This window comes from Manacus vitellinus, unplaced genomic scaffold (genome assembly GCF_001715985.3).
Source record: "Manacus vitellinus isolate BGI_N305 unplaced genomic scaffold, ASM171598v3 scaffold_19_pilon, whole genome shotgun sequence".
NCBI lineage: Eukaryota > Metazoa > Chordata > Aves > Passeriformes > Pipridae > Manacus > Manacus vitellinus.
In genome coordinates, this window is record NW_021939395.1 from 10,592,976 (window position 1) to 10,665,064 (window position 72,089).

The following is a 72,089-nucleotide window of genomic DNA, read 5'->3' on the forward strand; positions in this document are numbered from 1 at the left end:
CCACCAGGCTACGCGGATTCGACACAGTGGTGTTGTGGAGAGCTTGCTGTTTTGGCAACAAACCTGGAACTGAACTAGGGACCTTCAACATGGGCAAAACATGAAGATTTGCTCTTGGCATTAGAGCAGGGAACTGGGGCTGATGTCGACTTTTAATCTGATATGGCTTAGAAGAAGCCATGACAAACATCCCCGGGGCAGTGATGTGGTGTCAGGGCGATTCACCACCTTCTGCAACACCAGCTGCAGAGCTGAGCCTGCAGAGCCCTTGGCCCACCTGGGCTCACCACAGCACTGTCGCTGCTTTGCACCAACATGGACAAAACCCCCAGAGCATCACAGCCAGGGAGGGGAGGCGGGAAGGGCACACCAGGACTCTGAGCAACAGAAATGGCCTCAACACACTGGCAAGAACAACATCCACTAAGGTGGGAGACACCAGCATACCAGCCATGACCCTGTACACCCAACATAACATCGTTAAAATAGGTATTTTAACTCCCAAATTGTGGGATGCCTGTGCTAGCAGTAATGAACGTGGCCATGTTCCTTACCTGGCAGGCATTACTGCAACTCTCCAGGGAGGCTCCAAAATTCAGAAACCTTTACTCATCCATAGAGGGTTCTGAACCACCTTGTTGCACTCAGCCTCCTTTACATGAGAAGTATCAGCTTGCAATTAATACAACTAATTAATATTACCAATTAATGAATTGAAGCAAGGACAGGGAGCTATGAGAACATTGCTTTTGAAAGGTACGAGATGCAGTAACAAGAGCCAGCTGGAAAATGGCTTTTCAGGAGCTTTTACTAATTTGATTTTCTATCATAAAAGCTTTTTTTAAAGAAAAAATTATTATAAGAATACAGTGAGAAAACTGCTGTCCAGTGCTCCCAGTGTCACTCATCCTTCCCTCAAAGAGATGCTGTAGGGCTTTACTGGACATGAGGGAGTCCAGACGGGAGAGGGATGGCATGTGCTTCAATTAGCACTCACACCTCTTTAAAATCAACTGACCATGAGACATAAACCCTCTGAGGAGAAAGTCCTGTCAGTGCTCATGGGGATAGTTTGCCCAGAAAAGGCCACACTGGAGTGGGGGTCCATGCACGGGCATGATGCTGATCTGGGGAAGTAAACCCTGGGAAACATCCTCCAAAGTGTCCATGGGGTCAGGGAGAACCTCTTCCCCCTTCATGGCCAGGGCAGTCATGGTGCCTCCCTTGGATACTAATTTGGGGATGCTGGTCACCCTGACAATAGTGATGCCATGGCTGGAAGCACACCCAGAATCGAGACCCGAGACAGCCTGGGGCTAGGGGGTGTCTGTGTGTGGGGTGGGTTACACAGTAATAACAGCTGGTTGGAATAATAAATTAGCACCTAATTAACAGGAGTGCTGGCTGCAAAACACTGAGTTAATGGAACAGAAAAAAAAAGAAGGTAAAGAGCTGCTGCTGTGAAATAAGGAGATTGCTTTAGAAGCTACTGTGTCAAGGACATGCCTTCAAAGCTGAGGGTTTAAAAGCTGAAGGAAGAAAAGTGCTTTTGTGGGGTAAAACTCGCCCTGTCCTTACCCCAGGTCAGGATTTGTTTCCCAAGCAGGCATTAGCCCAGAGCACTGGGGGTGATTAAGCTCAGACTCTCCCTGGTAAAAAAAAGGGCTGTAGGGCCTAGAAGTTGCATGCCAGAGGACAAGGTAAGCTTTTGGGATGCAGATAATACAGTCAGGACAAATATTTATTGGGTCAGTAGTCGATGGTGAGAAAGAGAAGCTATAAAGTGGAGATAACAAGAAATAATGCTGCCACAATGGGAAACTGCACTAATGACTTAACAGCTCTTTGCACCTCTCCATAAAAACCTCCTAAGGGAAAACTCCTATTCACTGCCAAGGAAACAGTGGTGTAAATCTGTTCTCTGCTACATCTGACCCTCCTTGCACTTGAAGCATCTGCTAGACCAGCTCCCTCCTTAGCTTACTACACTTCTACCCTGTTTTTGGTTCTCTTCTTCACACAAACCAACATATATCCTCTCCCCAGCTTCATGGCAGGTCGCAGCACCCCTGGTGGAGCAGGGCAGGAGGAGACACCCCACCACCACTCTCCTGTGAGATCAGGGACAGTCCCAGCAGGGACATTAGGGCTGGCACAGACAGCAAGGGTGACCTGCACCCACCCAGACCAGCAACAGTCCCCAAACCCCAACCATCACCTGCACAGGCTGTGCACACAAGGCAAACACAGAACAAGCATCTCTGCTTGGTAGGAGACACTAAGGACACAGCTAAAAAAAATGCTGTTTAACTGTCTTTAATTAATATTCCGAACTACAAGTAAGCCTTTAACACACAGCAGGATCACGGTGAAAGATTTATGAGATTGGTTCACCTTTCCGAAGTGCTGCCTTGGGTCATCAGCACAAACTTATCATCAGCCTGTACACCAGTGGAGAGCTGGAGCGAGAGGGGAAGGGGAACATCTGCATGAATATGATGTGACCTACTTTTACAGTAATTTGAATGCATATCTGGGAAAAAAACCCCACCCTCTAAAATTTTAAGGGAGAATTATAAATCAAGGCGTGACAGTAAACAAGCCGTCTGTGAAGTCGTACTGTCTACCCAGTACAAACAAGAGATTCATCAAATAATAAAATACTACTTTAGAAGAAAACAAGCACAATTATTTTATAATTATGGCTGCTCTAGTCTTCTGAGGGCAGGAAACCTTCCTACCTCCATAGAATCATAATCAAGACTCATCAAAGTCCTGTAAAAGCAAATCAATATCTGCTCTTGGCAGGACGAGTTAATTAATACCAGAGTGCTCTTCTGCATGCTGCCTGGCTGTCAGGCTGACAGTGCTAAGTGCAGCTCTCCCAAAATCCTCTGTGAAAAAGCACCTACCACCACTGTGGCTAGGGGTGACAAAGGATGCCATGTCCCTGCGGGTCTGGATGTACGGGCACTGTGGGCTGTGCTCCGCTTTGTAAAGGACACAGACATCCAGGTGGTTTGAATCAGCAAAATGCAATCAAACTCCACGCTTCTCCAGATCCTTATCTCCATCAAACAGGAGACTCAGGCAGCACCGTGTGGATAATTTTACAAAGGGAAATCAAAGCCGTGTCCTTTTCACCACGACTGCACTCGCAGAGTTGGTCCGTGGTTACATGTGGTTATCCGAGGTGCTGTGGCACCCCCGCATCAGACACCGTGAGGGGGAGCTGGTTGTTACCAGAGAACTGGCTCGTGCCACCAGCAGTGGTGGGTTAACACTCTGCCAGAGACTTTGGAGGTGCCACTTCAAATATTGGCAGTCAGAGTGCAAGCTTTCCTCCCTCCATGGCAGATTCACTGGAGCTCTGTGCCATTTATTGCGTGACTCTTCCTTCTCTTTTTTACTTACTATGAGACCTTTAAAATGGAGGTCTTGTCTGCCCTCTGTGATTAGTAAAGATCTCTCAGCCTTCCTAAAAGTGCAAGGAAAATTACAGCCAAGAACATGACAGCAGTTAGACGCCCAGAGCAGGAAGGAGTGAGACACACTCAGCAGATTGCTTTGAAGCAAAAGCTCAGTAAAACATTATTAAACTTATTTTTAGCCTCATTTTCTAAAGAAACGAGCCTCTCACGAACACACTGTCCACCTCCCTCCTCTCTCACCACACTCCTCATAATTTTTTAATTGGTTCCCTTATCTAGAGATTCTACTGTCAAATTTGGGTGGAAGATAAATAAGCATTGATAAGGGACTTAGGGGAAAACACCCAGCTGGCGATGGAGAGCAGGCATTGCTGGGAGCCACGGCCGGCCCGACGGCACAAGTGCCTCCTTTTATCTGTGCTTGAGACAAGACAGAGAGGCACGGTGATTTTTAGCATGGAAAGCTGGCAGATGCAGCGGGGCAGAACGCAGAGGTACTGCTCAATGGCTTTGCTGAACAGCAGCATTCACCACGTCCCGAGAGTGCCAGTGACGTTCTACAGACCTCCTGCCAAGAGCAGCTGATATGTCATCTCAGGCATAAAATGGGACAAAGATGCAAAATGCCAGAAGAGTAGGAAAAGCCAGTTCTGCCGAGTGCCACTGCTGATGTACTTTTATTGTTGTTTAATGGTTTTCTTGGATCAAACAAGGGAGAAGATCCAAGTGTGCAGAGAACTGGCTGTTCCCTGTCAGCAGGAAAAGGCATCAAATACAGAGGAGGGCTAACTAACAAAAATACATGGGCCAGAAGAGGACATACACAGGAGAAATGGGTGAGGAAACAGGCTGCAGGGTAACAGGAGCGCAGGAACACAGCTGCCTGTCAGCAAAGTGCCTGCTGGAGCCAGGACCAGACCGTAGATGCCAGCATTTGGCTGGGAGAAGCAGTTTTTCTTCGCCTAGTTAGCACAGACTTCACCTGTGTCAGTGTTTTACTAAGAGGATGAGGAGATATTGCAGGCTATTAAGTTTCCACAGGGCTAAGTGGTATTAAATTCCATTGTTGGAGCTCAGGTAAGTGGCTGGGTAAATACACTCCCCAGCCTGACGCCGCTCGGTCCATTAGCCGGTGCTGCCATCGTCGGAAAGCAGAGGGGAGAGTGGTCCATATGGACACTGCTGTTTATAACCCAGCTCTCATTTCAGTGTGGTCTCTGAGCAGATTGCTCAGCGATGGTGCCAGAAAGTGGATGGGCAGGGAAAGGCTCCACCATCTAAACCCCACAACCCCTTTTCTTCCATGTACCAGTTCCTTTAGGGACCAGACAAGGACAGGATCATTGCATACTCAGACTAGTTTCAGCTCATTTTATCCCCTTCCCTGCCATTCCTTGGGTTTTGTTCTGTTCTAGGATTTAAGTAAAAAAATAAATACAACCTCCCCAAACCTTTCTGGACCAGTGAGGGCAGCCAGTCCCCAAGAACACCCAGCCCACACTCATTCTTCTGAACCCTTCTGTTCTTCAGAGCAGGTTCACAGCAGAGCCAGCTGGGCTCCCTACTGCCTTTGGCTGAGCACTCAGTGGACATCACTGCACCATTCAACATCTGTTAGGGACTTTGCTTCAAACACTTATTTGGCAGATGTGGCTGAGAGGCTCACGTTAACCATGAGAGAGAAGCCAAAGGAGTGTGGCAAAGAGCCTGGGAGCAGTTTGGCTGCAAACAGCCAAGCACCCCAGTGCAGACCTGGCTGTCCCAAGACAGTTTGCTATTGCATGTTCTCTGTGCCAAACAAACCTCTCTGTGCACCCCTGCACCCAACCAGGGAGTCTGAATACACCTCCCACCTGCCCTGCAGTGGGCAAAGGGGGTCTCCCCACAGGTATCCACACCAGGCAGCTCCTGAGGGATAAACGATTCTGTAGGCTTGGGATTTATTTTGGAAGATGCTTTGTGCATCCATGGTTCTGCGGTGCCCCAGGAGCAAAAGGCAGAAGGAAAACTGCCCCTGCACAGCTCCAGCCTGGCAAACAGAAACCTCCAGTGTGTTCCAGGTCAGTGCATACAGAGATGTCTGTTTGTTTTGAAAACCAAATTCTGCATTAGTTTACAGAGCAAAGGCAGCATTTTTTGCTTTCTGGGCATCTTCCTTGACTCTGCTTTAGAGAGACAACAGCTAGAGAAGCTGAAGAGATGGAAAGGCACAGGGCAAGCACACTTGCAGTGAAGTTACCAGAGCAGTGGGGCTTGGATGGGTCCTGGGCAGGCCCAGGCTGGGACAAGCCCTAAGGAGGACCAGGGGAAGGACCACTGCTCCCCTCGGTGCCAGTGCAGGCTCCTTGCCAGTCAAGCAAACTTCCAACCAGACCATCACATCTCAGATACAGGCTTGGTGTCCCATGCCAAGACCACACAACAGACCAGTGCCCCACAAACCCATGCTCATACTAGAGGAAATGATCTGATTTTTTTAAGATGGAAGATCTTGGACTTGGCATGCTGAGCTGCCTTGGTGTACACAAAGACTAGACCTGGTATTCTTACTACTCTGGGCAGAAACACTTCTCTGCTCAACAGTATACATATTTCTCCAAGCACGTAACTTTCCCCTGCATCCAGCGCTCCTATCACTCTGTCAAAGGAGATTGTGAGAAAGAAGAATGCCACAGACATTCCTTTTTTGCAAGCCTCATCTTTTCTGTGGATTTGGCAATTATTGCAAACAACACAGGATGAATCCAACAGTAGGTGAGTGAAAAATTGGATCTGACAGCCTTAATTGAGCCTGAATTCCCATTTACTGAAAATGATCTGGCATAATTAAAAATTCACAACTAGAGACCAGTTGTGAACACTATACATTATGGGTTCTCTGAATTACTCTGGGAAACATACACTCTCCAGGCTTTGGTCTTGCAGCCAAAACAGCTCGAGCCACATTGATGGAGTCATTTAAGAAGAGTAACTCTGGATTCCAGGGAGGGAGTGAGTTTGTGCTCAGCAGTCACCACCCATCATGGCAAGAGGGTGGCTGTGCAGAACTCGCACCAAGCACAGGTTTCCAAATATCCCCCCTGCCTGTAAGATTTCTTCTGATGCAGTATGTTGCTGTCCCTACACCATGGGGATATGCTCTTCACTACCACATTAAGGCAGTAACAGGACAGCTGCTGCTTTTCTATTCTATTTCAAGTTTCTTGTCTTATCTCAGTAGAAAGCAAAGGGACAAACTTTCCTGCAAGCACTAACAGGAGCAGCTCTGCAAGCTCAAGGGCTCTCAAGACCTCAGCCCTGTGCCCACTGCTAACACGCAACGTCCCTGGTGCCCCAGTGCAGACCCACGTGCAACTCTGCAATTGCTTTCTCCTTATTAACATAATTGGAATTTAATTCCACCACATCATTTGCAAGCCTCACTTAGCCTGAGACAACTTAGGGCAGTGCAACTGGAAATGTCTTAATTTCTGCTTTCAACAAACCACCAAGATATGGCCAGTAAACAGAATATTGGAACAAACACAGGCCAGTCTTCACCAGGGCAGGGTGTGGAGCCTGGAACATTAATCCAGTTGCAGTGTGTTCTTAGGGAAATAAAAGCCTCAATAAACAAAGCACGTTCTGTTCTGCACACAAACATACCAATCACAGCTAAATAACAGGCCTTGGATCATTTATAACAAGACATAACTTTCCATTTATAAGTGTTTTTAAGGAACAACCCTCAACCAGGAGATTTAACTGAGCTGAGCACTGAAGGTATATTAATCAAATGCTCTAATGCTGGATCTCACTTGATAGGCAGGATACCTATCAAAAAGAATAGTTACCTAACATTAGCATTTTTGAAAGCCAACATATCCACAGCTGTAACTTCATTATATTTTTATCTAGACTAGTTTAATGACCGTCCCATCCTATACCAAAGGCTGCCACGGATATAACATGCCATTCAGTTCTCTTTCCTAGCAGGGTTTTGTTGTGGGGTGTTTTTTTCCCTTCCTTCTCTCTGTCAGCTGCTGAGAACCGGCATGACAACCCAAACTTCCCAATAAATCACAGAGGCAGTGACTCTTCACTTCAGAGGAACGGCAAGGTGTCATCCTCCCAGCAGCGCCGCAGCAATCGTTAGCAATGCAACACCGCTCTTCCCAGGCACGTCACCTGTGCTGCAATCCAAAAATAGGCCATCCCAAAATAGGCCGTCGAGGCAGGAGAGGGATCCGAGCGGCACACTCAGGCTTTCCCAACAGGTAATGCAAAACCTACCGCATGCCCAGGCTGAAGTAAAACCCCAAACGGGTCTGTCCCCTGGTTAAGTCTGCAGGGCATCTGGACGGCCCCGAGCCCTGCTGTGACGCTAATTTGAGGTCTAGGTGTGAGATGAGTATTTATGCACCAACGTGCCCATCTGCTGCCGGAGGAGAGCCCACAGTGGTCACACCTTGCCACTTCCTGTGCTGCAGCAGGATGATGGCAGGAGCTGGGCACCTCTCCATGTGCTGCTGCGGCAGGTATGGGGCCACTGCAGGGGATTCCACTGTGGTGTGGAACAGCACAGCATCCCCAGGGTCCAGCACGCAGCTTGGGGCTTGCTCTGGCTGTGGAATACCAGGACTCCACTTTATCCCTCATTTAACCAGGGACAACCACAAGTGAATTCAGCTTCCCTGACAGCACTGTGGGATCACTGATGTTTTAGTGAGGGTACCTCAAACTCCCTAGCCTTCTGTTCCCTGTGCAACAGATCTCAAAGGGAGAAGGTGCGAGTCCTTCTCTCAAACTAATTCCCTTCTTTACTTCTTTTGTGGCTTTTTGTCATCACCATCTAAGGGTTCTCCAAGACAGGGAGGCAAGTTGAAGATAAAGAAGCGGGGCTCACATCCTCCAAGGGCTTGTGAAATGATTTAGGAAGAGGTAGCAATCTAAACATTGAATTTTCAAGAACGTCACCATTTTCTGGGCTCTCCGTGGGCTCTGCAATGACAGATGAACCAGAAGCACCTCTGCCTGCCAAGTTTGCAAAAGTCCATCCTCAAACTGCCTAGGTCCACCAAAGCACAATAAAGGCCAGAAGACTCAAAAAACAGTAATCTGGAGGAAAAAATGACACACAGTACAAACTATTTTCCCTCTGCTGCTTTCAGCTACAGAATTTCATTACTTTTGCTGCTGTCCTGCTGATTTTCTGGCACAACATTCGGGACACTGGAACAGACTATTTTGCACAGCGTCTGCCATCATCAAGGGACTCTGCAGTCTGCAAACCTGCAGGCAGTTTATTGCCCATACTCCTCCCCTGGACAGCCCCTCCCTAAGCTTTATACAGAAAGCACTTGCAGCAAGCCTGCTTTGATGCTGTCTCTACAAACTGAGTACACAACGGTCTCTAACCCCTGTCCCCAAACAGTGACACTTTGGATGCTTTTATTTTTGTACCTATTTGATTAAAAAAGAGATGCCTCAAAGTTTCAAAACAAACAAACAAAAAAAACCTCCCCCCACCCTAGGTTACTGCTGCCCTTCACCAAGCTTTCCTGTTGTCCTTTAAGGTGTCAGCAGATGTTGATGGCAAAATATTCTCCTGGAATCACACACAGCCCATCCTCATAAATTGCTGGTAAGGATGCCCTTAAGTTTACCTGAGAAGCATCTTGCCTCAAACAAATCCATATTTATAGGCTCCAGATATATTTTTCAGCTTGGGTTTATTTATTACAACCAAGGCCAATAAAACAAGAAAATGTAGTTCTATGTGTGTGCTGGATTAAATGAAGAGAGCAAAATTTGCATAACTTTGGAGCATAATCTCCCAAAGCAACAACTAATCTGCTAGTGATTATCTTTCTATTTGCTTATCACTGTCTGTATTGATGGGGAGATGAAACAGGACAGCGCTGCGTCAACAGAGGGGCAGCCACGCCAGAGTTCAAATAATATGAAGCTCAGGCAGGTATCCATGTGTTTGTTTTTAGTTAGTCTAAAAGTTATTCTATCTCATAAATACCTGGCTTTTCCCAAGCTGCTGGATCCCAGAATATTTTACAGCCTCGGAAGAGTCTCCAGGGCGTGGGTTCAGCTGCCAAGTGATCAACTTTCTATCTATTAAACATTTGAAACGAGCTCAAATCTGGCGAGCCGCCACTTCACAAGCCCACAGAATAACAAGCTCATTGTGAGTCCTTTTAGCATGGATTAATTGGTGCACAGAGCCGGCAGTGTGAAGAGGGCAGAAAAACAACCGCCCAGCTCCCCCTCGGAAAAGGCAGAAGGCTCATCAAATTTCATTTGCTCCGGATACTGGGTGAGTAAAGACTTCCGTGCTATACGAGCAGCCACAAGCTGTCACTAAGCCTGGCTTCAGCTGTGCAGCACCCTGGTTCTCTGCTGCTATTTTAACGTTTCCTGCTATTCCAGCGGTTGTTTGGGAGAGGAAATAAATTAAAAAAGCATCTGGAAACATTGCAGCTATCATCACGGTAATTAAATGAAAGGAAAACTGCCCAAAGCGCATCTGTGAAGAGGGGAAACCAGAACCCCAAAGTTCTGCTAAGTTCTGGCTGAGCCCTGTGGCTCAGCATTCTCCATCTTCATTGCAAATTAATAAAGAACATTAATAGTGTCTTAGCATACTGCAGGGACACAGGAAAAAGGTTTATTTACATAATGTTAGGATGCTGTCACTAAGAGGTTTTTTAAATATTTGTATGGGGCTCTGGCTGTCATTAATCTGTTAAGAATATCCATGGTGCCAAGTCAAATGCAGGAATTACCAGTTTTTCTGCAAACCACCAAACCCACCTCCTTTTCCCCACATCCTCCAAGATGCACCTGCTGTCTGTCAGCCTGGATGTTGGCCATGTGAGTACCACAGCTCAGGAAGACTGCATCTATTCTGCCAGGCAGATCTGCACTGCACAGTCATGAGCAGAGGGTTGGGTCACACTTTTTGGGTGCACAAAAGCCCCTGGTGTGTTAGGATGAGCAGTGTACATTGTGCATGATCCCAACAGCATCGGAGAGGAGAAAGAACTGTGATGAGAAACAGGAGGAACATTCTGACATCCCGAGATGCATTTTTCCTGACAGTTCACTGGGCAAAGGACAGTCAAAGGATTGTGTTGTCTAATGAATCAATACTTTTTGGAGAGAATTTCATTAGCTGTGACACCTCTTCCCGATACGGGGGTAACTGGAAGTCATTCAAGTCATCGGACCCCGTGACAGTATCTGCATACTGATGGAGTGCTAATTGTATTTGGGACATCAAAAGGTCATAAATCAAACTGGCATCGCCCTGGGAATACAATAACTCGATTCATACACGAAGGATTTTAAAATTTAAACTCATGATCAAATGGGGAACTACACACTTATTAACATTTCTTCCGCTGTGTTACAGCCTCTCAGTCAAGTGGCTGAATTGTCCAAACGGGCTTAAAACTACAGTTAATCAATATAGAATGTGTTATTAAGCAGCCAGAAAACTGCCTGCTGGTTTGTGTCAGCCCATTCTTCTTCCAAAGACCAAATGGTAGGAACAGTCCTTTTATTCCCACTAGGTGCCTGCAAAAACTCAGCACCAAACCTCAACTGATTTTACACCTCTGCCTGCCTTAACCTTTCTCTCTTGGTAGCAATTCAAAGCCTGGCTATACAGCATTCAGGACCAAAAGAGCTTGTGATGTTGGCAGGAGGGAGCTGCTGGTGACCACCTTCCTATCCAGAAGGCATCACAGGTAACATAAGGCATTGGTCCAGATCCAGTGCACCAGCAATGATTAACACAATATAAAATTTAATTTGTCCAGATGACAATTAAAAAATTAAAAATAGTAAATGCAAAGAAGATAAAGGGAGAACACTCAAATGCTAAACAGATCACAGCATGCAGTTCAAAATCATGGGAAAAATTAACAAGATCATGAAAGAACTGTCCAAGTTAGTTCCAAAGAACATGGATTTGGCAGTAATATATTCACAGTGTAGCCAACCTTAGCTCTAAGGGCAAAAAATGTACTGCCACTTCCAAGGGTCCAGCAAACAGGGGGGAATAATCTCATGTCCTTGTCATTTTGTGGTCAGACCGTGACTTAGTGCTCTGCTCACTGACCAGGGCCACTAATAGGAGCGAGCTTCAGGCAAAGCCAGCCCCTCTCAGCAAGCTGCTGTGATGCCCAGGGGAGGAGCAGCAGCACCTCTCCATGCAGGGTCACAGAATGATGCCCGTGGGCAGGACACTGATGGGTTGCCCAGGGAGGAGTTTTTAAGACATCTGCCCTCTGAAGTTTTTAAGACATCTCTTATCACATTGAGGAGGGCAAAGGCACAGGAGAGCCTATCTTGGAAAAGAGAAGCAGACCAGAGGAAATTTGGATCTCTAGCAAGGCAGATGCAGTCTTAAAATAAAGCAAAATCCAGGCAACAAGGCAGCTTTTTGAGTTTGCAAATTTCCACGCTCACGTGCTTTGGAAAGTCCCTCCTGCTGAAAAACACATCCTGATAATTGGCTTTCGCACAGCACCGGCTCTGCAGCTGCCTCCCTCCCTCCCCGTGGGGTGTTTGCACTGTCAGCAAGAGGCTCTCGCCCAGGAATATTTGTAACAGCGATCGGAGCAGGATATACAAACCCACTGCGCTCCGCACGCTCGGCTGCCCAATTCAGGCTGAATCAGCTGTCACACACTGTCTGGATCACAGAGGAGTGCCTTCCCTTGTCTCTTACAGCAATCTCCTTTTCACTATGCTGAGCAGCAAATATGGCCCTAAACACAGCCCCATAAAGGTTCCCAGATCCTTGTTTCGGCTCACAAATCCAAAGGAAAATTCCCACACTCTAGTGACAGCTTGTGCAATTCACCCTCCTGTAGGTAGCTAAGGGAGAGTGAATTAACTCTCCTGGGCTCACACAGAACAGGGCTTTGCAAGCACAGCACGTCACAGCCAACCTGACCAAGAGCAGAGCACCAGAGCAGCCCCACAGACCACCGGGCAGAGCAGGAGCTTCCAGGAGCTTCTGCCCTGGACCAGAGGGCAGGATACTTCCCTCCTCCCCTAACACATTCCTGGTCAGCAGGACAGTCTTCTGGCCTTATTGCTGGAAGACAAGGGGGAGGGAGAAAGGAATTAGCCTCTAGACAACCACATTTCTTCCCTCTTTTCTGCAAGGGAAGATTCACTCACGTAGACTTCGAATTCCAAGTAATTTTCAGTCATCTGAAAGATGGAGGAGATGAACTCCCTCCTGCTGACCCGAGACTGACTCAGAAGTAATCATGTTTAACAGAAGCACTGCAGTAGTGAACTTGCAGGCAGAGACTGTGACACCCACGAGACGAGCAAGCATGAGAGGGATGGTGTCTGCACTCTGTCAGCTCAGCCTCATTTTGCAAGCAAGGGGAGGACACAGAGCACCATGGAGCTGGGAAGAGGAGCTGTGTCAGAAAGGTGAATGCCCAGAGCTGCTGACCCTACTGAGTCTCTGAGCCTTTGGAAGCTCTTTATTTGCACACTCAGGGCACGGTGCAGCCATGACACAAGCAATAGAATGCATGGAAAGCCAACACTCCTGCCTCTGTCCAGAGAGGCACCTGGATGTCCATTAGGGACCTCAGCCCACAGTGCAGGTGACAGTGCACACATGCCATCAGGTATGCCACAGCTAACAAGGTGTTTGCACTTCCTCAGGTTACATATTCACACCCAAAGATAGATGGGTAGATTATGAACTATACATCTTGTATAAATTATATTAAAGGCTCCGATAAACATTTTCTCTCAGCTGCTTATTTCAAAATTCATGTGACTTTTCTTCCCCCGTTTGTTTTTTTAATTAAACCAAACTCACACAATCTAAATGACAACATAACTTCTTGATGCTGATCTATGCAACAACAAACCCACTCACAAGAATATTGTTTGGGTATATCCAGGCCATCCCTCCATGCTTGAAACAGCCAGGGTAGTCAGTGGAGCATGAAATTATTGTATTAATGGGTTCTAAATGTGCAGGTGTTAATTTGAAAACTGTGATCAGAGGGAGGGTGGAGAAACTGCAGGTGCATTTATTTAAATGGCTCACTTCCAACTTCTGCCTCTGTTTTGAGAGCTGCATCCTGCTAGAGGACTCCTCCATACACCTCTCATACACTGTGTGTCAGCAAAAGTCAGAGTGGGTTTGCAAGACCACCTCTTCCCACCAGGATATATGGGATACACAGCACAAGAAGCATTGCTTCATTATGGTCACTCTGATACTGAGTTTTGCATTTATTACCTAAAATGCTGCCTACTTTTATTCCACTGCCTTATTCCTTCCATTATCCCCCAACTCCTGTAAAATCAAAGCATCATCCAACATCGATGAGCTAAAAGACTCAAGCTCACACGATGCCTTTGGCATCTGTAGACTGATAAGGTTAAAGAACAAATGGTTGGGGTTTTTTTGGGCAATCCATGGAGAGCTCTGCCGGGATGAGACACTGGCTTATGAGGCTCATTACGATCACACTGCAGCAGTGACCTTCACCACGCAGCAAAGGAAAGCAGGATTTAGTGTTCATGTCAACAGCATAATGAAACAACTCAGGGGAAGGCCAGCCTCAGCCACAACTTTTATCCCGCTAAAGAACTTGCAAATCCATGGCAGTGAGAGCGAGTTTGCAAACAAAAATAAAAGGGAGCCTTCAGCCTTTTCATCCCAGGCTCCAGTGTTACAGAAGGAGCCATAAATAAGGCAAGAAAACATTTTGTTGGATAAAAAGCCATTAGAGGAAGCAATTCTCAGCTTTTCAGCTGGAGTTTTCCCGGCAGCCATGCAGATGAGATCAGCTCCCCAGAGATGGGTGGTGTGTGCCAGGAGGGCACATCAGAAACCCAGCCCTGGCCAGTGCCTAAGGTGAGGTACCTGAAAAGGGCTGGCTTCACAGAACTGGTTTCACAGAACCAGAGGAGGAGGAGGAGTTCACCAACACCACCAGCTCCCAGAAAATCGTTTCATACCCTGGTTTGTTTTAGAGGTGGATTGAGTTACAACACCCTCTGTAAGGTCTCATCACATCCTGAAAGCAACACTATCGAATTGTTGCACACAGTTCCTTCAGCATCATTAAAAAAGCCTGCATCCAGCACTGTGTGCCATGCAAACCATCTAAAAATGCAGCAGGCCTTTTAGTTCCCTCTCATTAAACCAAACACATTCACAATCCCTGGGAACACGCCGACAAGCCATCCGCAACCACTGATGAGGGACAGACCACAGCTTCAGATCTGCTCCACAGCTCAGCAACCCTCTGCTCCTGAGCCCTGATGCCTTTTCATCCTGCTAGTGAGTAAACACTGTGTGACAAACCAGAAGGTATTGGAGAGCCTTTCCCAGCCCTCCCATGCCACATGTGTGCAGCTGGCTCTGCTGTAGCAGCTGAAGTGTCAGATGATAATTTATTTTCCATATGATTTAGCCAGCTTGCAATTATAGATTTGATTGACTTACTGGAAATCCCAGAAGACCACCTGCACCAGCAGGAGAGTCACCCCCTTAGACTTCAAATTAGTAGCCAAATTAATCAATCCTTACATAGTGATTTCACTAATTTGATGAATTACCATCAACATTGCATTGCCGATTTACCCTGGCTTTGATAGTTACCTGATAAGCATATTGCTTTGCTGCTATTTTAACACAGTTGACAGCACTGGGGGGACATCTCTTTCTCAGAAACATGTTACAGCATTTTGCAAAGACAGTGGTGCACGTTTGTATTGACAAACTGTACGTGAGCTGAGAAGGAGGGCTTGAGAGAGGGATCTGGGCTCACTTCTTCTTATGCACTCCCTCACCCCAGGGGGCACCTTATCTGTTCTGCACCCCTTGAGCAGACCAGGACCAGAGTTTTGGGTGATGGGAATGATGCTCGTGTCACCCTTCACCTCCCCCAGCCATCAGGTCTGCTGGATGACACAGGTTCCTGGGACAGCCCAGGAACCGTCTGCAGAGGAAGGACACTATTTGCTTCAGTTACTCCAATAGGTCCACTGATGACCGTATCATTCAGAGCTGAGCAGCAGAACAAGAAGAAAGAGAAGGTGACAGCTTTTGCTCTTCTGTCAGTTTATGAAGGAAAACAAGATGCGAGAAGATGGAAATTTGCATGATCATGTTGAAGGATGGGATGACCACATATCACCAAATTCAACTGTAACTGTGAGAAATATTTCCTTTCCCAGTCAATGCTGAATGCAAGAAAAAATATTTCAAGAGACGTATTAGTTTTCCTATACATCCTCTACTTTTAAGTTACTTTAGTCAATAAACACCAAATTCTAAAAGGAGACTTTCTAGAATACCTCTTTCAACTCAACTACAACTCAAAGCAAGTTGTGATTTAAAAATTAAGCCTAGCAATTAGCTGCAAAGGTAAGACAAGGGGACCTGGGTTAGCAAGAGGTACCAAACAATCAGACCAAACCTCCCTTCAGGGAGACAACCAGCACATGCAAACGGAACAAGAAAATGAAACATTGATTATTTAAACCCTTGGTGCTGCTTGGCAATGCAAATCACAAATACAATCAGGAATTTAACAACTGCTTTTGATTTAAGACCAGTTCATTGGGGTGGATGATTAATGCTTGTTTACTTGCAGAGTGGCTGTATTGGGGGAACTCAGGCTGCAGCCCCTTCCCTCTACTGCAACTCCTAGGGATGCACTCCATGTGCCAGGGGAGAGCAGCAGGGCCTGCAGCACATCAAGGCCAAGTCCCTGTGCCAGATTCAGCAACAGGAAGAATCTTTAAACATCTGCCAGGTAATAGCACCAAAGCTGCAACCCAACAATGACCCAAGCAGTATTTTTCAATTATACAGATGACGCAGTCCAAATCTTAAGTAGGTTTAAACACTTGCCTTGGCTGTTTCTAGTTTTGCATAATGAGAATCTGCTACTGAAGTGACAAATGGTTTATGGCAAAAAAACCTCCCAGCAGCCCAAAACTGCTGTGTTTGAGCGACTGGTGACAACTGTGCAGCCAACAGGCTTCCCAGATGACAGAGAGATGTACAAAAAAGAAGCCTAATAGGCAAATCATTATCATCTCATCTGGGGTTCTTTATAACTGATTCCTAGAAAAAGACCCACAGGTCTGTTTATACCCTTATCTCTACATAAAAGTGGACTTAAAACCTACCAGCACTGTTTCATAAAGCGATGCTGGCACATTTGTGAGGATGCCCACACGCTCACAGGCTTGGCTTTGCTGTTTCTGCATGGTGAACTTTTCTGGGAAGAGAGAAAAAGCCATCCGTGCCAGGAGTGGCTCAGGAGAAACAGCTTCTAAAACTGGGAAAACTGATGGACGGGCTCCAGTCTTTCTTCACCTGGAAATTTTGTTGCATCTCATATGTTTAAGATGCTCAACAAACCTGAATCCTGAACTAATTTGAACTCAGGTCTCTGGGGATCAGAGGCTGGAAGGGCTGGGATCACAGTGGGTGATCCTGCATCACACCAGTAATTCCCACATCCACAGGCACCATGCAGCTCCTTGCAAGGAAACACTGGTTTGACTCCTGTGTCCTCAAGCACCTCCAAACAGGTTCTCATCTTTGCAGAAGGCTCTAAGTGCTGCTTTAGCAGACACGAAAATCCAGTTAACGTTCCCTTTCAGTTTGATTAACATGCTTTAATGCAATCCAATTAACAAAGTATTATGGTTCCTAACATCACAGCTTTTATATCCTTTTCTAACCAGGAAAAATCTATGACATATGATACAGCCATTAGAAAGGAGCAGATAGCTTTCGCTCAAAAGGCTCCCTATCGCCTGATCCAAAGCCAGATAGGGTCAGCAGAAAGACATTTGCTGACTCCAGTGGGTCACAGATCAGGCACTAGAGAGTGAAATCTATAAATGCCCTTTCACTGGGGAAGTCACATTACTGAGCTCCATGAATTATGGGGGGGGGTGACAAAATCCCGGCTAAGAGCTGCAGTATTTACAGCACTGTCTCAGCTATAAAAACCTTTCCTGGGAATCAGAGTGGAGACTGCAAAGGACTTTGTGAGAATTACGATCAGATGGATTAGCTAAGGCCAAAGCTGTACAGAAACATTAGACAAGGAGTATTTGAAAGCCAGCACAAAGTCTTTCCAGGATTAAGTCCTTCCACTGTTCTTCCTTTCAAAATAAGTAAAAGCAAGGTAAGATTAATTCCTTGTCAACCCCATGAAGAACAGACTCCAGCACAGAAATAAACACAAATTGAATTTACTCTGGTGGCTTCAGATAGGTCACATCAAGCCAGAACTAATGCAGTATTGACCTGCTCTTACTCTAGACTACATAACAAAGCAGCAAATAGCATTGCAGGCGCTGCAAATTCATTTCATTTAATAATGTCTGGGCAGCAAAGTTAGCCTGGGATACAGGCTGCATTCAATAGGCACCTCCAGCAGCAGGAAGCAGGATGAATACTAAAAATTGGATGTTTAGGTGCCTCTGAGAGAAATGACTTGTCTGCATTGCTCACTGCAGCCCAACACCCACTGACTGGCCACACCATTGCTCTTACTCCTCAGACCCGACTAGAAGCCAAAGGGGAAAGGCAGCCATCTGCAGGTACCTACTGTACATTTTGCAGCCACACAAAGTTGCCAAAATTTGAGTAGTGCAGCCACCAACAGAAACTCCCATCCTGTGCAGAGCCAGGTTTTGCAGTGCTGTACTTGACCCCTGCTGTCCATTTCCTGCAGATGCTGCTGGGATTTCATCCTTCTTTGCAGCCCTTGATGGGAACCAGCTGCAGTTGCAAGAGCTGTCCTGGGAACCTATCCTCTCTTACACCCTGGGAAGACTGGAAGATTCAGATCTGATGTTTTATTTATTGATTTTCAGGCAAGGCAAGGAACACGCAAAGATCCACAAGAACAAAGCATTAAGCAGTATCAAGTCGGCACCAGAAGGAAGTTTTGAACAACCTCCCAGCCTCCCTGACCTTGTACTGGAGATGACATTACACAGATCACACAAAAACATCTAAGAATAAAATATTTATCATATTCTCCAGTGATGCAAGAATGCAGCTGTTAATGGAAATGCCACATAAACTTCAGATGGAGCTCAGTGGACACACACCTTCTCTGCCCTTCCACCAAACCAGGGCACTGGCCTCTCCTCTCTGCAGTTAACTACCATCAGTCACATAGAAGAATGGAAACCAGTGTGAAAAGCACAATGCACCAACAAACACAGCTATGGCGAGACCCACAATGTGCCCAGGTCATTGCATACTTTAGATTGATGCTTACAAATTAATTTCTGCCAGCTATAACTCCATCAGGCAGTCCCTGAGGCTGCGGGTTGCCCCCACCCGTTAATGAAATCTTGGGAAGCATCAAAGAGTCACTCCCACATCCTACTTGCAACCGTGGTCGCTTTGGATGGGAGCTTCATGACACATCAAAGGGCAAAATAAATCATGCCTGCTTGTGCAAATAAGGGAGAAGTAAGACCAAGGATGCATGTTGCTAAGAAGTTTCCATCAGAATGCTTTTGAGAGAAAACTGGGGTGTTGACAAAACAATTTATCGCAAAGGATTCCTTTTCCTCAGGGAGCATCCACAGATCGGGAAGGCAAACATTTGAGACAAAATGATCAGAAAACTTTCAGGAACAAAGAGAAGCTAAACTGCCACATCTCTCTAGGCACTGCTAGAGATGCCTTTTCCCTGCATTTTCCTCTTTCTGGACAAATTGGTTTGGGCTGCATCCTTTGCCAGGCTGCAGCAGCCGAGCAAGAGGGGCTGTGCAGCACATGCTGGGAGAGCCCTTCTGGCCCCAGGACACAATGAGCAAATAGTGAGAGGGAGGATGTGAATGAGGATGCCAAGCCTATCTGCAATTCCTGTGTTGTATTTTCTCCTTGATAAAAGCTAAATTTCCAGCAGGAAACCCACAATAATTTCTTACCTGCCCCTAGCTATTGCTGTCCTGGGATGCCACAGGTGTTCGTTTCTTCCCCTTCTTGAGTCAAGAACTCCCAGTTGCAAACTGGGAACACTCCAATAAGCAACTTCTCACTTATCCAATCTGCAACCTCCTCCAGAAAGAGATCTGTTTGGGGACTCAACCTTGTATGAGAAAATAGCCCCATGAAAGGAGAGAAAAATTAAAAAGGAGCAAAGGAGCCCTTAGGATGTCTTCCCCTTTTCCTCCAATGAGTTATGGCCAACTCTTCTCCTCCTCACATTAGCGTGTATTACTTGTGTAACCTGACGGCAGAGGAAGGGTGGGAGAGACAGATGAGCATGAGAGAGACTGAAAACTATCAGCAATAAGTATCTCCAAGACCTCTCTTCCTTTTCACAAGCAGTTTGACTTCTAAGTTCCCAGTGCCCCAAAATACCTGTTTTAGCCCACACAGTCAGAGCAAGACCTTGTTTCAGAGGAAATGGTGGCACAAATGCTCCAGAAGAGCATCCTCACAGCCTGATGAATTAACTAACTGCCTTGCTGAGTTGGTGGCTGATCAGCATTGCAAATAGGTGCTGCTTTGCACAGCCCAGGCTCCAGAAAGGGCTGAGGGACCCACTCACACAGCTTTACACTTCATGCCTTTAAGCAAGTATTATTTATAGCCTCACACTCAACCTGTAATAAATGCAAATCAGATTAAAAACCCGTTAATAGCTCATATTTATTAGCAGTGCATGGAAGATACTCATAAAAATAAGTAAATTATGTTGGTGCAAGCCTGCACATTCACTCCTTTAAATGAGATTTTGGGTTCATTGCATATTAAATCACTTGACTCTTGGATTACACAATATCATCGTGTCTCAAGCAAGTTCTCTAAAGATACTGTCCTGCTGTTTTAGCCAGCGTGCAGCAGGGCCAACATTTAAGAGTGCTCTCAACCCCATACCGACAGTCCCAATGTTTCAGTGGCCTGTGCTTTAGGGCTCTCCTAGCAGCAGTGCTTCCTTTGTCTAGACATTGTAAATGTTTGCTACCACATAGGACATATGTTCCATAAGTAAGCTATTTTTCTCCAGCATTTTTTATGCAGAAAAAGCTACAGTTGGATACAGGAAAAGACCTTTAGAGGATCTTATGTTTTTCAGGACTGTCACCAAAAATTTAAAGGGACCTTCTCACTCAATCACTTTTCTATGCTGCTCACATGTTTCTTCTAACTCATCACTGCACAGACTCAACTACAGGCTCTGCAGACCTCTTTCTGACTTGGGCATAAACCTGCTGCCCCAGGGAGAGACATGCTCCTTCCTAAACACCAAAGAGAAAGAGGTCATGTGGCCCTACAGCACAAAACTGTGCAGAAAATGAATGTGGTGAGATGTGCCCTGACTGCTGCCCCACTTGAGGATTAGAAGAAACAGAATTTGTGTTTTTGTCAGGATTCAGCAACTTCCTGAGGAACAGCTATGTACTTTTAAAATTCCCAGATAAAGTCTATTGCAGCTCAGTACTCAGCAGACATTAAAAAATTGGAAAATTCTCAGTTAGGATCTTTGCCAGCCTATCCTTTGCTCCGTCTTACTGACCCAGCTCTACATCAAACTCAGGCTACCTGGCACAAAACAGTACTCACCCAAGAGCTACACTTAAATTCCTTCCATTTCAGTGCTCACAGAGATGGATTTCCCAGCTCCTATGGTTTCCAGCCTACGTGAGTGCAGATAAAGTCCACATTTTGTATGGGGTCAGTCTGGCCCTTGACACAGGTACCACCAGCTTCACACCCAATTTTCCAAAATCAAAACCAGATATGCTAAATGTCTCTTCCAAGGGTATATTTTATCTCCTGGAGTGTGGGAGTGGATGAACAGGTAAATCCAGAAAGTGAAGCAGGTCTCATCTCTTGGCACTCACTAGGCAGGCAAAGAGCAGGTACCCAAGGTACTGCCAGTACCCCGGCTGAGCCCTTGCTTCATATGACAACAGCAGATACAAGGATCCATTGTTGAGAGACTGAAACACAGCCGTGACTACACACATTTACATACATCTCACTGCTTAGACAGAGCCTTGGGAAAAGACAAGACTATCGCAAGTGCTACGTTGCAAACACAACAAATATAATCTGGTTACAACCGACTGCAGAGCTTATGATACCGCTGGCTATGGGGAAAAAGAGAGAGAGGCACTCTGAGAATTAATGTTCTTCCAGTGTATAGAGAAACAAATGAGTTTCTGGTGCTGAACAATTAGTACTCCTGTTAATTATGCGTGCGGGTTAGAAATAACACCAAGCATTTGGGACTGCTTCCATTTCGATTGTTTTCTTTCTGCACTGGATAACAAAAATATATTCAGACAGCTAAATAAATCCTTCATAACACTGATGGGACTTCTTGTTCGCAGCAAGCAGTTATGCAAATTGCTAATTATGAGGCAGAGATAATCATAATCTAGCACATTTATGCAACCACATGTACAACAGGGATAGCTAAAGCAATAGTTGCCTTATTGTCCTCACTGCATTTTTAAAAGTCATGCCAATGGCTGGCTCATTGCTCAGCATCACAGCCTGGTGCAGTGGGTGTTACAGCCCAGGAGCAGCCACATGCCCCTGGGATGCCACAAAATAGGTTTAATAGACCGGAAAATAACGCAGTCACGGGAATAAAAAGTCCAGGTACCTCCGAGAGAAATAAATGGGAGAGTGGGTGTCAAAGCATCCCCACTGATTTTGAATTGTCCCTTGCTGCACCCCAAGCTCACACAGATGCTCAGCTGCTTCTTCACAGTGCCAGGCTTCAAATCCCAGGCTCTCAGGACACCACTGGGACAAGTCCCACCAGCTCCAAACCTGCCTGAAATCCTGACCTGTTGTGTTTGGGAAAGAAGCACAAGAGATGGTAGGTATCCCCAGAGCATCCAGTTTCTGGGATGAACTCTCAGGTGCGAAAGGAAAAAGACTCAGAGCTACCCAAAAAAGTGAACCTCCTACCACTAGTGAAGCAGGTACATGAAATCTGAGCTGCAGTGCTTATCCTGAACCACATTTCATAAAACATATGAGCTTCAGGGATGTCCTTTTGCTTCACACTGAGGGAGACTGATTTAAAATACCTAACAGTCAGAAAAAAGCCCCAAAAACATGACTGAGAAGGAAGACTGCACACAGATACAAACCTGCCCAGCCTAGAGCAGTTCCTGCTCATTTGCTCTCAGTCAGCACACACTTGCCTCGCTATTTCTGTCTAGTTTCCCAGGCCAGTTATTCCAGCTCAATAAAACCAGCATTGCGTTACCATTTTCACTTAAGGCTTCAAATTCCAAATCTTACATCGTTTACTGCAAAAAAAAAAAAAATAGAGGTAGGAGCTCAAAGTACTGCAATGCTGGGGAAAGTGCAGGGTGACGTCCAAAAAAAATCCCGCAAGGGAACAGCCTGGAAGAAGGCCTGCTTCTGCCCTAATTAGCTATCGTTTTGGCAAACCCAAGGGAAATGCAGTGAAAACAACCCTGTGACTTCACATACCCAAAACATGGAGAGAAGCTCTGGATGGGCTCTGAACTGGAAATGATGGATGTTGCTCACTCGTGCTGTAATTAAATCTCCTTCCACAAAATAAGAACAGCGATCTGTGGCCTGTCGAAAAAACCTGCTGCATCATGGAAATGGAAAAGACCAGTCGGACGGACCTGGGGGGAATTGCCAGGTTGGGATTTTTTTTTGCCTGTTGGCGAGATATTAAACTCCAAGAAAGGAACAGTTTGCTCAGACCTGATTGCCTCTGCTGAGTGAGTGACCAGAGCACAGCAGCAGGAGAGGTGTCCTGCCCTGCATCACAACTGGGGAGTCACCCTGTGCTGGAACTCAGAAAGCAGCCACCACACCTGGATGCTGCTGCTCAGCACAGTCCTCCGCTTGAAAGGGGCTGGAGGCAACCAGGTAAGAGAGCAAATTTGTGTAGGGCTGGATCCCTGTGCATACCCTGCCAGCCAACCTGGCACTGCACCTTACCCGGTGGTGCTCAGGCATGTGCCAGACCCACTGTATCAGAGCTGGTCTGGGCACCTTTCCTCCTGGCACCCCTCGGGAGTCATCCCAGTGCCTTGGAGAGGGAGTACAGCAACAGCAGGGAAGAGCTGCATCTAAGCATGGATGCTCCCACTAACAGGAGTAGCTTTCTAGAAGCGAATGCAGCGTAGGAGAGCAACTCAAGAACAGAAACCAGAAGCAATCCAGGATCAAGCCTTCAAAACCTGAGAAAAGCACTGAGAATCCTTGAGCTACACAAACTCATCCATGCCTGGTTATTTGTATTTGACTTCAGCTCTCAGAGCATTTAGGTTCTTGTCTTCAAGCTGTCCTTAGGAGCAGGAGGATTAGAAACCTACTTTGCTCCTTGCAGAAGAATGATGCAAGTAAAATCTTAGTTCCTAGAGAGGAACCATCAAAAAACCCACACCAATTTCAAGAGGTGATCCTTAGGGCTGTAAGCATTTGGCAGGTTCCTGAATGTATTATGTTGTGTTTGACACTCACATGGCCCACCAAATTCAGTTTTACACTGGCTGGTGAGTATTTTGCAACACTGATACCTAATCCTTGGGGACAGAACAGAATATACCATAGACTGTTCCATTCTAATTGCTGATCATTTCCTCTCCAAAATGTCATGTAAAAGCTAGGTTAGACCAAAGAGGCAAATTTACATACTTTCAATAACAATGAGCTTACCTGCAAGTAGGAATTTCCAGAAGAGTTGAGATGAAAAATGGAAAATGTCAAATATCCAATAATTTCAAGTGTTTCCAATCATTGCAGGTGAAAGGCATTAGGAGAGAAACAAAAAGACACTGATTAGCATAACAATACAGTGTTTGCAACACATATTTTTAACACACTAAATTGCATTCATAATTCCAGTAAGAACCAAGAGTTCTCATTCCAGTTTTCCTTTACAGATTGGACCTACACCATTTTTCAGAATACTCTTACAGCTCCATCTTACAGCCCTCACTAAGGCAAAGCTTCCACAACAGTCACAGAACTGCAGACGAGACAAGGAAAGCTTTGCAAAGCTTGGCCTGAAGGCATGGGTCCTCCAGCCAAGAAAATACAAAAAAAACCCCCAAAAGATCCAGGAAAGGGAGAGCTGTAATTTATACCCTGTGGCAAGCAGAACTTCCAATTCAGAGTCTGCTCTGCTTTTACCAAGATTTCTATCTGCAGCTGGATGGTGCATTTCAAATTCATTCTTTTTTCCTTGTGGAAATCAAAACAAAGCCATAAGAACTTCATTCCAGCACCAGTCTGTTTGTTGCCCATATAACTTTACATGATCAAGCCTCACATAACTGTAATAAAAGAACCCTGTAAAACATAGTTTTATAATACTTGAGCACACATTTAAACAGCTGAGGAGTTCCTCCAACCTGATGAAGTATACTGCTTTCCATCTACTCCTAAAGACTGCTAATTTCAGGTGGCTTTCACGGCTCCTTTGTGGTTTGAATTCTTCCCCAGCAGCTAGATGGAAAGTCACAGGGCAGTTACCTATCTGTATCTCAGAGAAGGAACAATTCTCATCTGAGCAATAAAAGGGATCTACCTTTGCTGTGCATCCTTAGAAAAGGACAGGCTGGAGGTTGCTACATAGAAATCCTGCCTGGAATTTGTATATCTTGTAGTTGTTGGGTTTGTTTGTTGTTTTTGTTTTGTTTTGTTTTGTTTTCCTTCTCCTCCTCCATTAAAAGTTAAGGAAAATACATGACCTGATATCTCAAAGATAAAATAAGAAATATAGGATAAACAGATAGTTCCTTACAGCATTTCTAACTCATTACATTTGATTACACATTGGACAACCTGAACTCTTGCAATCATGTGAAATCAGTATCTGAACTGTCGAACAAAACACACAAATAATTTCTGCTCTCTGATTACTAGGAAAAACTTGAAAACATGATCCCCACAGGTCTGGTATAAGCAAATAAAGAAACCCCAGTCTGGCTGTGATCCTGCAAAGCACTTAAGCACATGCTTGGCTTTGCAAAATCAATGGGACTTTGTGAGCTTCTAGAGAACTCCAAGCTCACGAGAGATTTGTTGGATCAAATCAGGAAAAAAAATCTTAAGGTCTTAAGTCTCAAGCTAATGGTATTTCAGCTTCTCTAAAGCCTAAATTTCTATTTAAACACTGAGGACTGAGTTTAATATGTTTGCATAAAAATATTTACTCAGCAGTCTTTAGAAAGGTGGAAGGTCTTTGAAGACCTGCAGTGGGTGAGGGGATCTGATGAGCATCTATCAATCACTAGCACCCCAGTGGCCCCAGGTGGGATGGCAGCAGACCCAAAAACTTAAAAGACACTCCCAAATTCCCCATTTGACTCCATTACTGCACTCCATCCAGTACTTTCAACACAAACACTACTTCCATGCCTGTGTCACTTCAAGTCTGCAAGGCTTAAAATGGAAAAAAACCCTACAAAACTGTTATTGCACTTCACCTCAAGCCGTTAAAACCTTGAGGAGTGAAAAAACAGGAACTGACTAAATTTGAAGCATTTGGAGAAAAAAAATTAAAAATGTATAAGGATTTCACTCAAACATCTGCCAGGCACTGTGTGGCCCGGAGAGTCTTCAACCAACATATTAGCTCATATCAGTTAACAAGAATAGCTGACTGTTAGCAAGAGCTCAGAATTAGTTTAACACAGTTTTATGGTTGGGGGTTTTTTTAATCAAATAATTCAATCCTCAAAACCAACATGTTTCTGATGGGAATTCACTGGTTTAGTATCTCTCCAAGGGTCATTGCAAGCAGATACCAACAATGGGAAAATCAAAAAATCAATTCCAGACTCAACAGCACCTTCTCTTTCTTCTACTACTCCTTGTTTATAATGAGTCTGAACTAGAAAGTCAGGGGGAGGTGCCTGATGACAGTGAACAGTCCTGACACAGTGGGAGGGCAAAGGGAAAGGCAACATTCCTCTCCCACCCAAAGTGTCCAAGCTACTATCATGGCTCTTTTTCCAAAGAACCCAAGGAGATATCTCAGCAGATCCCATTGAAGCTGATACCATACAAAAAACCCCAATAAAATGGCGATTGCACAGAATTCAAGGAGAGGAAAAGGAAAGGAACAAAAAAAATATTGTACTGTAAAATGAGCTGAAGTGCTTTCCAACCAGTACTGAAGTAGACTAAACCTCTGCTATCCCCTTGTTTTAAACCTGACTATTTGCAATCAAAAGCAGAGACAATACTTGAAAGCCATTAACAACCTACATTTTGAGTTATTCCTTTACAGTAGCTGTTAAACCATAAACACGCATTTTGCTAATGCTCGTTTCTCATGTTTTCCCCCAAATGTTGTTTTTACTGCTGGATTGCAAAGATAAACACCACTGACTCCAATATTTCTTCCACTTTCTTTGAGAATGAAGGCACATTCCCCCAGCAATGTATTCACCAAGGCACCAATCACATTTTTTAAAGTAAGTGGATTTGATGATGAGAACTGCTGAACAAATCTTCTGCAAATGGTGTTTATTGCCTATGTGAATGTTAACCATGCCACGCCAGCTGATATACTGGTCCTTAAAGCACTCAGCTCCCTGTATTTATAGGAATAGCTCTCCCGCTCCGGAGTGCGAATTAGCTGAGCAAAGCCTGGCCATTTCCATCCCTCCCACACCCTCCAGTGCCATCACAATTTGCATTGCAGACTTCATGCTCATCTGAGCACACCTTCCCTGTAAAATACATTCCTGCCTGAAGCTCCGCAAAGATTAGAGTGTGTTACGCTCTGCAGTTGGTTTTCCTAAAGTGTTTCCTGCCTTCCTTAGCAAGGGACCTTTCTAAGCAGAAGGGTTTAGATAATTTCTTTCTGATGACAGGTTAAGTGATGAGTGATTTGTCCAAGTGCAGGATGTCCACATCCACATGAGGATTTTTTCCCCCAAAAGCAGAAATCACCTTGCAATTCCCTTAGGGCACCTGGCTTGACTGTGGAGCTGGCTCTGCTGTGAGCAAAGGGTTGAAAAAAGATGGCCAGAGACCCCTTCCAGCTTCTCACATCCTCTGATTCCACTCTGACACAGGTGTACCCACAGGCAGCCCACGCCAGCAGGCAGAACCCCCAGCCCAGAAACGCAGATGTGCAATTCTCTGCCCAAGCACCGTGACAGCACCAGCCAAAGGCAGCTGCAGGGCGCTTCAATACTGCAAACAGTGCAATATTCCCAGTTTAGAGGCAGGTTCCTCTGACACAGACCAGTTATTTTGCCATCTCCGCAGCCTCTGTGCAATGCAACATCTCCCCAGAATGAACCCTGAGCTGAAATAGTTCTGGACTTGCCGCCTGTCACTCGCTGTGGGCACTGGACTAAGCCCACATTCACTTTCCTCTGTAAAATCGGTTTCTCCAGAAGCATACTTGTAGAAACTCTGCATACCAAAAGGCAGGGGAAACACATTAAAAGAAAATCTGAATATTAAGAATTTTTAAAAGTTATTCAATAAATACTGTAGTCTAAACCAATTTTTAATAAGCCTGAATCCTTTCCAATTTGTCTGGTTTTCTTAGTCAAGAGCCTGCTTTTACAGAGATCTTGAGAAACTAGACAAACTGCACACAGAGTAAAACAGAGCAAGTCAAGGACAAAGCTACAAACCTTACCATCCATTTGGAGTTTGCAAGATTCTCAGAGATATTTTTTTCCAGTCAAGCTGATTAATGCTATTTTAATGTGCAATATTTTGTGTTTAATAACCCCGGCCTTGCTTCTGAAAGGAGGAAAGGGTTTTACAGTTCAGCACTTTACAGTCAGTTTTGCAAAGGGCTACCACTAGATTGCATCTATAATTTTTTATGCTGCCACCTATGACAGCAGATGGCAAACTGCCAAGGTGGAGTCTGACCGCCTGCCTGGAACAGCAATGTTTTGGGGTAGAGGGGGACAAAATATGGCTGCAAAAAGAAGAAATGCAAAACCAAAAGCAAAGCAACATAATTTGCCCAGGGCTGCTAAAAATAATTACCCAAGTATATATTTATTTTAGAAGTCTCCATCCCCTCAGAACTCCTGAAACAGGACAAAAAAAAATATAGAAACCCATTTCACTCCTCCCTCAGCCATTGCCCATCCCAGCCTGAGACTATGTGCACTAATAAAAGCAGGATGGAAAGAACATTAAACATCTGATGAAAAGCATTCAGGGTCAGTGTTCTGCATCGCTGCTCTGAAGGAGAGGAAGGTGAGGAGGTGAGAGTTGTCCCAGGGGAGCCACTGCCCACCTGCCACCAGTGTTCCCAAGAGATGCTACCAACGGCAAAAACCCCACGCCAGGGAGACAGGCAATTCCTGCTACAGTTCCACATCATCTCCTGCAGACCTTGTCGGGTCTGCAACATCCAGACCCAAAGTCAGTCCCAAAACACAACCAGAAACCTGCTGTGCTAAAGATGATCGGCTTCAGTTAACACCACTTTGCTTCTCCACGGAGCAAAAAGCCAGGGTTTTATTAGGATAAATTCCTTCCATAGGAAGGGCTTCACTTTTAATTACACCAATTTAAGGTTATAAATTGTTTTTTGGCCCGTATACGTAATTAAATATAGATGTTCTCTGAGCTTAATGTCAGTTTGAATTCCAGGCTGGATCAAGTAATTCGTTTGCATGTTCAATGAACAAACCATTTCTCCCACATTTCAAAGACCTGTGCTCATGCATCATGTATAAAGATTGCCTTTCTCCAAGCTAAAAGGTCAAGTAAAACAGACTTGAATTTACACCTGGCCCTCTAAGGAGGAAGGAAGGGCCCCTAAAAACCAGAAATCAAACTTTTGATCTTCCTGCCTTGAAAACCTAATAGTTCCAAATTTTCCCATCCAGCTAATGCTCGAGTCACTGGTGTGATCCCAAATGCTTCCACACTGTCTTGTGTCAACGTGAGCTGCAGACAGCAGGCTAAGGATGCACAGCCAGTGGGGTAATTGTGGAAGGATTTGGGATTATACTTTGTGGGGTCATCTAACTCGATGCTGATGGTGAGCCACAGTCCAGGAAAGACCATCAGACAAGATGCAAAAATGCACATAAAATAAACACCTGCATCTCCCAACCTCTCTGCACCAATACTGTTTGTTCAACTACAGCAGATTAAAACTGGTAGCTGGAGACTTATGAGAAATGAGCTGATGAGGACAATTCACAGTGGGGACCGTGGGCTCTCCTCACCTCAGAGTTCCCAGTCGAGCTCTGCGTGGGGTGGATGGCAGCAGGATGGCACATGAATGCCTGCATCCCAAATGTGCAGCCACCCCCCTTGCTGAACCAGGACTAAAACCCTCCTCAAAGTAACTAGGCTAAACCAATCTGAGCCAAAAAACTCCTTTTTGGAAGATGTTCTTCTCTGAAAGTGTTGCCCACAATTATTTGTTTATAAAATTTATTTAAGGTTGCTCCTCACAGACCTGACCAAGTTGCAATGACTCCTGCACACAAGCACCCACCACCAATGAGATATGCATGGAAGAGGAAGGCTGTCAAGACACTGTCTGCCTTAAAATTTCAGAGGAAATTTTTCCTGCTCTATAGGGAGCATCCTTTTTCCAGCAGGAAAAAGGATCCTTTTTCCAGCTCCTCTACAGAGGCAGCCTTACATGGAGCAGGCTGGGCTCTCCCTGTTACCCTCCCAAAAGGCATAAGAAAGGCAACAATGAGTTACCAACCCCAGGTTTTGCCCATCCACTGTGGATGCATCCTTTTCTAAAAAGCATTGTTTGATACCCTAAAAAAAGCAGACACCAGAAGACACCAAAATCACTGTGTTGCAGTAATTGCTAGTGATTTTGCTCAGCTTACAAGTACAGAGCTGCTACCCCTTTTATTTCAATACCTCTGCAAAAGTCAGCTGGCACAGGAAGATCTGGCCCATTTCTTGATTTACTTTGCATCACTGTTGGTAACAAATGTTTTACACATCAAGTACTCCACTGAGATTTTCAGGTAACTTGTTTGTACTCAGATGTTTCCTCCTCTGGGATTACGTTGCTCTCGCTAGAACTGGGAGGGAGGGCATTGAGATGAAATCCCAGCTTCACAATTTTGAGATTTCCACGGGACTGTTATTAAAAGTAGCAAAACTTTCTTCACCTAGGGAAGCAGAGGGGCTATTGTAAGCAGGCAGGTTCATTTCCAACCACTGCCCCTTGGGATCAGTGACAGCAACGTTGACACCAACTCTGCACAAGCCATGTCTGAAAATAATTGAGAATTGCAGAAAAACCCCCCTTGCACTTCACCCGTCGGCGCCTCAAGGCTGTGATGCTCCTGTCCTCACCTGCAGCTTCCCACACACAGCAGCACTGTGGGGAGGGAGCTATTCTTGCCCTTTATATAACACAGGATTAATGACTCTTTCCCCCTGTGCCCATCACTCACCCTTCCTTGCCCTTTTATCACCTCTGCAAGCAGCTGCTGCAATAGAGGCTCTGCAAACACCACTAGTCCCAGGGATCACCACATGCATTTAAGTTTTATCTGTTTCAAAGCACAAAGAAGAAATCCTGCAGAAAAATCAGGAGCAGCCTGGCAGCTCTAAGGCTGCATTGATATTTCTTCTCTGTTTCGCTGCACTTTTTGTACTGATGGTTAAAGCACAGCCATGCAAGGATATCAGGTCTAGGTTATTCAGCCTCTGGCCTCTGGCTCTGGATCCTCCACTAGATTAAAGAGCTCTTTAGTAAAAGTGATTTTCTCTGCAGGAAGGTATTTCTACACCAACCACAGCTCCTTGGCTACCTTTGTGGCAATTTGAAAAGAAGTTCAAGGATGTCTACATCCCACTTGGGCACCCCCGTGTATCTTTTCTAAGGAGGTGGCCCCCATAGCACCATGATGTGGATGGTGGGACAACACAGTGGCCAGTGGGACAAAATGCCTCCACACTGTCCAGTGGGCCTGGGCTGCCAGCAGCTCCCACATCTTGCATTTTGCATCACCCTGGGCATGGGTATAGATGGCAGGGGAAAGACTGATGCTGGGGGGGCAAGGGGAGACTCTCATCCTGGGCAAAAACAAACAGGGATTTGGTCAAGTGATTTTCTTCTTCTCACTGATCGTTTTCTATGCTAAAATAGCTGCTGAAGGCAGTTGGCCTCTTCTCTCCTCTCCAGGCTCATGCCCAAGCTGCAAATGCCATCATTGGCTGCTGCCCATTGAGGTCCCCCCACGCACTGGCTGAAGACACACCTGCAGCACTGCAGTTGAGTGTCCCCAACAGATGGGAAAGGAATAAAAAAAAAACAGAATAAAATAAAAAACAACAATAATTAAAAAAATCAAATCTCCTGATAGGTTTCCTCGACCTATTTATTTTTACTTTTTTTTAAAGTGAGTATTTCCCGATCAGCTGCACAATAAATTATTTGCCATGACATTAATTATGCATTATTTACTTAATACATGGTAATTTATGTTGTCAATGGCAATATTTCTCTGTGCTGAAGGTGCTGGATGCTGACTAGTCACCAAGGGAGATGCTGCTATCCAGTCTGAACAAAATACTTCACAGTCATTTCAGACATCAGTAGTTTGATGCTAACTTTGAGGAGACAGGAAACAGCAGAAATGTCTAAAACATCCTGCTAAAATTTCTCTCCACTGAGACATTTCAGCACCTATTTCCTCATAAGAGCAATAGGATTTGGCACTACTTGATCATCTGGGGTTAAAAGGGGGAGGATGGAGGAAGGTAAGTGACAATTGTACAGGAAACTCTGTATTTCACTATCAATAGTTAATCTACTGTGTCACATTTCTTAGAGAACTAAATGAAATGCAGTAAGCATCATGTAAAATTGGAGTTAGGGAGCAAAATGATTTTGTAGAGCAAATAACTGTCTCATACTGGCTGTTTTATGCCCTATTGAACAACCAGCATTTTATGAAAACAAAGTTTCATAAATATCGATAGAGATTTCCTTCGCATGCAGGAAGAACTCTGTGGATTTACAGGGGCTCAAACAAGAGCAGGAAGAGCAACCAAGGGCTGAGGAGCGGGACCCAGCCAGTGCTGTGGGTCTGGTGAGAGAGCAGCAAAAAGTGTGGGGCAGGGAGTCTCCTTCTGGAGCAGCATCACTCCACACTGTCACAGCTAGAGAGGTTCAGCAGCTGGAGCAGCCCAGGAGGCCTAAGGAAAAACCTGGCAGTCAGAGTCTTGAGCATCAGGGTCCAGGGAAGACTAGGTGTTAAGAAGAAATTAGAAATTCTTTCTTGAGAGGGTGGTGAGGTCCTGGCACAGGTTACCCAGAGAAGCTGTGGCTGCCCCATCCCTGAAGTGTTCAAGGCCAGGTTGGATGGGGCTTGAAGCAGCCTGGTGTGGTGGAAGATGTCCCTGCCCATGGCAGGGGAGATGGAACCAGCTAATCTGTAAGGGCCCTTCCAAGCCAGGACATTCCATGATTTTAAATCTTGCTACTGCTGGTTGGGGTCCCAGCACCTCCAACTGAGAGGGGCCAGAGTGCAGCACTCAGCACATGCAATGGTGAAAAAAGGGAAGCTTTGGGTGCTCTCCTGGTCAGTTCCTAGCAGGATGGAGGAAAACTGCAGGGAATGCACCTGAGGACTCTGAAAAGTAGGATTTTTTTGAAAGACTGCAGAGAAAAAACTGCAAAGTGCAAAGCACAGACAGGCTCACCAAGGCTTCTTGCCAAGAGCCAGGGCTCATCCAGTAGGAGAAAACATGCTGAGATTCATACAGGAGTAAAACCCAAATGGAAACAGCCTGGCCATTAAACTACCTGGCATTGCTGGTACACACAGCTGTTTGCATTATTAGAAGTCATTTTCATATACAAGTCCCAAGGCTTTACCCAGAGCTCTGAAGGCTGCCCCATCTCTTTAAACCTGCCTTTGTACTAGTCAGGGTATCACTCATAGTGAGTTATCCCGGGCCTCAGCATCAGCTGGGAGACCTTTGCAAAGACATAAAAAGGTATTACTTTCATCTCAACTAGAAACCTGTCACCTCCATGACTCAGCCTCACCTCTGGCGTAGGAGTAAGTCTGACTTTACTTATAAAACCAGGATTTCTGCCAGATGCTATTGCAATTAGAAATACTATTTTTAACACCTCAAGTACAGCTAATTTATTTTTTGAAGATAAATCATGGCGAATCTAAATTAACTTCTATTAAATGAGTCAGGAACAAACACTTAATACTGCAATCAAATATTTTCCTCTGTTGCCCTCTTGCAGTTCTCACCTTCAAAAACAACCAGCAGCATCAGCACAACACAAAGACACACACCAGCTTAGTTTATGGGATGTTCCAAGACACACAAAACAACTTTTTGTGTGGATTTCCCAAGGATAAACAAAGTTTAAGAAAAACAAAGAAACCATTATTGTGAACCACGTTGGAAATGCTTCAAAAATCTGGACTGAAGAATTACTGACCCCTCTGAAAGCCATTTCACTGTGGGAAAAACAGTCTGAGTGTCACTGGGTCTGAGAAGAAGTGCTAACTCCCAAAGTATCAAGGCCCTGAAAGCAAAGCAATAAAATGTAGGTTTTATGAAGTTTCCTTGCAAGAAGGCTCCATCAGTTACAGCCCCCACGGGAAGAGGCAAGCAGCCAGCACCAGGGGCTGTGTTTTTGCCATAATGTGCTAATGCTGGCTATATTTTATACCTCTCTGGACAACACAACAGCAGTCCAGTCCTCTGCTCTGCAGGACATAAGGCTGAGATTGAGCATATCATCATTTTCAAGCCTCCCTTAATCCCTATGCTCAAGCTACATCACAAAACCCACCCTTGTACCCCTCTACCCTCCTGTAGCTCTGCTGGGCTCCATCAGCAGCTCTGCATTGCCCACTGGATGCAGCCAGCTGGCATAGCTGGTGTGAGAGAGGGTGGGTGAAGGATAAGGCTGCTGTCAGCAGCTGACTTTCCTGGGCTGACCCTCTGATAGCTTTTTTTAAGTTTAAATGATGTGATAAAAATCAGCAATGAATTATGCAGCATCGCTTGATAAGTCCTGCCCCAACAGTTCTTGAGAATCCCATTTTAAAGTTAAATTGGAGCTTGATCCTTTATCTCCAAGCTTTAATAAACTAAGCAAGCCATGTGCTGTCCTCTCCACTGAATTGCTCTCCAGCAGGCTGGGGTGCCCTGTCTCTCCCCATCCCCAAACACAGGGGAAGCCTGGGAGCTCTCCCTGCAATGATCCTGACCTCCTGCACAAGAATAGCTCCTGCAAAACAAAGGTCTTGCCCTTCCCTGTGCTGCAAGCAGGTATTTTGCCAGTTGTATTTTTCCAGCTTTGCACCCACCAGCTCTCCCTGGGAAACACACATCCCTGGTGCTATCATACTGCACCCCTACAAGCCATCACCTTGAGAAGTGCAACCATTTTTCCTTGGCCTTTGCTTGGTTTCACCAACTTTTCCAAGATTTCTTTGCAGTGCCTCTAAGCCAGTAAGTCTTGCATCTGATATTTATCTCAGCTTAGCAGAGTTTAACCTAGAGAGCATCCCTGGCCCTACCCCAACACTGCCCTTTCAGTCTGGGAGGGTGACAACTCCTATACTGATTCCAAGACAACTGTCCACTCTCTCCTGGTGGATTCATCAGCAAGAAAAATGGCTGTAGCCATTAATGGGACAAGTATTTTGATGGATGAACTACCACAACACTGCTCACTGTAACATTTCGTACTGCAGCCAACTCCTCTCCTGCCAAATGATGGAAGACCAAATCAGCAAAAGTGAGACTTTCTGTTTGTTCATCTGTTTTCCTCACTCTGGGCAGCAATTTTAAAGATTCCAGCCATGAGTGCTTTAGCAGAGAAGCTTGAATGGGTACCTTTCTGAGAGGTTAACTACAGTTCAGGTTTCCAGACCGCAAGGGCTTGCCCTGTGAGCACTTTTTGGAGATGCCACTGAAGATCCAGTGATTCAGGTGAGATGGTGGGACCAGGAGGTAAAGCGAACAATACCAATGCTACCATAATGCTGCCCTCTGTCTTTCTATGAATGCATACTGCAAGAGTACATGGGGCCTGAGAGACATCACACACACACAGATGAGACAGTCTCATCCCCCAAAAGCTGGTCTTACTGAAGCTGAGCCCCACTACAGCTTCTGGTCTCACAGCACCGGGCACAGAGTGGACCAGCATCCCATCACGCATCTCACTGTACACACTTTGGAAGGACTCAGAAAGTTCAGGGGCGATGTGCACACCCAGAGCAGCACCCAACACTGAGATGGGGTGAAGAGGCTAAAGTGTAAGATACCCATGATCCCAACATCCAAGAATGCAGCACTGGAGATGCAAGCTCAAATATTATTTTTTGAAAGCAGAGCAGAACACTGCTGCAGGATCATTTGTCATTCAAGAGTCTGGAAGAAAGGACACTGAACAGCACGAATCCAAATGTCCAGAATGGGAACACCCGCCTCGGCCTGACTGCAGAGCTACAGCCTTAATGGAGCCACTACAGAGGGAAAACAGCAACAAGCACCTCTAACAAAAGCTTTTATAAAGCACTAAAAGGCTGCGTGCTGTGACTGCGTCAGCCCGCGCCACTCCAGGTCCTGACTTCCTGTGCCTTGCCCGTGACGTAACCAAAATGGACAATTTAATTAATTAAATTAAAATGCATTAAGCAATCCAGCAGGAAGGCAGAGCTGCCTATTTCGGTTCTTCAGAAGTACCAATTATTACAGCAGGGGGAAAGAAAACAACCATCATCACAGCCCTGGTGCCATTAAAAATAAAATCCAGGGGGAAAATAAGCGTAAGCAATAGCAAAGCACAATGTGCAATGGTGGCCCAGTAAAAACAGGGAACAAGAACAGTCACTGCAGAGAAAAACAGGAAGGGAGAAGAGTGAAGCAGGCAAGCTGCTTGCTCCCTGCATCACTCCAGGGCAGTCCCGAATGAGCAGTGGTGAGTGGCTTGCTATACCCACCCACAGACTGTGCCAGACAGCCAAGTCACAACCCCCCCAAAATGAGCCAGTCTCTCCATAATTTGAAGCCGAATTGCTTTGGTGTAGCCATGAACAGAATCTGGCCTGCAGAAAGGATCAATTTCCTTGTTAAGAAAATCCATCACTATGCCAACAGCATTTTTACAGAGAAGGATATCCCTGGAGATGCCAGGGGACAAAAGTACCTGCATCCCAGTTGGAACACCCAAGCACCATCACCACCACCAAGCCTGTCTGGCCTGGTGACAGACATGAAAATAAAACACATCCTTGTCAACTGATGCTGCACATAGGAGGAAAATCGCTGTCCTTGAAGGAAACAGCCTTCAAATTGCAGCCAATGTCTTGTACAAGCTATTTGTTCCTGTATCTGTGGTAGCAGCCTTTGGTGCCTCCACAGGCATGGGGACAGACCAGCAACCCCAGAGTCAGCTCAATCCTAAGAGAAGCCTGGAAGATTGTCTCCAAAGGAGAAAGTCTCTTCCTGACTAACTTAGTGCAATTCCTTTGAGCTCTCAACAAACAAAACAAACAAAATAAAGAATAAAATAATGCCCCGCAAGGATGTTTTGTTGGAAGCTGGTCCTTGGATTTGTCCATGGCATGGTGTGGAATCGGGCTACATGTCGGACCCATCCTTGCCCAAAACTGCTTGACCCAAAGCACAGGACCAAGTGATGCCACCAACCAGCTTATGGTTTGAACCAATAGCCAGAGAGAGGTTGCTGCATGCAGGTGGAAGTAAGGCCTGATTCTGCAATGACACTGAGCTACAACCACCCTCATCCAAAAGCAGGAAGAAGCATGGGGAGACAGCAAAAGAGATTTCCCATGGAGAGCATCCTCCAGTAGGTCCCTCTCTGCAGCAGTCCTCTGAAGACAATGCCATGCTATGCCCTCATACCAAACCTCCCCAGTTTCAGCAGGGCCATGGTAAGGCAAAAGGCTATTTTATTAAACTCAGAACTTCCCTGCCATGTCCACAGTCCTTGACACGCAGCATCTGTTATTAGAACATTTATCTTCTGGTATGAGATGTGTCCTACATACACCCCCAAGAGCCATAGGCAAGAGATGTGGGCATGGAGTTGGAATAGTTTGCTAATATTTTACTTTTACAAATAAAACCAGAGAAAGGATTGCAGGCACGGGATGCCAAGCAGATAGCTGAAAGGACTGATTTGGATTGACAGCTACAGGCTCCTGCGGCCTCAGGAGAGAGGTTAAGACAGAAAAATGTTCCCACAAAATATCAGTTTACCATAACCACCTCCACCAGTCTTCTTCCACCTTTTCACAAGAATAACAATAAATGGTTTCTCCAGCTATTTCACATCCTGCACAGAGCAAGCACCACTGCCAAGATCAGAAAGTTCCTGCAACAGATTGCAAGCCTGATTCCTCTGCCATGTCCTGCAGACTTCTGAGGGAACCTGCAGAGCCATTATCAGTGCCGGCTCCCATCAATGAGTCTTTCATCTGCTAAAGCCTCGTATTGACACTCGCTTATTTATAGCAACTGCACTGCACCATTCATTTAAACACATCAGCATTTGTGAATAAACGATAAAGTGGACTTTGAAGCATTGGCCTCAGAACATACCAGCCAGAAACAGGAAACAAAGCTCTCTAAAGGTGAAGCTGCAATCAGTCATTGTCCCTCAGCTCTCTGCAACCTGACCTGTACCTGCAGAGGATGCACTTCCGTTCCCCAAGCCTCTCTCTTTCCAGCCAATCTGAACAGCACTGGAAGGCTACAAGGACTACAGTACTTCTTGGCTTCACTCAGCTCACCTTTAAATTAACTGCTTTTAATTATTTCCTTTGATTTAGTACATTCCAGGTACAAAACACCTGCTACAGATTTTTGCCATCGTGTTCTGTGTCGGCTGTCAACACTGTCATCATCATCATAATTCTATTTAATCATCACCTCTCACTGAGACTTCTAGCAGAAAAACAAACAGAACTGTTCATAACTCAACTGCAAAGAGTAAACCAGCTGAAGGGAGAGAAGGAAAAGGGCCTCTAATCCCCTCCAGCTGCAGCAAACATTGTAAGTTACAAGGGTAAGCCAAAAACATTGAGAAAATCCAGGGACAATATGAAAGATTTAGCAACCATGGTGTGAAGTGCCCGTGCTTTTCACTTCAGATCATGCAATGGTGAGGCTAATTTTTAACTAAGCAAAATGAACTGAAACTCCAAGCCTGGATCTCCAACTGGGAGAAGGGTAAGATCGATGCCAAAGCAACTGGGATGCAGATAGGAGCATCCAAGAGCGTGGCCTTTTCAAACCCCTCTGGAATCTCAGGACTGAAGCAGCCCAGTTTAGGGCCCATTGCATGTTGGCCTGAAGAAGCTGAAACCAGGGTTAATTTGGATTTAAATGAGTGTGAAGGAGAAGAAAATCAAGTCTGCAGGATTCAGCATTGATATTTGTGTGGCTTTATGACACAACTCGCAATATTGTATATTCTTATAGTTTCAGCTTTTGGCATCTGGCTTTCCAGCTATAAAACATTTGGGTCTTTGTCACTCTGGTAATGAACAGTAAAAAAAAAACCCAACCAAAAATTCAATGTGATCCAAAAAGCTCAACACAAAAGAAGTTGCTGCTCCCTCATTCTTGTGATTTTAATGTTCATTCAAATATATTTCACAGGGAGAAGCTGCTGCTGGCTGCTGCATGTGAGCTCAGGTCATGGTTGCTGCTACATGGAGCATCGTACACACATTATTAATCATGCAAATCGTGATCCAATTTGAGCTTAAATCCTCATAGAACTCAAAACTCTTTGAGCACAGTCCAAGACCTCAATTAAATAAGAAGCTGAATTTCAACTTGCCTGAGCCCATTAACAGTTGATCCTCAGGCACCTCCAACATGCTCCTGCAGTCCCAACTCTGGGTAGATCTTAACTCACAGATGTCCAGTGGGAACACCTCTCACAGCTGTCTACATGCAGTAAACACTCCAGCATCCAGATGTGCATGAGCAGATATTTATGACCTGGTATTATCAGGTACACTTTACTTTAGCCATGTTTTTCCAGATAACTTTCGGATCACAACCAAAGCGAAGCATATTCTGCAGCAAAGGTACCTGAGCACTAATTTTCTTAAAGCTTTATCTTATTATTTTGTTTCTGAAAAAAATTCAGAAGCACAGGTGGGCAAAAAAAGCAGCAGCACCGTGTCTTATCTGTGTCTAGAGCCCACATGGGCCAGGGAAGGGCTTCCTACCCCCATCTCTCCTCACCCCTTTAAAACCTTCTTTTCTGTCACTGGTATCTGGATGCCTGGCCTGGGCAGGATGCTCTTCTTGACAGCAGGATCCTGAAGCCCTTTTCAAAAAAAGCAAAATCCTGCATTTAGTTGGCCAGTGAGAAGCAGGAAAATGTAATTTTTTTTTTCCTGCAGTACCACAATATGTGATAAAATGCTATGCTTTAAAAAGAAGAAAGACTTCATTGGAAGCAGCATGTTACCTAGAGCATCGTTTTCAGCACAGAGACAGCAGGAGAACACTTTCTGTGGGAAGAGCTTGCTACAGGAGTAGGGTAGGTTTGAGATAACCTGCTTTACTCTGCACTGAGAAGAGCAGCACTCTGGCAGTCAGCATGAGGGGCAGCAATATGATGCAGCAGCTCTGATGGTTTTACCAGGCACAGAAAAATACACATCTCCCCTTTCAGCTCTTTTGAACCCTCTCTCCCAAAAGCGAATTGACAGCTTGCGGGAAAAAGACCTAGTTTGCTCAACAGTAAGTGCACAGTTTTGTGCTAATGCACAATTCTGGGTCCACAGGAGCACCACACTCCTGTGGCCAGGCACAGCAGGGAACGGCTGCTGAAATCAATATTGCTTATCAATGAAGGGGAAAACACATCCAGGTCTTTGAAGACTTCTAAGCTCATTGTAATGAAGCTTCCTCCTCTAATCTAGCCTGTGCACACAACACAAACAGCCAGACTTATGTTTGCAATTCCTGCATTTTAAATAATTCACAAAGGAATCAAGAGAGCTTATCACGGTGCACCGGGAATCGCAGCGGATGCGGTTTCGCTGCAGTGCTCCTCCCTTGGACACCTGTTGCTCCTGGTTCTGCAGGACGACCCTGGGATGTTTGGCTCCACAAACATCCCAGGAACAGCCCAGGACAAAGGACCACCTCAACCTTCTGCTCCAGATGCCCTCTGCAGACTTCTCCCACTGCTGGGGGAAAGGAAACACTGAGATTTTATACAGCAGACTCCTCCAGCAAAAGAGCCGTGCTGGGGAAAAAAGGTGAAACCTTCAACAGCCAGAAGAGAACCAAAAGCAGACCTTGGTGCACCAAGTCAGTCCTTGCCAGGTTTTGTATCCCAGTGGGAGCACAAGGCCTGTGGAGAGCTACTCAGCAGAGGGGGCTGCAGACCCTGAGCAGTGGGCTCTGCTGCAGGACGTCTGTGCTGAGCAGGGCAGAGCCACCCCCGGCACTGCTCCCTGCCTCCCACCAGCCATCACTGCTGCAACAGAGCCTTCATCACTGCCAGCAGCCCTGCTCCATCCTCAGCCCAGGGCAAGCAGGGGTGTCCAAGGAGAGGACATGCCTTGGAATAACAGAAAGCACACAACATTGGTGGAGGGCTACACGTGTGGGTACACGTGCGGGAATGGGAAGGAAGGCCAGGGAACTGCCCCAAGGGAGACACAGCCTGACACCACAGTGAGAATGCATCTCCAGTGCAATGTTTTCCCTGTTCTCTTACGCTTCAGCGTTTCCACTCAACCATATCCAGCCAAGCTGTTGTTACTGGCCACAGCACTGCTGCCCCCAGGGCTGAATTAGTTCTTCTGCAGCCAGCTCTGCTCTTGCCTTAAGGGTTGCCAGGGAGGGGGTGGAGGAAGGCTCCTTCCAGCAGCCACCCTCCCGGCATGGACGTGCAATACTTGTATAATTCACTTTGAAGCTCCCTGCCTCCGGGCACGAAGCAACCAACATGCAGTTGGATCTTGCTCCATAAACTCCCAGTCAACAGACAGCATTTCTCAGCACTGTCATCTTCCCTGATGGTTTGTCAACTGCTTTGCCCTCCTCAAAGAATGGCTTTCTTAGAGGTAAGGAGGCAGCAACCCTTTCCCTGGGTCAGATGCTGGTGGTCCAGCATCCCTCCCATCGAGGCAGGGGCTGCTGGAATTCTCAGGATGCCTGGCACACATCTGCTGCAGCTTCATCTCTTACACCTTTATGTTTTGCTTTCCCATGGCACACACTTATTGCCAGCAGCTATTTTTCTTCTTCCAGTTTTACTTTTAAAAACGGGAAAAAGTCGGCTAGCTTTCCTGATAAAAATCAGGAAGTCTGAGAAGCAACTTTGTCTAAAGGAACTGTTTGTAAAATGTTGAAGAACTGAGGGAGATTGTTTTCACCAGAGTTCATCTAGTTTGGAAGCAACTCTCTGGTTCTTTTTTCCCCAGAAACTCCTCACGTGAATATGCTCATCAGCCACGTGGTAGGAGCCCCATCAAAAATACCTCTGCAGGGACCCACCTATGCACCAGAACCCCAGAAGGATCAGAGACAATTAATTTCTCCCCGAATTGCTTGTGTAGCTGCCTCCAACTTATTGACATCCCCGTGTTCCTAAGCTGCTCATGCATTTCTGACCATGGAGGGGGTGATGAGAGGACTCCTGGAGCAGACCTGAGCAGAGGAGTGGGACAGGTCAGTATTCTGTGCAGGAGGCAGAGCCTCCCCCTGCCAAGCCTTCGATGGAGGGGTGAGCAAACCCCCAGAGAAAGTTGCTGACACTTTACAGCCCATTTGTGTAAATCTAGCACATTTTGCCCTCCCCTGAGAGCCACAGTACTTCTTGGCCCCAGCCTTTTAATCCGATGCTCACAATTAAGTGTTCTGCTAATTAAACAATCCATTGCAAAGCTGCTGTTGCAATGTCTCCCTCTCCCCTCACCGTAGCAGGGCAGCAGCCTCACCGGAATGATAGCAGCAGTCTGCTGGTGCTAATAGCTTTGGGAATAAGATGGCATTGGCCCTAGAGAGCACCAAACCCCCACATCTTGGGGATTATGTTACACTTCAACTTGTCATCCATCAAAACCCAGAAACCAATCTCACCCAGTGGAAGAAAAATCAATAGCTTTCTCTTTCAGCATCAGGGGATGTATTTTGTCTCCTCTCCCAGGGTCTTAATCAAGGGACATGATCCCAGATAACATATCTGTGATGGTTTTGCAGCAGCTAAGGACATCTGGCACATCACAGTGAGGTTTAGCCATGGGCCACTTCTCTGGGACAAATTTCATTCCTGCTAGGAGAGGTTCAACCAAAACATTAGATGAAGCAACACAGGCCAAGCCATGCAGGGCACTGGCAGAAGGACAATACCACATACTCCAGGAGCTGAGACAGAGACAGCACCAGTGACAATTTGTGTTCTAACTGAATGGCAGCCCAGCAGCATCCCTGTGCCAGCAGGTCACCTCACCTTGCACTATCTTTGAGATGAGGTGCAGGAGCATTACAGTACCCGGGAGTGTCAGGGAGCTGGAGATGCTGAGTACTCCTTGGCAGGAAGAAAGCACTGTAACCTATCACTGAACACCCTGATGGGGCTAATTGCTACATTAGACATCTGAACAAACAACACTAATCACCACATTAAACAACTACAATTAATGCTGTGCTGACAAGCACAGTGCCATGCTGCACACAACGCCTTCATCTCCAGTGCCCTGCACAACCACCCCTGCAGTGGGTCAGCTGCAGGGTCTGAACTGGTCCCAACAGCCCCAGACGTTCTTCCTCACCAAACCCATGGTGGAATCATTTCCCCTGAATGCCCATGAACTGAGCAGCAGCACACAGCATCAGTGACTTGCTCTCCTCCTTTTGGCATGTCCTTTGCAGATTGCACCTGCAAAGTGGGCAGAGATGTGTTGCTGAGTAGCATTTTACTCTTAAAACCTTTTGCATTTTACTCCCTTCTTCCGGAGCAGAAGTGGAATAATCTTTGAAAGGGAAAGGTGTTTTAGCACTTTGGTATCTTCTGAGCTCCTGGGGGAAGTGCAGTGACAGGGGACAGACAAGGACACGACAGCGCTTTCAGTCCTGACACCGCACATAGAGCTTAATCCTGTTCCCACGCCATGCAGTGCCAAAGGCTGCTCACCAACAGCCCCATAACTCTGCTGGGACAGCATGACTGAGCCTCCCATCAACCAGGAGACACCAGGGAGAGCTGGACTGTTTTTAGAGCCTCTGGCCTGGCAATGAATTAAATTTCATTTATTTACAAAAACAGCATTTTTACAGTGAGCCTGGGTTATAAGCATAAATAAAACATTTTATGTCACACCGAATTTTCACAAAAGGAATCAATAGAGTTTTGATTTAGTAATAACGAGAAGAGAGCCCTGTTTATTACCTGTCAGAAGAACAACAAAAAGCACCAAAGGATCTCACTCATCCTCGGCACTTCCAAGCTTCCATTTTGCACTGGCAGTGCCCCCAGCACAGGGAGCAGCCTGCAGCACCCCACAAGGCTCAAAGAACATCCCAAACCAGGCAAAAAGACACACAGTTCACTCTAACACTTTCTCCCCTTTAACTTTTCCCCAAGGACTCGCTGGTTTGAGATCTCTGCCCCTTTTCCATCAGGGTTTCTATGTGCTTAGATTGAGGGGGTTTGCATTAAAAGCTGCACCTACAACTGAAGTACCTTTGCTCTGCACACAGGACCTGCAGCCAGGGATGGTGAGGGACAACCTAGTCACCCCTTTGCAGCAAGGTGCCCAAATCCTACAGACTGGGCATGCTGCCCTCACATCTGCACCTCCCTACCACTCTCCACAGCATCTCCAAAACCCCACATCCAGGTCTGAAGATGATGCTGCCAACTAGGAGGGACATAGGACAGCAAGACCACTGAGCTGCTAACTTCTGGTTTCTTTTTCCCTCAAAAATCCATCCTGAGTTGACCAATGCTGAACCCAATGAAGAAACAAGGCAGCAGTTCACCAGGAACAGATTCTGGGGACCACGGGGTGCTGTTAGGACAAGGGGTCACTGAGCCCTCTGCCACTAAGCACCTGTGTCCACTCTTGTGCTGCTATTGCTGGATGGGGGCAGGAACGTGGAAAAAGACAAAGGATCACTGTGCTAGAGGAGGTTTCACTGCTAATTGGACTGGAAGAACAGCTCTGCCTCGCTGCGGCCCTGGCAGACGTCACCCAGTGTGATCTGGGCACAGGGGAGCACAGGTCGAGGCAGGCACCGTCTCATTAACACAGACCCACTCCAAGACTTGCCACATCCTCCTCCCCAGCTTGCAGCTCTCAGTTCCCATTGGATCCTTGTCACTGGGACTGGAAAACATGGAAGTATGAACTTGTTTGATAATATGCTCATCCGTAAGTTTCCAGGTGAGGAAGACGAGGGTGCCAAGCTCAGAATGGCACCAAGCCCTTGTCTGGGCTTTTCCCCTGCCCTTGTCTGGGCTTTTCCCCTCTGCGCCCGAGGGAGCAGGAGCCTGTGAGAGAGTAAAACTGCCTGTCCTCTCCACAACATCCAGAGTGATTTGCAAATCAAGTCTGCTCACGTAGTCATCATCAGGTACACGGGACTTCCAGTTAATTAGTTTCTAATGTTATTAATTACCTGTCTTGCAAGCATTTTACATCAGACATGCAATGTTTAATTTCATACATAAGAACCTAGAGCACTCAACTTCCAGTATTAATCGGGAGGACTGTTTTTAATGCCAGTCTCATTTTCACAGCACAGTACTAGTGCTTACATGAGGAAAGCTCTGCTACATCCCATCATCTGGCACTCAGTTATCATCAAGAAGCACAAGAACCACATGCTGTTGCTTAATTAAGTCCCTGTAGCACAGGGGGGAGTTGCTGTGTTTTTCGTTAAGAAAAAGACCCCCTGGGTGCTCGGCACCGCTCCTGTGGTGCCCTGAGCCCCACTGCAGAGCACAGCCCTGGGGACTCACCAGGCAGCTTTTGTCTTTTCCTCAGATGTTTGGATCGGGGTTTGCTCTCACTTCCTGCCCCTGAATGGGCTTGCTTCACAGTTTATTTTGGGAGGCTGAATATTGCACTTAGAGCACGTTTCACAGAATGCTTATAACCCCACTTTGTCACGGAGTTGCCTGCTGCTTCCTTCATCCACTGCTCACCCTGAGCCAGAGTGGAGGCAGGAAAGAAAGGGTGGGTGTGGGAAAACCATAGTTTAGCAGTGTCTATAAAATAAAAGGAGGCATCTCTCCATGGGTCCATTTGCACAGAGAAAATGCCCAACCTCATTTGCACATAGCAATAACGACCACAGCCATTAATGCTCTGAGCCACAGGCACTGAGCTCAGCCTGACAAAGGAGGAGTTGTGTTCCTTGCAGACAGCAGTCCCATGGACCAAAGAAGCCATCACCAAACCCCCACTGAGAGCTGGTACAGCAACAGCCAAGGGGGTCCCAGCCCTTGCCACACAGCACCCACGTGTCCCCAGAGTGAAAGCACCCAGTGGTTCCCCTGTGCTCGATGCTAACTTTGGGCCAGCTGGGTGTTCTCTTGGTTAACTTGCTTGGAAAACCCCCATGACACTTCAGCCAAGGGCTCTCAGCTGCTCAAAACAGCTCTACAACTGGGTGAAGTAGGAGAGAGTATTGGCACAACTCTGATGATGAGGCGCTGTAGAAACTCTGTTTCTATGGCAACACTGTATTACAAAGCTATTTGGATATTCATTAGGGTTTTCTAATTCTTCTAAACCTACTTAGTCCATAATTCCCATTTATTCCAAGATCCTCTGTGTGATCTGCATGACCCTCTGCGAACTGCGTGCTGGACCCTTGCTTTGAAAGGCTCTGCTCACCTGCCCCTCCAGGGAGGAGACCTTCCCTCCAGGTGTGCCAGGGCCGTGATGAATTCAGACAGAAGTGCAAGATCCTGCTCTGTATCATGGCTAAGGGAGTCAAGAAAGCAGCAGCCTTTTGCCATGCTCTGTGAAACTCCCGTCATGGCACGTGGAACAATTTAAGCCTTAAAATAGACCGAGAACAAAAGGCTAAGATCATTAACAAAAAAAACCAAACCACCCAAAACCAACAAAAAACTCAGGGAGTAAAAAGGTTCACAGGCATAAATCAAGAGAACAGAAGAAAAAGACTCACCAAATCAACAGCACTGCATTTAGATAACTACCAGTGATAGGGCACAGCCACCTGCGAGAATATGAGCCCCGTGAAGCAACAGGGCAAGTGCAGCAGTGTTTATGTAAGGAAAGTCTTTGTTTTAAGAAAAATGTGTGCACCAACACCAAAGTACTGCCCCTTGCACCATGTCACCCCAAGAGGCACAACCTCCTGAACACTGGGTTCCTTATGAACCCCACATCTCCTTGAGAAGGAGGAGGCCCTTCCCCATCACAGCCAGGAAAGGAGAAGGGGCTGCACACATTGAATTCACCAAAAGAGCAACTAAAACTGAAGACCCCACACTCCAGAGCACAGATTTCCTACTCTAACCCTTCTTGCTCCTACCACCTTCCTCCTTGCAAAGAGATCAAACTGAAAGAGCAGCCTCGGTACATTCACAGGCATCCAGCTCAGTCCTCAGCACTTCAACTGATGGCAGCAATGAGGTCAGCTAGGAGCAACTACAGCCCTGAAATTGCAACCTACTTTTATAAAATAGTAAAGGAAAAAAAGAATATCCTTTCCTCACACATGCCCCCCCCAGCATGTAAGGTTATGGTGAAACTCAACACTGCAGGGAGAAGGGAGGCAAGGATGTCCACAGGTATGAGAGGAGGACATGCCATCTGCAGGCATCACCAGAATCTCCAGGCTTGCCACAAAATGCAACATTCTTTGGAACAAAGACTGTGGTTTCAGAGCTTGCATGTAACTTATCTTCCTGAGTCTAGGTTAAGGTCTATCTGCATGTTCCTCTGAAGCACCATGGATCTGATCCCATTCAGCAATTCTCCTGTTTGCTGCTGGGTGAGAGTGGGGACTGTCCCATTTACACCTTGAAAACAGACAACTGAAAGATTCAGACATCGAACTGTACACTAAAGAAAAACTACAGTGTTATGCTGCAGACTCCACAGACAGGAATCAAGACCACTTTGCTGGCTATTTAGGGTGCACAAGGCTCCATCCCCAGCACTCCCTGTTTGCAATAAGACCCATGGCCATATCAGCAGCACCATCTGCAAGTCCATCTGAGCTTGTAAGCTAAGCTGGGCACTGTGCTTTCAGCTAGAGCAGCTATTCCTTGCTTCCCCATCGTGCAATGCCAACGACAACAAATTGTGGCTGTATATTACATCCCAGAAACAGCCCCACTGCAGCAGCAGAGGTTACTTAAAGTTAAATCTAATGTAACATGCACTTAAATATGCACATGCAAAAAATCAATGTGGCACTTTAGGCACAAGTATTACTGAGCCTAGATGTCCATTACCAATTTAAGGTATTAGTTTAAGAACAGCTATAAAAATGATCTCTGCAAACAAAATGGCCATCGCTAATAATCTTGCCAAAAGTGAAAAATTTACGGTGTACTATAATTACATTTCCAAAGCTAGAGGAATCACTGTGTGAAGCGAGAGCTCACGAGATGCCACAAAAATGTGTCACCACATGAACACATTTCTGCTGGGGCAGAGAGTGATGGAAAGCTGTTTGCTTATTCTTAGCCTCTAGAGGTCACAGCCTCACAGTTAAATCCCTGAAGTCAGACAAGCAGTCGCTATTTTTGCTCCAATACATCATTTATAAGACATTGCAATTTTTTTAACAGCCCAATTTAAGGTCTCAATTTTGCGGACATCAAAAGAAACTTTGCCTGGCCTTTCTAGCTCTGTATAAGCACAGGAAGGCTGTGCATCCATTCATTCGGCCCCTGCACGTTGCACAGGTCCCATTTGTGACCCGTGGTGCCGAGATGACAGGAGCGGGTAGAACTGCTGAAGCATGAAATTGGTTTAAAATGATGAAGTGAAGATCTGTTTTTCTTTGAGATCAAACCACGCCTGAGAACGCTGACAGCAGTCTATTCTCCCCTGAAATCTGATCCATGCCATTGTTTTTCATCCCCTTATTTTCTTGTTTGGAAGCCAACACTGACCTACACTATACTATTACCTGTGAGTTTTTCACTTGACCAAACATCATCAGGCAGTTTGCAACAAGTTCTTGAAATGGAGAGGAAGAAATGCCTCCTTCCCAATTCCTCCAGACTGCGAGATATGAAGTACCATGACCTACGCTGGGCCATTGTGGAGGTGCTCCCAAATCTGCTGTAACTCAGGGCCACTCAGAGCCATGTTTCTAGCACTGGTAGACACCTCAATCCAGCCACCCAAGTGTGGCAACCACTTGGAACCATTTTAACATGGCATGAAATGGGCAAAGGCAGCATGTCGTGCTGAGGAGGGAGGAAGGAGCAGAGGATGCTCAGATGAGGATGGATGCTGGGCTCTGCTGGCACCAGATTCTTTATCCAGACATTTGAGTGCCAGAGCCATGGTGCCACCCTATCTAGATTTTGCATTATCAGAATATACAACATAGAAGCATGCTCCAAGACCGGAAAAGGACTTTCTTCCAGAGACAGACAAGCCCTCTCTTTTCACACTGTTCCTTGTTTATAAATAGTTCAAACTCATTAATAAGTTAAAAGCAGGTGATGCTTGGTGTGGTTCAATTACAGCTGCAGCATTTAGTGTATTACCACTCTCCAGCATGCCTTTGCCATGTACTAGCTTGTAATCAGACAACAGGCTTCCCCATAGGGAGCAAACCCTTGACTTCCAAGCAAGCAAACTGGTTTTTGTCTAAAACAGAAGTTTTAACATGAAAGCACTGCTGCAAGTTCTCTTTCTGGAGATAGAAAAGCTGTGCCAGAAAAGCAGAAGCCCAGCCCAGTGCTGAATGTACAAAATGAGGTCCCTATTTTGCAAATATCATCGTTGAGGCAGTGAACCCATTCTTCTCCCTCCCTTCTGCCTCAGTGACTGCCTGCCCCCATTGAAAGACATTGATAGAAAAGTCAGACTTCAGGTAATACATGAAAGAACCTCCCTGAGCACTTCTCCAAATTTCTCTGGGGCCTTGAACAAATGTTAGAAACACAGGTCATAAAACAGCACCTGCTTCAACAAGGCACCTTAATTTAAAAGTTACACTTCCTGAAACCCTGTCCTCATTCCTATGGTAGGCAGAGCTCATTCAGGCCAGACAGTCCTAAAGAACGCAGACAACTCCAACATCTTGGAACAGCAGCCAAGAAAACATCCCAAAGGAATAAAAATCAGTCCCCTCCCGCTCCCTTCAAAAATTACATTTTATTGTTTGTCTGTTCCAAAAACCCAACACAACACCAAACAAACAGGCATCTGCCAAGCACTTCCACTTCACTTAAAGATTCACTGCTGGGAATAAGCTGTTCACTCCTGCCTCCTGTATAAAATGCTGTGTGGCTCTCATCCTGCTGGGCAGAGACCAGTACCTATGAGGTCTTTTTTTTTTCTTAAATATATGTACCTTGATACAAATAACCTTCAAAAACATGAATCATCTGCCTGCTATCAGTTTGAGCCCAATGGCTATTTTTGAACACTCAGGTGAATCAGTGTTCATACATGTACTTAACAAGGTGAAATTTGGAAGAACCACATCAGGACAGACTTGGGAATGCTGTAACTGCAGATTCATCAAATTGTGCCTCAAAACCAACCCATCACTCTGCTAAAAATTACTCAGATATATGCCTCTGATCATTTGAAAAGACGATACTATTGTTAGGAAAACGTGCTAATTAGGATTCCTGTGCTAGTTTCAGGCTGAGTTTCTCTTCAAAATCTGCCTCTAGCAAATGCTGAATCCATTGCTTTTGTTTAACTAAAACAGGCTTATCTTTTTTTATTCCTTTGGTATATTTTACAGCTCAGATTTGAGTAAGAATTTCAGTTTAGAAACGAAAGAGCTCTTGCCAAGAACACATTCCTGTAACATTGCAATTTGATGGTTTGTTTTATTATTTTTTCCCCACTTAGATGTTTATTTTTGCAAATGATTAACCATCCTATATATGCACACAATGCAAGTTAGTGGTTTTCACCTATTCTTTGTCTGCAAGGGCTTAGCTACCATGAGCCAACCTGCATATTTAATGTATTTTAAACCAGTTGTATTTGCTGCATTATTGCTGCGGAGTTTTGGATGACATCCAAGCATACTAAGTTTAGCTACAAAACTGGCTCTTTTAAAATAATTTCCTTGTTAAGAAGCTGACTGCAGAGCCTCCGGCCGCTGCTTGGCACTGCAAAGCAATAAGTTGGGTGCTGCCAGCACTGGGAGAAGGCAGCAATCCATGGGCACCCATGGCATTCCTCCCCATGTCTGACATAGGGCATCCTGGCCAGTGCATCTGAGGGAAGAAGCCCTGCTGTCCTGTCCATTCCCTGCCCGTGTTGTTTGATGAAACCCCCAGCATTGATCACACCACTGCCTGCATGGCTCTGACACAGTGATTTACTGCTGGGCAACCCGAGTGAACCCAAATCCATCTCCACCACGGCTGGAAAGCCACTTTACTCACTTAATAATGGTAAAGGGCAGGAAAAGCTGCCTGCAAGCTCTCCCATGTCTGTTCCTGCATACCTGCAGGCTTGCTGGAACAGGTGTGCACAGAGGACAGCGTGGGAGGATGTCACACTGGCACAGGGGGGACAGCATGCTGGAGAGAGCCTCCTCCTCCTGGCTGTCAGTTCAGGTGAACAACACACAAGCCCATCAGGGTTGGGATGCTGGGGGCCATCCCTCTGGAGCATCCCCAGGGCTTAGTGCACAGGCTGGCAAAGGGATATCTGACAGTTTCAGCAGAGCCTCATTTCTGAAAAGCCGTAAGCCAGCCCTACCCAAATGAAAAGTGTGAATAGACCTGACACCTCTCCTTGGCAGACCTCTTTGACAAACCTCCACACACTGCACAGAGATGCTGCTGGATGCCCACACCATACAGACTCTCCAGGCTTTTCCCTAAGATTTAACTGGATTGGAAGGAACAATGATTTATAAGATAGCATGCAGCTGCGTCAAGAGAAGTACAGATTTTTCCATAATGACTTACTCAGTATTACAATTATTTCTTTTAAGGTTTCTGATTTAAATTAGTGATACTACAAAAACACTTCCTTTCCACCCTTTCTCAGACACATGACTGGAAGAAATGGAAGAGATTTCAAGACTTTTCAAAGGCTCACGCTTAGGGTCTCCTGCAAACAAATCCTTAGTAGTCTGACACCAATCCTAGCAAAGTTGGAACACCAGGTGAGATGGTCTCCAGATCTTATAATATTATATTTAATTCTTTGCTCTCAGAAAAAACACACTGCAGTTACTTCCTTGGCCTCTGTGTAGAAGCAGGTTTCTTTCACTAATTGAAACCCAGCTTTTATGAACACATTTGTAACTACAATTAACTTTCATACAGATCATCCTCTACTAGGAAAACTGAACATTTACTAATCCCAATTAGATTTGAGAGCAAGAATAGTCTATCTATCTCTTTATGATTATTATGAGAATGTATTCAATTTGCTACTTTCATCTAACAGCAATTACAACTGTTTACCAATTCTAAAGCATATCCTTTAGGAAGCCATGAGTCATATTTCATGCTAATCACTGTTTATTTAGTATTCTCTTCTGAAAATAAAGGGATCAGTTCACAAACCCTTAAACAGAAATGATAAGAAAGAGAAAAAAAATCAAATGAAGCAGTGCATCAGAAAGAGATAAAAAAACTAAGATCTTCCACATGCTAAATAGTTTTACAAAGCACCCATTGTAAAAATCCATCCCCAGGACAAATGCTGACTGCAAATACGACTGTTCAAGGCACTGCTTTGAAGCTCCTTGGAAAAAATTAGCAGCCTACTGGTACTGCAAAAAAATCTTCCTTCAAGGAGATTTAAGCTAAGTTTTAGAAGAAGAAAGATTCCAGCAAAGAGATGAGATAGCCATGAACAGACCACTAATGAATGCACCGTGTCTTCTGGGCTGCAAAACAAGTCTGTCTGCTCCTATCTGGTAAAGTTTGGGGGTGATGATCGTGCTCACATAGCAGAGAAATCCCCTCCTGCTTCTGACACCCTCGGGCACAGCAGGTTGATATGAGCACTTTGTATCCAGCATTTCTCCTGCTCTCCTCGCAGCCCCTCCATCAGCTAGTTTTTTACAATATCCTTAACGCCAGAAACACACGTGGCACTTCTCCTTTGTCATTTAAATCTACAGACATGAAAGTATTACAGAACCTGAGCAAGATAAATACATATTATGATCAGTGACTAGTGTGGAGAGAATGAGCACCTACGGGTTGTACATCCCAAGGAACAACACGGTTGTGGCAGGTCCATGTGTTCCAGCAGGAGTGAATGCCCTCTGCTGTGATCTGAGACTGGCCTCAGGTATGGAATGCTTACCAGTCCCCATCATGTCTGTGTGGTAGGGCAGAACATCAGAGTCTGGCCAGTGAGGATTAGTCTGACCTTACCTGACTCCAGATCAGATCCCAGCTGGGTAGAGATGGAGCCCAGCTGGGGGATCAGTGGAGTCAGTCCTCTTTGGAGCACTGGGTCTGCCAATGGGGAATCTCCTCTGGGGTCATGACCCCACCCAAGGTAACTCTTAAAAGGTTGAAAGCCCTCACCTGATCAGGTGAGTGATTGCACCTTTCTAAAGACTTGAGAATTCTTAAGTCAGCCACGTAATGAGTTTTGACATCACAAATCTGTATTCATACGCTGACAGGGCTTCAATTGGTTTAATTAATTTATCTGGTTTAACTGGTTTATAAAATATCTCTCATTTGAATATATCATTTGTTTCAATTTTATAAGCCTCTGCAACAGGTTGTCATTTCTAACCACCCACCATGTACACACACAAATCAGGAAACTGATAGCTGGTGGATCAGCACTGGCTGTCAGCCTGATCGGCTCCATGTGGCACTCTGGCCTGTTCTGCTTGTGCAAAGTCAAGCTCCAACTATTTGTATTGGCTAATCTAAAACTAACGGGAAGCAAATTCCAGCTTAATCCAATTATTTGTGCTAAATTAAAATCCCTCACTAATCCTTCATCAATGCCTGATCATTTTACAGAGGAGAGAAGCTGAGGGTTTCTTTAACTGATGGGAAACTGCACATGGTAACGTGAGCACAGGCCCTGCTGCACACCATGCATGAAAGCCTGCAAACCAGCAGGGAATCCCTGGGCTCCATCCCCGTCCTGGGCTGGACACGGGCACCACGGAGCAGCTGGGCCATCCTCTGCGGGACAGCTGGACATGGCAGGGAAAAACAAGGAAAGGGGAAACCATAGAATCATAACAGAGTTACTAAGGCTGGAAAAGACCTCTAAGATCATCAAGTCCAACCATTAACCCAGCAGTGCCAAGCTCACAACTAAACCATGCTGCCCTTCAGGCTTCCATATGCAGGTTGGTGTGGCACACACAGGGCACGAGTGCCTTAAATAAATAATTGCGGCTGCATCGTAAAATAATGAGGAATCTCAGCACACTGAAGACTTCAATAAAATCTCTATTCTTGTCCTGACACAAGCAGCTCCAACAGGAACTGTATGTCCAAACTGGGGTCTTAAACCCAGTCCTTGGGGTCTGAGCACACTGCTCATCCCTATCTTTCCTTAGGCCATCTCCAGCTCCTCCCAACTGCCTGTGCACCCAGCCAGGATGACCTGGCAGGGGAGTGCAAGCATTTCCACAAACACTGCCCACAGTGCACTTGCTGTCGGGACACACAGACGTCAGTCTCCCTGCTGCCGTCTCGACAGGCTTCACAAGACGCCCATTCACACCACACAACCCCCCCAACAGCCACCACCCACGTCTTTTCCACAGCACCAAAATAAACTCATTCATTAGAACACTTGACAGCGTTTTCCCCACAGAGGAGGAAGACGCATGAAGGCTTCTTCTGAAAGCAGCATTATTCAGTGCTCAAGTTGCTATTTATTTGTTAGATGATGAGAAAGAAAAGGAGGCATCTATGTACAACAGCTCTCTTGAGCAACATGTGAGTTTATTTCGAGTGTGCGTGAGGGTGGGACAGAGCCAAAAGGTGCTTTGCAAGCTCCAGCGATGCACAAAACCCTACTTTGGGTGGCTCCAGGAGCCAGCAGATTTCCAAAAAGATTCCCTTGCTGGTCTCAGAGACCTTGCAGCCCACAAGCAACTCCCTCACCCACCCACACATGAATGACCCAAAGCCAGCAAGACAACACAAACCATGGGAACAACTCCAGCAACCCTGCGGCCAACAGCATTTTTGCTGGAATAAGGCAAAGATCAAGCTTTCCTAAACTGCACCTTTCTAAAAGGAGAGAAAAAAAATGAAGGAAGAAAAAAATCCTTCAGCCACTACTAAAAATTAATGTGGGTTATATTTACTATGCATATCCAAAAAAGTGCTTTTCTGCTTTAGGAGATGTTGGCAAGGACATGACCTTTAATGCTGTGAGTTAGAGCAAAGGATGGATTTAGTGTCAAAGGACCATCTCCTGTGGAAAGAAGTAATTACAGCAGAAACCCACCTCATGAGGATTTTCATCCAAGAAAAGGTTTTAAAATATAAACCAAAAGGTATTCCTGTTAAGTACAAGCCCTAAAAAATACTTGGAGATTTTTCTCTGATCACCATAGGTGTGTTCAGAATCAAGAAACAGTCTTTCAGTTAAAAAACAAACCAACAGCCAAAATCAAGCAGCAGTAAGAGTGACTCATAGAATGGTTATTAATCAAATTGGGGGAAAAAGAATTCCTTATCTTCTAGACATCAGTAAAGGAAGGTTTTCTAAGGTCATAGGGTAAAACCTGAATGTTAAAATGAGACCTCAAAAACACACCAAGAAGAACCATTAGAAGAAATCTATGCATTTATTCCTCTCTGACAAGATGCTTTTTGCTGGCTCACAGACATCAGAAGTCAAGGCATCGGCTCTAACAGCCCATCTCTCCCCTCCACACATCTCAGGGCAGAAATCAAATATTTGGGACATTCATAATTCAAGCTTCTTAAATCTCAAAATTAAATTAAGTTTTCTTAATAAGCTACACATCATGCACTTCTTCTAAAGGGCTTCTTTTTTGAAAGATTTAATAAACCTTAAATAAATAAATAAAACATTGTACATCAAGAAGTCATAAAGTTCAAATATGATAACCTTGAATTTAGTTTCCTGCACATGCTAATGAAACTCCAGAGTATTGGCAATTCCTGCTGCTGCGGAGAAAAATAAATTGGGCAAACATGGTGAGTGCTATCCCTTAGTACAAATGAATATACACAAGATGCAAGAATGCAAAGCCAGCATGTGTGGCCAGCTATAATTTTCTGTGATTAGAGACTAAAATGAAATGTAAAACAACATCCCAGAGTGTCAAATTAGTGAAAAAAGTCATGAACAACATAAAAAGAGGATTTTTGAAAGCCTTACAACTCCTTATAAAAAATGATGGAAATTAAAAGAAGGTTCATCCTGGTATTCAAGTGGGTTTTCTGCTTAGCTTCCCCTTGCACCCACGATTGGATTTGTAAGAAGAGGCTTGGTGGGGTTTGTGAGGCACAGGCAGGGCCCCAGGCAGCCCCCTGGGACAAGGTGCTGGGCTGGCACAGAACCCACAGCCTGCAGCAGCCTTGGCTGGGGCTGCCTCCCACACTTGTCCTCAGCAGCATCCAAAAACCAAGCGATGATACACAACTGGAAGGTTTTTCAGACAGCAAATGTTGCAAGATGAGCCCTCACCCAAAGAGCAACAAAGCAATATACTACCAAATATTAAAAGCTCTTTAGGAAGACCTCCAGGAAAACAACTTGGGGCTAGAGAGTGTTCCCTTATCCAAACCCAGATATCCCAGTAGTTGTTACCGCAGAGCTCTGTCTGAGGTCACCAGGAACAATGCCACAGTCATACACGGTGACACAGCACCTGGCCTGCACATACAGCTGCATGTTTTCCATCAAGAACAAGCCATATTCAAGGCCAGAAGTATCTAATGAGTTCAGAAGAAAAGCCAGTCCAAAAGGAACAGTCTTTTAGAAACACTAGGGTCAGGTTTTTCTCCTCAAACTCTGGCAGATGGAGCGTACAGTCAAGTGTGCACATACTACACATGAAAATCCTCATTTTACTTGTTCCCTCTGCAATCACCAACCTGGCCAGCAATGTGAGATGCACTGGTGCAGCAGGGCACGAAGGGCTATGCAGGCAAAGTGCCTCCATGGGGAAACAAGATGTGTCACTGGTGTGCCATCTGCACTGTGCCATAATCAAAAATCCCCTGGCATGCACTTGCACCTCACTTGAAGAGAAGCCTGACAGTAAGGCAGGATACACGGTTTGGGACAAGAATCTTCTGCCCTGAGGTGCTGTAGGAAGGCGGGGACACAAGCCTGGAAATATCTCTGTACACTGAGCTGTCTCCCAGGCAGCTGCATGGCTCCCTCCCTGCCCCTACTACTAAGCAAGCTCTATGCTGGAAATAAGCAGGATTTGTCTTCCCCAGGAGACTGTGAACAACTGTTGGTCTAATGAACATTTCAACCTCCTTAATTTCTAGCCAAAATGTATTTCTGGGCAGCTCATCCCCACAGCAATACACTGCCCATAAGCATTCAGCTTCAGGTTTGGAGCATTACTGGCAGATGAAGATGCATCTGCTTCCGGGCAGATAAACAACTCTGCTGAGGAGGCTCCAGACAACACATTAATCCTTCTAAAGTCAGTTGTAATTTAAGGTCATTAAACAAGTTTAAAATCAACAAAATCCATGCAGAAAGCTGGTGTAGGGGGTTCTTATGGACTGTCACATTTATCAGCACATCTGTGCATCAGGCTGCTTCCCAACATGGTTCTTCATTATCCCAAGATCTAGAGAAAGGAGCCATCGAGCCCTGGAGTCAAAGAGAGGCAATAAGGAAAGATGTGTGCTCTCTCATCCCTTCCCTCCCGTGCAGCCTCTTTATAGGACAAGTGGTAGGGGATCGAAGCAGTGGGACCTCATGCAACTGATTTCTGACACTTCAGATACTTCAAAGTATCTGCCTGTGAGACCCTGGAGAAGAGTCTAAGTGGAAGCTACACATACAGAGATGAAAACTCACTGGTTAGCACAATAAAGACCAAACAAAGCAACAGAGGCCAGTTGTTCCACTTCACAGAGGAAGAGGCAGCATTAGGCTAAAAGCTGCTCCTGGGCAGCAGATGGCTGGGGCGGTGTGCCCCAAGCAGAGGAGAGGTGGTGGCTCAAGAGCTCAAAGGGAAGACCCAGCACAGAGCACAAGACTTCATCAACAAGGGTACTTAGGAAGCAGGAGAGAGCAATATTGGGGCCAAATCCAGTTTTCCACAGAAACACTGCTCACCCAAAGGACTTGAATGCTTTTGCCTCATTTTGAAAAGAGGTTCCAAGTCCAGTAACTTGTGCACCTGTCTTGTATTCATGGCCACCCCTACAACAGCTTGTCCTCCCATGCCCATTCCCCAGTGACCCCAAAGAGGCTTTTGCATATGCCCACCTATAGCCAGCCCCAGTGACACCAATTTTAGCCCATAGCTCTTAATGCACCAAGGACAGACTAACTGCATATGAAACAGCTCCTCATTTACACTGGTTAAACTGGTATCAGAGTGGAGAGTTCAGAGCATGTGGAGCTGAAAAAGTGTCTGAAGCCCCACAGGAAAGGTGCTTTTCTCTTCATCTCTTTCATCTTTGCTTCAGGAGGCCAAGGGTCAGGTAACTTTTGTTCATTTATCACCTTCAGAGGGCAAGAGTAGGCAGCACAGAAATGAGTCTAGAACTGAGATCACCCTGGGCACAGAGCCTCTCCTTAAAAGCAGAAGTAACCTCCAGCAGAAAATCAGAGAAGACAGAAGACAGGTCAGAGCTGAATGATCCTGTGAGGTCACCTGACTTGCTAAACTGTTGGTCCATAAGTCTAGGACAATGCTTAGCCTTTCCCACTCAAGAGCACCTCTCAATTGCTAACACCTGCAGCTTTAGCTGACAGTCTCTCCTTGTTTGTTTAGCTTTCATCAGGCAGCAATATCAGCAGTTACAGATTTTTCTTATAAGACATTCAGTTCCTGTGCACTTGAAGGGGAAACAAAGTGGAAGTTTATTAAAGTTTGGCTCTGTCATCAAGCCAGTTCAAGCCACAGCAAGTCTCTAAACTTATTTTACTGCTTCCACAAGACTTTGATATGAGCTTTTTCAGGACAGAACTACTGGAACTCCAGCCAAAAAGCACTGTGCAAGAGCCCTGCCCCATGCTCTTGAACTCAGCACTCAGTGGATTCTTTTTGGGATGGATGCCCTGGGGATAGACAGTAAGAGACCTTACCATAATGCAGAGCATCACTGACACACCACAAATGCCCCTCTAGTTATCCTTAGGTTTCCCCAGGAGGCTGCACATCACTGAAGTCACAGCTTGCCTCTCTCGAAGCAGGATTCAGGGAATAGCATGGCTGGTTTCAGCAGCAAAATGTAAAACCTCTTTAAAACAAAAGGACTGTGATACTTGCTTAGGTCAATGATCTCTCTAGTCCAGAATTCTCAGGTGATTTCATTCAGTCTTTGAGCTCACATAAATTTTGAGTACCCACAGCGAAGAGGAGTTATGAGGATCCACCTCCCACAGGTTGTTTGAAGTCGATGCCTGCTGGCCCTTGTACAGCAAGACAGCAGTCAGTGATCCCCTGTCTGGTCCCTTCTAGCCACACGTGGTTTTGCAGGTTTTGATCATACTCTCACCCCCCCACCATCAGTTTTCCAGGCAGCATGAGCTCTCTTTTGTGTGCAACTCTGAAGCTCAGCCCCCTGCTCAGCTGCTTTCCCTGAGGTGTCACCTATGCAGAGAGGGACCACTGTGGTCCTGGGAGGGATGGGACATTCACATGTCAAAAGAAGTCTCATTAACTAAGAGAGGCTTAAGCTGACAATGGTTAGATGCAAAAAAAAAGAATAATTAACCCATGAGCAAATCTATTCAATTTTCTTACTTCAGATGCATAACAGAGGCCCAAAGACATGGCTGTAAGAGATGCCCTGCAGCACCCCATGGGAGGGGGAAGCAGCAGAGTTGTAACCTGTCCTTCAGGCTGTTTACTACAAAAAAAGTTTCCCTCAGATACAAAATTCACAAAATACTTCCCACACATGCTCCAGCATAAAATCTGAGTCCTTACAAAAGCAAGGACGGTGGGACAGACAAGACCCTCCCGCACTGGAGCCTGGACTGCACAGAAGCACCAGCAGGTCTCGCTTCCCACAGCGTTTGCTGGGGTCTCTCAGCCTGAACTGCAGCCACCATGCAGAGGGAACCACCATGAACATCCCACAGGGAAAAAAGGCAACAGGTCTCAAAGGCTTTACAGGGAAGATGTAATGCCAGAAACATTGCTCCAGTCCTGTGCTTTCAGTGGAAAATGGGAGACTATTTTTTTCCTCAGGTAGAAGATAATGAGTAAATACAGAGTGGTGGGAACAAAAGTTTTAAATAGGATTTTCCACTAATGACTTGGTCTTTATCATTTCCATTTTTCCACTGCTGCAGGAACATTGTCCCCACAGCCTCTCCTGGGAAGCATCGCATGATGGTGCTTGCACAGCACCTGGCAGGGGAAGAGATCAGACCCCAGCTGAGCTCCCAGCACATTTCTCTTTATAAATACAAACTTTATTTGTAACTATAAATATCCCTAATATACAATTTTGTTTAAAATATAAAAATCTTGAAAGACTTTCACCAGACAGTATTTTGCTCATAGATTTTCCCTCCAGCAATTTGGACGCTTTCACAGTGGTTAATCTTTCTCTTTTCCTTACAATAGAAAGTTTTCCTCAGCCCCCAGGAGATCCATCTACACAGACTGGCAAAAAGAAAGGAAAATTCTTCATGTGTGAAAAAAGCAGAGCTCTATAGAAGCATTTTTAAATTCTCTCAATCAAGAAGAATTTAAGTATTAAGCTACAAATGTTAGAGAACTAATTTCACACACTTTTCTTTCCTCCAAATTAAGCTCTGTTATTCTTTAAAACAGAAAAAAACAGCATTTTGCATTGTAAATTACTTCCACTGCTGTGCCTTGAAACCTCAACAAGCTACACTGAAATTCACACACACAAAAATCTACACTTTGCCGTGAGCCTGACTATACCCTCCTCCTTTTAAGCCCAAGTTACACTCCCAGTGATTCTGTGAGACTTTTTGAACAACATTCGGAGTGCAAAAATCCAGCAGCTTGTTCCTGGCAGAAGGGCAACATGGGAAGTGATGTGCGTGCACCGACTTCCCGAATTAATTGGGGTCCGGTGGCACATGGAGCTGTGCAGCACGCGGGGAGAGCGCTGTGTGTGACCAATTAGCATTTCCCCCTGTTCCCCAGGCTCGGGGAGGTGTGACCACGCTTCCCTATGGGCACTGGAGGCAGGGAGCACGCTGGGAAGCATCCACGTGGCCCTCTGAATGGATGGCTGCCTTAATTAAACACACTGCTGAGCGGCGGCAAGGATTTAGGGGGTATTTTGACAGGAAAAGGAGATAGGAACCCAGAACGCTGTGCTATTTCAGATGTACTTGCACTGCAACCTACGTAAAATGTATCCCTGGTGGCACTGGTTGCTTTTAAACATCATACATGAAGAAACTCTACATGGAAGAGCTACACTCAAGGAAAACTGGTTTAAGCTCAGGTACAATCCCATCCTGAGCTACCCAGAAGAGAGCAGGCAGCAGTATCCTCTTCTGCAATGAATTTCCCAGGATCTACTGTCCTTTTACAGAGCAAGGTGCTCCAGGCAGGCCAGAACTGAAGACTGGGAGCATTTAAAGAGAGGAAATACTTTCATGCTGGCACATGCTACCTCTTGAGTGAAATGGGTGTGGAATTTATTTTCTATGAAAGCCTTGCATATTGAGCTAAATGCCCACTTCTTTATGTAAGAATATCCTCAAATCACCCAATTAGCACAGCAGGTACCCCACATGCATCATTCTGGAATAATTTTCATTCATAAAGTATCTCCTTCAACCTTAAAGATGGTCCCTTGTTACAGACACCTTCAATGACAGCATTGTACATTGCCAGTGAAAAAATCAGTGTTGACACCTACATTTTAAGTTTAACAGAAAACGCAATTTACAACTTTCATACTTCCAGATGAAAGAAATCTAGTTATCTTTTATGAAAGCAATTATTTAAGCTATCAGAAATATAACAAAGCAGCAATATGTTTGACAACTTACATGCCCCAAAACAGATGAAAAAAAAGCAGATAATACCTTTTTTCCACCAGCCTACATTGAACAGGAGCGAAAGAAAAGGGAGGGGGAAATGCCCCCACTTTTTTGGGCATAAATTAAACTGACACATTCAATATCACCTACATTAGGAGTACAACACCTTAACTGACAAACAATTCAAGCTATGACAGAGCCCTTCCCACTTCCCCAGTGCCCAGGAAGGCGCGTTAATACGGGACTGCAACAAAATGCCGTGATGTTCCCTATCCAGTAGCTTAGCAACTGTTTTTATTTCTTAAGGTTTTTCTGAGAAAGAGGGGCAAGACAGGGATGAAGCAGCACAGAGGAAGCAAATGTCATGTTTGGTTTCTTTCTGAGCGGCTGATGAGAGGGAATAAGGACACGCGGTCACTACAGCCGGGAAGGATACGGTGTTCATGGAGGGTGGCAATCCCAACCCAGCAGCTTTGCCGCCTCCTCATCCTCGAAGGCAAGGAGAAATCTCACCATGACTAGAGCACAGCCAAAGTAGAGCAAATGCATTATTTATTACAGAAGATTGGGGTGGGGAGGAGGGGGGAAGATGCTCAGAGACTTCTTCCTCCCTGTAGTTCTCCCAATTCTTTGGCCACATCAAAATTCTTCCTGCTTAATCTCTGCTGCCTGCTTGAGAGGGAAAGAAAAGCCTGACTAACAAAAGCCACAGCGTGCCCAGGCCCAGCAAGGCTCTGCCTCCTCGGTGCAGAGGGACAACAGCAGGCTTGCCTCCAGCACGGCAGCCCACAACTGCTCCATCTCACTTCCAAAGATATACATATTATTACCAGAATACTTCACCTGAACAGCCTTAATAAAATACGAGGGGATATTAACTAAGCTGTAAAAATCTATAAAAATTCTGCTTTACAAGAGATATTTACCTATGAATCAGCAGTTGGGTTAATTCATTATTCAGTAGGCTTGTTATTTACAGTGTATTACAGCTTTGTAAATTATTTATATGTGCTTGTCTCTGTCTGTGCATGATTTTCCCTTAAGAGACAAGGAATGTTTATTATCTCCCACACAGGGAGGTTGTTTCAGTCAGAGGTAGGATATTAAAGCATCTGATGCTTCGCTTTGGCTTTCTTCTTATGTGCATCCTGTTGCGCTGTTGTGCATGGATGCAAACACACCGAGCATGAGGATCCCAGGCAAGTCCACCCCAGCATCTGGGAGCCCTCAACTCAAAAACACAGCCTTTTTGCACCATATAGGCGAGGATCCATTCAGACAGCAGCTACCCTGGGGCCACTGCCAGCCGCAGCTCCAGGAGGAAGAGAGTTTAAATTTTACTTTGTGTCAAAGTGCAAATACCTACTGTCAAACCAGACTCCTAGCAGGGAACTTTTTAGCTGCTAATGGTAGGTTATGTTTAAAAACCTGTTGCCTAATTGCCAAGCATATGAACTTCATTTAGTAGATGCCAAGAAAATCCTTGGAGGGACCTGGTCTCTATTCCTCCAGACGGAAAGCTGGACCACAGCTGTGGAGAAGATTATGTATTAGGAAAAAATTCTTTACTCAGAGGGTGGTGAGGCACTGGAAGAGGTTGCCCAGAGAAGTTATGGATGCCCCATGCCTGGAAGTGTTTAAGGCCAGGTTGGATGGGGCTTGGAGCACCTGGTCTAGTGGAAGGTGTCTTTGCCCAGGGCAGGGGGATAGAACAAGATGATCTTTGAGATTTCTTCCAACCCAGACAACTCTATGAATCTGTGAAAAGCCACCAAACACACGAGTTCCACAGTATCACTGCCTAGGGCCAGCTGTTTTGGGCACCCAGCATGAACCATGGAAACATTAAAAGCTCTCTTAGACCCAAACAATGTCAACAAGAGCTCAGTGAATTCTTACATGCATCCCAAAAATCCATCAGCCACCCAGCTCCCACAGGTACCAACCACAGAAGGGTACTTTCCAGTCCTCACACAAGTGAAACAAAGGACTTGGCACACATCCCTTGAGAAGTGACTCCAGTGACCACTGATCTCAACATTCCTCAGTAAACCAGCAGAAAAAAATGATTACATGTGGGTTTTTTTAAGGCACCTAGCAAACTTAAGATTTTTCATCAATAAAATCTTAATGAAGCCCACATTAATGAAATTCCAACCCCCATGCAAATGCAGCTTGGTGCCCATCCAAGATAATCAGTTTGTAGTAAACATGAGCCATTGCATTTGCCATTCCCAACATAAAAATACGTGCAGATGGACATGTGCTAAGCCACATTTTAGCTCAGGGCATGCCTGCCTGTCCAGCAAGTGTAACAGCAAATGTAGAGCAGGAATGCTAACCACTGTAAACAGCACGTTTTAGTACTCCTGCCCACTGATAAATGGAATTACTTAAAAAATATCAATCTAACCTGGGAAGTTTGAAAGAGATTGATTCCAAACATCTCTCTTGCTGACTTGAGTAGTGATGAGAGACCTCAAAAAAGGGAGTGAATGAGAAAAAAAAGGGTGGAGGAGATTCAGTGCAAATAAAGGTACCACAAAGGTACTGTCAAGGTAGAAAGCATCAAGGGAGCAGCAGCCAAAAGGACTGACGGGACAGAGCACAGATGCAAAGGGCCAGACTGGTGCAACGACCCCATGGGGCATCTCTAATGTTGGAGGCAATCAAAGATCAAATTTGCTAAACCAGATTGCAGGCAGACCAGGACTTGACAGCTCTGGAAAGCCAGAGGAGCCCTTTCCCCTTTGAGACCACGTGCCATGGCAGGTTTGCAAGGTCTCACACCAGCACTGCCTGCAAAGCGCAGACACGAAGTGTGTTTAACTTGATTAAATATTAAGAACGTTCCTGTGTAAAGTCAGCATTAAATCACTAATCACATTATCAATTTTTTAAATACTATTGGCAATGTCAGACCCAATTTATTTCAAGCCACTCCAACAAAGAACTACAGTATTTTTATCCCCACTAAAATTACAAAATTTCTGACCTCAAAGAAGTCTGTCACAGCTATTGTTTCTTTTTCACAATCTACCAATCATGAAAATTTAATGAAACTGCTTATAGATAGGATGAAATAATAACTTTCTCCCTTTTGAATGAAGTTAATGCACTTCCCTCCCATATCAGAAACCACAGTGGCCCAGAGATGGCCAATTCTTCACTCTCACAGTCAGAGTTCCTATCTTTAGGTCTTAAACAATATTGGTTTGTTGTCATCTTTTCCTTAGTAAACACCCAAAATACAGTTTATTTATTCTTACATATTTTGATGATTGCATGCTTTCTCCATTCATAACTGACTTTCCAAGATAACAAAGATTCTTAATAACAGAAACTTGGTTTTCCCTCAGCTGTCTGAAAAGTGAATTTATTAGAAAGACTTCCAGTGGTTCAAAGCCTGTACTTATATCTGGGCAACAGATTTCTCAGTGGGTCTATCACATGAAGGTAATATCACTGCAAGACCAAGACCAGAATTTGAAGCAACAATTTGCATCATGAATCTGCACTGCTATTTTTTTTTAAACAAGAAATAGCATTAAATAACATCACAAATACATTTTGTAATATTCTCTCACTATCAGCTGAAGATTCAAAATATTTCTATTATTTTTCACCAGAAATATGATTTTAAAGAGAAAACTTTTTAAAGTCAGGCTTGGTGACAAAGTTTTACAGCATCCAACCCACCAAACTGGACTAAAGAAAGTGACTTCTGCATGCAGGAGCTCAGCAGATCCACCCTGTAAGAAGTTTTATCCTCTCAGATTCAAGAAACTAACTGGATTTAGAAAAAATGGGGAACTTGCTCGGGTTTTCTTTTATGAAAAACAAGTGAGATCTACTAATCCTCAGATTTTTAGAAGCATGGTACAGACAGGCCATCAGACCAAATTTTTCACATTCTAAACTTCCTCATTAGAAGCGCAGTCCTAATGCAAAGGACAGTGTTTCTTGTGTGCATCTGATACGCTTCAGATAATTATATTTCATTAGAGCTTTGCAAATGCTATTTTTGTGCACCATAATTGAATTCTAGTTTCTTTCCAAAGAGAGTCTGAGACAAAATCACACACAAAACAACAGTAATTAGCATATCGAGAATGCTACAAATCCTAACAAACACATATAAATCTATAAAACTTATTAAATATGTATGCACGGACACTGGATATTTTTTCGAGGGTAAGAAAGACAGAACACCAAATCTGATGCAATGCAGCCCCTCTTCCTCAGTATATTTTATGGCTACCAGCCCATGAGAATCACTTTAATAAATATAAATGCAAAACCCAAGATTCAAGTCAATTATTTAAATGACGGCTGTTCTTGCTGTTCCAAATCATTACTAAATCCCGTGGTTTAAATCCATCAAGGCCAACACATTGAAGATGTCTTACACAAGCCTGTCCATCACTTAGTCCTTCATTTCTGTGCTTTACTCACCTTACTGTTTTTAAGCAAAAGGGGTGAAAATCCTGACTCTGGAGGAATCCATGGGATTTCCACAACCTTTTTATATGTCCATTGCTCAAGGACTGTCTGAGAAGCTGGTGACCCAGCCTCAAGCCATGCACAGCTCCCAGCCAGCCCCTGGCAGCAAATCCCTCAGCCCTGGCATTGGGGAGGATAATTCAGTCTCTGTGGCAAGGAGATAGCTTTAGCTAAAGATGTCACGGCCAGCCAGAGCCAGATCAAAACTGCAAACACAGTGATGAGGGCAAGGGGAAGGTGTCCACAGCTCCCCATGGATGCGCTTGCGAGGATTCCCACAAACACAGAACGAACCGCAGACCTCACACCTACCAAGGCAGGAGCACCACAAGCACCCAAAAATCAAGCAGCCCTCCTGACATCGCTGTGTGCCTGCTCACAATCCCTAAACTCAAAAGCCCAGAGCCAGGCATGACAGCAGAAGACCTTTTGTGCAACTGTTTTTCTGCTTGTTAACAACATTCCTGAACCAAAACCTGAGGGAATCAAACTGTGCTTTCCTCTCTGACTTCTCTCCCCACGCCTACCCCCACAATGAGTAACACCTTCCTCCTTGCAGCTCACTTCCTGGGACCTGTTTCAGCATTTAAACTCTGGGTGGGCTCTGGTTTCTCACTGATAACAGGAATCATTCGACTGTCCTCAGGGAAAACCTGGTTTCCCAGCTGTGTGTATCGACCGGGTATCTGCAGTGCAGAAGACTCTGTAAGCAAACAGGAGAACGATGCCAGCTCTTCCCCCTGCAATCTGGCCCCTATTAATTTAAAATTATTTGAAAACTCCAATGAAATATTGAATTAAAATGTAATTGCAGGGGTTGGGAAAGGTTGTGGCACTAAAGCTCTTATGAAGCTGCTTCATCTACATGACATTTTGGCAGCATTTACTGCCAGCTACGCAATTTAAGCATGGAAGCTAATAGCCAAAGGGAGAAAAATCCCAAAGCTGCATGTTTTGGAGCATCACCCACATTGTGAGATAAGCATGTAGAGCCAAGACACCTCAAGATACCAGTCCTCAGCCTCCCCTGCAGCATAGGAGAGTTCACATAAATGAAGAGGGGCATTCCAGCAATAGCAAAAAAAAGTGTAAAATCAGAAAAACAGCTCTAGGTTGGTTTCCACATGCCATCTAACTCAAAACATGCAATGTTCTTGCTTCACCTGTGTGGGCACATTTTGGCAAGCATTTCTCTCAGAGGTACGGTGTGCCCTAGCTGCACTCTCTCTTCCAGCTCAGTTATTTTTACTCTGTGTTGTCTCCCCAGCCTGGTTCACCACAGAGCTGTGATGAGGAAAGCAGCGGAACAGAGGCAGCTTCAGCTGATGGAGAGAAATGCTCTTTAAACCATGGTCTGAAACAGCGTGGGCAGACACTGAGTTAGATCCATGTTCTCCTGCTCCTGTTTCATATTCATCATCATCCAGCAGCAGCCACCAACGCACTCGCCCGCTCCTCTGGAGCCACGCACGGCTGCCCTGCTCCCTCCCTGGCATGTGGCGTTCTCCCCTCCTGGGCTGTGCCTGAACCCTCTCCATGCCCACGAGGGAGCACAGCTGCAGGAATAACCCCACACCATGGTCATGCAACCCTTTTTGTACAGCACATGGCAACCGTGCCTTTCTGGTGGGTCCGTGGTGTTAAAGGTGAGTATTCTGCTGCTTCTAGGTCACATTCTGCACGTTCTGCAGCAAGAGTTAGCAACAGGAGAGCAAACATAGCAAGTATCACGTACAGCCCCATTTTGGGACCGTAGAGCATCTCTGACCTCCCCAGCATCCACATGGCTGTTTCCCACCGGCACAGACAACATCTCACGCAGAAGCCCGAGAGCTTTCGCACGCCCACCACTGGCTGCATGTATAAATAGAGTCTAGTCTGCTCCACAGACACTGTGTCCTGCAGCTCAAAGTAACTCAATATCCTCCCACCACGCCACCAGCCTCTCCCTCAGACATCCATATAAAGAAGCCTTTGCAGGCATCTTAAAAAAAAAAAAAAATCCCACGACTCTAGCAGAGCAGAAGCAAGTTGTAAGTCAGCAGATCCCACATGAGCCTCACGTTTCAACCAGGATGTTCTGCCCACAGCTCCCTCCTGCCATCTCCGCTGCTAAACTGGGACATGGGGAACCAGCCAGACACCTGTGGCACTTAGCCATGTCCCTAAATAAATCCTCCTCACCAATCAGTATCTCACGGGAAGGCAGTGGGGTACCACCAAGACACAGATGATCACGTCAAGCAGAGGGGTTGAGGAAGCACGGCCACAGGCTTGCTCTGTCCTCAAACCCATTGCCATGCACCCACCAAGAGCTGGCCCAAAGACAGGCACTGAGCTCCACTGACCTGGGTTCCCTGGTTGTGGGGTCAAGCCCCCACAAGCTATTACTCTACCACGTTCAAGAGGGGTTGGCCACAACTTGTCATTCATGCATGTTTGCCAGAAACACTGTGGCTGTTGTTTGATTCAGCCACGAGGAACACAAAGTCATCTGCCACAGACATGGCAAACATACCACTTGTTCATCTAGATATACTAAATCCCACCCCCCTTCAGGGAAAAAGCAGATCCAGAATACAAACTAAGCAAAGTCTACCAAGCCCCTAAACAACAAGGGCTCCCCTCTCAGCCCCTAGCTCTCCAGCACCCCAGAAGGATGTGGGAGTCTTCACAGAGATGGATCTTTATTTATCGACACAGATTAGCATACAGGACTCCACTGTACAATATGTCCCCGTGAGACAGAGTCCGAGGCGACACCAGCCACAGACAGTTATTGATTACGAGTCAAAATGAAGAACGGTCTGTTTTGAACTAAACAATTTTATTACAGTCTTCGCTACCAAGACTCAGTGGCTCTGAAGACTGGCTTCAGCAAGCAAATCTCCAGGCAATCTGTCAAAGGCAATGCCAGCATATTATTCTACAGGGTTATTCAAGTGACCTTAAAGCAACTGTATAGACCTCTGATATTTGTGCAGGTCAAAGACTGTCTTCGTACATTCTGAAGACATACAGCAGATATACGGCATTGTGTCAAAAGAGGAACTTTTTTCTTTTTCTTACTAAAGTCTTTTAGATCATTAAGTCACCAAGAACATGGGAAGCTTCAAGTGGAGAAGTACCAAGACACCACAAACCTCACTTAAACGTTCATGCTTTCTATACCCACAAATAAATTACCCAACTTCACAGGAAATACCTTCCAGAGCCCAATATCTTCTCAGTTTCCAAAGCTGGTTATTTCTCTTGGTTGGGCACTAATACCAGTTTCATTAGATGAGTATCCTGTAATGAGTTACACTGAATCCCCAACATGACATGAAAAACAAATCTAGTGAAACAACTCCCACCACTTTTAAAAACATGCTCTTATGTAGCAATAGCATGACAACAGCTCAGTTTCAGCTCTTCATTCTCAAGTCTAGGGCATATATTTAATGTCTGTATTAGCTGCTTGGGTCAGTCCACATCCACCCATACTAACAGATTTCCACACAGTACAAAGGTCAGCGGTTTTCTGCTGACCTGTCAGCCTCTCTAGCAGCAGTTATACCAGAAAGGCAATAAAGCCACGAGCGTGCTCACCAAGAGCTCTTCCCACCTGTCAACAGATGCTTACAGGAACATGATGAATATCAAATAACCAGCTTGCACACCAACGTTCAGCTAAGCAGCAGCTTCTTGCCTTTCTAATAAAATAGTCAAGAAAAAGAAAAACAGTTTATTCCTTTCTGGATCTGATGGCAAACAGCAGCAAGTACTCCAAATATGCAGTTTTCTACATAACATACCCACTCTGTTGCCATAATACTTTAGTAGAAAAGTAATCACATTAATTGAAAGTCTTGCAGCTGAGGCCTAATCCCAAGCCATTGTCCCACGCAGGTGAGGGAACACATGTGCCTGCAAAGACTGGGATCTGTCCCACAGCCGAGATCAGAGCAAGCACATCCTCACTTGTGGGATAAATAACATCCCACTGGCATTTTCCGCAGCAGAGAGGCAGGTGAGGAGCCTTCATCCTCCCAAGGAACCAACAAAGAGGGTGCAAGCATAACTTATTCCCAAAGGAGAAATTTGTGCAACTAGCCTATCCTGCAAAAGCACACACATCTACCTCTTTCTGTCTATGATTATCAGGTATTTGGTATTTCGAGGAAAGTAGGACTGCAATTAGAGCTCAGAAAGGCTGTTGGATGAACTCTGTAGAAAGGACCTACAGGGATGCATGGCTTTCTCACTTAACCAGCACATTTGCTTTTCAAGTTCTTCACTTGTGAACTTTACCCAAACTAATTTGATAATTCAATTTTTCTTTGTCTGTTTCTCCCTAACACTGATTTTTGCTTTTTCACTCATGACTGAGCATGTTAAAAGAAAAAAAAAAAAGAGATAAAATAACGATCCATCAGCCATAAGAAATGCACTGTTGTTTTGTTTCTGCAGTTCCCAACTGGTACATTCTTCTTCTTCAAGTATCCACCATATTCAGGAAAGCAGATGGCATCATTCAAACAAAATTAAAATAGATAAGAGCATGCTAACTTTTTATGCCTTATGACGATCATCTTTATGATTTTGATTTGAAAGTGCTAAAGCTATACCAGATCCAAGGTAGTATAAAGTGCGTCATGGGAAAAGGATTAACAAATATCCTTCCACTTCTACAGCAAATGCAGATTCCACTAAGGTTTTGCAAACCTATAGTTTTAATATTAATGTGACTGAAGTTGGCCACAGTTTGGGGAAAGAGAATCAAGAGCACATGCATTTATGTATGATTATGTGCACACAGCAGGGAAAAGTGTGCAACACAAACCTACACCAGTCTGCATCACAAAATCCGAGAGCCAAGATGCCTTGCAAAAAGTCACAGGCGCCTGGGGGTGAGGGAGTATTGAAAGCACATTTAAAAAAAATATTTAGCTAGAACTGTTTACCAACACAGCAGTCAGCATTGTGGGCAGTGAATAGATGGGCAGACTGCAGCACTCTCACCTTTTCAATATTCTGAAAAGAGAAGAGATGCAAGGGTGGGGAGGGCAGGAGAAGATCGAGAGAAACCTCTCCAGTTCAGACAAGAAATTCAACCCTTCCCAAACTCTCCTTATCTGTAACACCAGTGTCACCAGAGGTGTATTTTCACGCCTGTGTGCACTTGGTCCCCAGACTGCAGACATCCACCCCTCTCCAGGAGCCACCACAAGGGATGCTTAAGGCCCTGCAATCCTGCTTGCAGCCCATCCACATCTCATCCAACAAGGGACTGCAGCCTGTGGAGAAGGCTCTCTATGTGTTTGTTTTTCCAGTAACAGGGAAGTAGAGAACGGAAAAGACCCAAAGTCATTGCAAAGGCACATCTGAGAACGCAGCTTTGCGCAGAGATGTTGTGATACGTGGAAAGCAGCCGAACTCATTTTTGAAAGCATTTTTCCTCCTTCTAAAGGCTCTGCTGCCATCCTGGCAAAGTGTACCCTTGTCAGTCAGTGGCTAACCTTGTCAAGGGGAAGAAAAGGCTGGGATGTGACAGGTTTGACAACCTGTCGGATGCCTGGTGCTCTGCTCTCCTCCTGATCTGATCACTATCAAACATTAAACCACTGTTTCTCCACACAGGAGTGCAACTTGATGCTTGCAAGCCTCAGCCAAGAAAGATAGCGAGGCTGGTGAGCTGCCAAGATCCTTGCTTTGTCCCTTCCTTGCATGTTCTAGACTTCCCTTTTATGATCTGATTGTTTAATGTGTCACACCGGGAGCAGTCCCACAGGAGTCCCAAAACAGGACACTGATCTTGCCATTGGCTTT